A 71259-nucleotide genomic window follows, 5' to 3' on the forward strand; every position below is an offset into this window, starting at 1 on the left:
CTGCTTACGCCTGGGTGAAATGGAAGGATCCACATACTGTATGTCATGACCCCAATCAGGTATTTAATATGGGGAAGAGGGCATGTTTGTGTTTTTTCCTCAGGATGCTGAAAGTGCGTGCTAGCTGTCAGAGTGATTGGTGTGACATGCTGATGCTGGGACAAAGAGTGCTGCTGACCTGTGAGCTTCCTGAGTGACCTGACAATGGTGACAGAGAAGCTGTTTTGGACATTTGTCCCTGACCCACCTTTGCTTGCCTGTATCCCAGTTTGGACAAGCTGCCTTGACTCAAGCTTTTAGACCTTGTGGGACAGAGAACATGGAGACTGAAAACTGACTTAGAAAAATCAATTAAATAGAGAAGTTGTTATAATGACTCTTCTCTATTCTTTAGTGTGACCAGTTAGTCTGACTCAATCATGGACTGGCATAGAATTCAATCCATTATTGGAAATGACAGTTTCTTCTTTTGGAAGGCTGGTTCTGGACATTTTCAGAGACATATTTGGAAGTGAGCTGCAGTTCTCTATGATGTTATGCTAGCAATAGATAAAATTGGGACAGGATATGGATTTCAAACAAGTGTTAGTGCATATGTTAAAATTCCTAATCTTTTATTAATTGGTCATGTCAAAATTACTTTTGTCTCTTCTACAGTATTTAATGTAAGTTGTAACAATTGTACAGTTTCTAATTGTGTTAGTGTGTTGAAAACTGGCATGTCTGTTATGGTGGTCTATCAACCAGCTTTTGTCTTATTACCTGTGGGTATTATTGGACACTGGTATTCTGAAAAAAGCTTGCAGATGCTGGAGGAAGTGAGTCAGGCTTTAAGCAGAAGCAAGAGAGCAGTGGGCTTGATTATTGCTGGTATAGCAGGTTTAACTAAGTTGATAGCTAGTACCACTGCCTCTGCAATTGCCTTGACACAAGAAGTTAAGATAGCTAATTTTATTAATTATTTAGCAAAAAAAATGTTACTGATGTTCAGAGCATTCAAGAAGACTTAGATAGACATTTGGAGCAATGGATTGATGCTCTTTATGATACCATTCAAATTATTGGAGAGCAGATCCAGAGTTTAAAAGTAAGCAGTCATCTCGCGTTCCGAGCTAAATACCAATTGATTTGCGTTACTTCTAAAGTTTACAATGATAGTCACTAACTGGGAAAAAGTTCAAAGACACTTGCAAGGGTATTTTGCATAATTCCAACATATCTCTAGATGTTTTAGTTTTGCATACTGAGATATGAATTTAAAGAATGCTGCCCCACTGAGCTTTGATGCTGCAGATATTGCTGGCAAAATTATCCATAGCTTGAAGTCAGTATTTCCATCCTGGTCAAGCTTTAAGAATGGCATATATAGCTTGATCATGCTAGCCCTTCTTGTCCTGTGGATACTTCTATTCCTGTTCATCATGTTAAAGCTTGTCTTTAACAACATTAATCTGTTGGCATCCAAGGTACATGGCTTGAAACTGAGAGCAAACCCCCAAACAGAGTCACTAATAAAACAGGCTGGCAAGCCAAGGATGGGTAAGATTCTGCACAAAGCCTTACCGACCTAAGACAGAGACATGCACCAAAAGGCCGTGTTTATTAATACATATTAATAAGGCAGTGTTTGTTTATTAGTAAACACTAATAAGGTTGTGTTTGTTCAGTTAATACAAAGAAGCTGTGTGTGATCTTGATGACCAGTAAGGAAGGCCCTCTTGTGAGAACGACCTAAGACAGGCTCAGCCTTGTTTATGAAATAAAAAGGGGAGAGATGTGTAGAGCCTTATTGGGGTGCTGTGCTGCCTGGCAGTAGCCTGACATTGACCAAGGACAAGGACTTCAAGCAGGAATCTGACATTAGGGCATAATAAGGAAGTAGGTTACAGCAGAAGCAAGCTTCAGGCAAGATTCTGGGCTTGGACAAGGAAGTTGGCTCAGGTAGTTTGGTCATCTTTACACACCCTTGGAACACTGAAGTGATGTGGGACTTTGCTTACTGCCTTGACAATTTTGTGTTTACTGTCTTGCTTATTCCTCATTGTACTGCTTTTGACCTTAATTCCTGCGTGTAATTAAATCAGTATAAAAATGGATTGAGAATTATTAAACCTGCCCTTCAGTCTCAGAATTGACTGGGGTCATGCTGCAGTTTTGTCTAATTGTCTCTTTCTTTTCAATCCTTACTTCTGCGCTGGAGAACCTGTTGACTGACTGAGTGGGCTTGGTAAGTAGGGCTGGATTTGTAGAAAGATATTGTGTAAATTTGTTTTTGTCATGGAATATCTTGGTTTCTCCCTCTATGGTAATTGAGGAAATTTGTTGGGTATAGTAGCCTGGGCTGGCATTCGTGTTCTCTTAGGGTCTATATGATATCTGCCCAAGATCTTCTAGCCTTCGTAGTCTCTGGTGAGAAGTCTGGTGTAATTCTGATCTTATTTGTTACTTGACCTTTTTCCCTTACTGCTTTTAATATTCTTTCTTCATTTTGTGCATTTAGAGTTTGACTATTATGTGCTGGGGGGAAGTTCTTTTCTGGTCCAATCTATTTGGAGTTCTGTAGGCTTCTTGTATGTTTATGGGCATCTCTTTCTTCCCTACCTGGGGATTCATCCTATAAACAGTCACCAAACCCCAACACTACTATGGACAAGAAGTGTATACCAAAAGGAACATGACATGGTTGTCTCCGGAGGGGCCCTGCCAGAGCCCTACAAATACAGAGGCAGATGCTAGCAACCAACAATTGGACTGGGCATGGGGTCCACAATGGAGGATCTAAAGGGTGGTCCAGAGGAGCTGAAGGGGTTTACAGCCCCATAGGAAGAACAATGATTTCGGCCACCCAGATGCCCCAGGGTTCCCAGGGACTAAACCACCAACCAAGGGGTACACATGGTTCTAGTCAAAAATGTAGCAGAGGAATGCCTTGTTGGGCATCAGTGGGAGGAGTGGTCCTTGGTTAGGTAAAGGCCCAATAGATGCCCCAGAAAGGGAAATCGAGGGGGGAAAGTGGGAGTGGATCAGGTGGAGGGGCATATATGTGGAGGCAGGGGTTGGAGGAGGTGTTGGGAGGTCTTTGGGGAGGGAAGAATCAGGAAAGATTCTACCATTGGCAATGTAAATGAAGATGATATTCAATAAATAAATAAAAAGAAAAGAAAAGAAAACACAACCAAACAGGTGACAGAATTGAATAAAACCTTCCAGGATCTAAAAATGGAAGTAGAAACAACCAAGAAAGCACAAAGGGAGACAACTCTGGAGATAGAAAACCTAAGCAAGAGATCAGGAGTCATAGACACAAACATCAACAACAGAATACAAGAGATAGAAGAGAGAATTTCAGGTGTAGAAGATGCCATAGAAAACATTTACACAACAGTCAAAGAAAATGCAACATGCAAAAAGCTTCTAACCCAAAACATCCAGGAAATCCAGCACACAATGAGAAGACCAAACATAAGGATTATAGGTATAGAAGAGAGTGAAGATTCTCAGCTTAAAGGAATGGTAAATATCTTCCACAAAATTATAGAAGAAAACTTCCTTAACCTTCAGTCTCTGCTCCACATTTTGTCTCCCTTATTGCTCCTGAGAGTATTTTGTTCCCTTTCTCAGAGGAACCATAGCACCCTCACTTAAGTCCTCCTTCTTGAGCTTCCTGTGCTGGGTGAATTGTAACTTGTTTATTTTGAGATTTTGGGCTAACATCCGCTTATTAGTGAGTACATACCATGTGCATTCTTTTGTGATTGGGTTAACTTGCTCAGGATGACACTTTCTAGTTCCATCCATTTGCCTAAGAATTTCATGAGTTCATTGTTTTCAATAGCTGAATAGTACTCCATTGTGTATATATACCACAGTTTCTGTATCCATTCCTCTGTTGAAGGACATCTGGGTTCTTTCCAGCTTCTGGCTATTATAAATAAGGCAGCTAAGAACATAGTGGAGCATGTGTCCTTATTACATGTAGGAGCATCTTTTGAGTATATGCCCAGGAGTGGTATAGCTGGGTCCTCAGGTAGTACTGCGTGTAATTTTCTGAGGAATTCCCAAACTGATTTCCAGAGTGGTTTTACCAGCTTGCAATCCCACCAACAATGGAGAAGTGTTCATTCCCCCCACATCTTCTCCAGCATCTGCTGTCCCCTGAGTTTTTCATCTTAGCCATTCTGACCGGTGTGAGGTGGAATCTCAGTGTTGTTTTGATTTGCATTTCCCTGATAACTAAGGATGCTGAACATTTTTTTAGGTGCTTTAGAGCCATTCAAGTTTCCTTAGTTGAGAATTCCCTGTTTAGTTCTGTACCCCATTTTTAATAGGGTTATTTGACTCTCTGGAGACCCAGGAGGAGAAGAAGACAGGAAATCATCAAACTCAGGGCTGAAATCAATCAAGTAGAAACCAAGAGAACCATACAAAGAATCAACAAGACCAAAAGCTGGTTCTTTGAAAAAACCAACAAGATAGATAAACCCTTAGCCAGACTAACCAAAGGGCACAGAGAAAGTATCCAAATTAACAAAATTAGAAATGAAAATGGAGATATTACAACAGAAACCGAGGAAATTCAAAAAATCATCAGATCCTACTACAAAAACCTGTATTCAACACAACTGGAGAATCTGGAGGAAATGGACATTTTCTTAGACAGATACCAATTACCAAAATTAAACCAGGATCAAATAGTCCATCTAAACAGACCCATAACCCCTAAAGAAATAGAAGGGGTCATAGATAGGCTTCCGACCAAAAAAAGCACAGGACCAGATGGTTTCAGTGCAGAATTCTATCAGACCCTCAAAGAAGACTTAACACTAATACTCTTCAAACTTTTCCATCAAATGAAACAGAAGGAACACTACCCAACTCCTTCTTCGAAGCCACTATTACGCTGATACCAAAACCACACAAAGATCCAACTAAGAAAGAGAATTTCAGGCCAATTTCCCTTATGAATATCGATGCAAAAATACTAAATAAAATTCTTGCCCACCGAATCCAAGAACACATAAAAACAATCATCCACCATGATCAAGTAGGCTTCATCCCAGGGATGCAGGGTTGGTTCAATATATGGAAATCCACCAATGCAATCCACTACATAAACAATCTCAAAGAAAAAACCCACATGATCATTTCATTAGATGCTGAAAAAGCATTTGACACAATTCAGCATCCTTTCATGCTAAAAGTCTTGGAAAGGACAGGAATTCAAGGCCCATATCTAAACATAGTAAAAGCAATATACAGCAAACCGGTAGCCAGCATCAAACTAAATGGAGAGAAACTTGAAGCAATCCCACTAAAATCAGGGACTAGACAGGGCTGCCCCCTCTCTCCATATCTTTTCAATATAGTTCTTGAAGTTCTAGCTAGAGCAATTAGACAACATAAGGAAATCAAAGGGATACAAATTGGAAAGGAAGAAGTCAAACTATCACTATTTCCAGATGATATGATCGTATACTTAAGTGACCCTAAAAACTCTACTAGAGAACTCCTACAGCTGATAAACAACTTCAGCAAAGTGGCTGGCTACAAAATCAATGCAAGCAAATCAGTAGCCTTTATATATTCAAAGGATAAGCAGACTGAGAAAGAAATTAGGGAAATGACCCCCTTCACAATAGCTACAAACAGCATAAAGTCCCCTGTATTTCTTTAAGAGATTTATTTATGTCCTTTTTGTGTTCCTCTAGCAGCATCATGACCAGTGATTTTAAATCCAAATCTTGTTTTTCTGGTGTGTTGTGGTATCCAGGACTTGCTGGAGAATTGGGTTCAGATGCTGCCATATTGTCTAGATTTCTGTAAGCAATGTTCCCAAGTTTGTCTTTTGCCATCTTGTTATCTCTGGCATTAGTTGGTCTTGTTGTCACTGGCTGGTGTTTGAACCTCCTATGAACCTGTAAGGTTATTTCAGCACCTCTGGATGACTGGGTTTCCCCTGGCACAGATTGCTGATGTGCTTTAAGGCCCTCCTCTTGGGTGCCCTTGGAGCCCTAGTGTGGCCTGCCCTAAGTTGTCTCTGTGAACCTGGCATTAGTTGGTCTTGTTGTCACTGGCTGGTGTTTGAACCTCCTATGAACCTGTAAGGTTATTTCAGCACCTCTGGATGACTGGGTTTCCCCTGGCACAGATTGCTGATGTGCTTTAAGGCCCTCCTCTTGGGTGCCCTTGGAGCCCTAGTGTGGCCTGCCCTAAGTTGTCTCTGTGAACCTGGTGTTGCCCGTTTGCTCCTTCAGGGAGTGATGATGGTGTATGCTGCAGGGACCTTTTCCGAGTGCTGATCCCTCTTCAGGGCAAAAGATCCCCCAACTGGGTTGGTGCACAAATGGCCCGCCTAGCTGCCCAGGCCCTGAATCCAGGTAAAAGCCTGACAGGCTTAGTCTCGAGCGATGTTTGCCTCGGGCTATGTCTGCTAATTGGTTCTGTCAGGTAGCCGTCATGGCAAGGTGCGCCCCTTCAAGTGCTGGGCAGTCTGCAGGGCAAACGACCCTCTGGCCGGGTTGGCACACAGATGGCCCACCGAGCTACCCAGGGCCTAGGTGCAGGCAATAGCCTACCAGGTTTAGACCCAAGCGATGCTAGCCTCGGGCTATGTCTGCTAGCTGACTTTGTCTGTTAGATCTCTCTGGCGTCAGGTAGCCAAGATGGTGGCACGCCCCCTGCAAGTGCTGGGCAGACTGCAGGGCAAATGACCTCCTGGCCGGGTTGGCACACAGATGGCCCACTGAGCTGCCCAGGGCCTGGGTGCAGGTAAAAGCCTGCCAGGCTTAGACCCAAGTGATGTTAGCCTCGGACTATGTCTGCGTACCTGGCTCTGTCAGTTCTCTCTGGTGTCCAGGAGCCAATATGGTAGAGCACCTCTTGTAACTGGCTGGCAGGAGGCAGAGGTCTGATGGGGCTTTAGTGTGGTAAAAAGTGCTGCAACTCCTCTGCACGCAGCCTGGCTGGCTGGCGGTGGCCAGTGGTAGTGTGCGTAGGACCTACTTGGTCCCTGTTGTCTCAGTTCCGCTGGTGGTCGCCCTTTCCACCAGACGCTGCAGCTGCCTCAGCCACCGAGAGTCTCCTGTATTTCTTTAAGGGAACTTTTTATGTCTGTCTTGAAGTCCCTCCATCAGCAATATGAGATGTGATTTTAAATCTAGCTCTTGCTTTTCTAATGTGATGGAGTATCCAGGTTTTGCTGTTGTGTGAGAACTGGGTTCTGATGGTGCCATGTTGCCTTGGTTTCTGTTGGTAATGATCTTGTGCTTGCCTTTGGACATCTCGTTATCTCTGGTGTTAACTGGTCTTGCTGTCTCTAACTTCTCTGTCCTGCAGGCCTGTGTTTCTGTACTCCTGGGATTCCATTTCTCTCAAATGCCCTGCAAACAGCTGGTTCTCCAGGAAGTAGCAGATGATGGGGTCTTCCCTGTGGCAGAAGTGGTGCAGATCTATCACATCCAAGGGAACGGGGCAGTGGCAAGGGAGGCTTGGTTGTGTTTTCTTGGGATTCTTTAAGGGATTTTTGTGTTTCCTCTTTAAGGACTTCAAACTGTTTACCTGTGTTGCCCTGTATTTCTTTAAGGGAGTTATTTATGTTGTTCTTAAAGTTCCCTGCCATCTCATACTAAGTGAGGTAACCCAGTCTCAAAAGATGAATCATGGTATGTACTCACTAATAAGTGGATATTAGCCTGGAAAACTAGAATACCCAAGACATAATCCACACATCAAATGAGGTACAAGAAGAACAGAGGAGTAGCCCCTGGTTCTGGAAAGACTCAGTGTAGCAGTATAGGGAAAATCCAGAATAGGGAAGTGGGAAAGGGTGGAAGGGAAGTGGGAGGAAAGGGGGCTTATGTGACTTTTGGGGAGTGGGGGACCAGAAAAGGGGAAATCATTTGAAATGTAAATAAAAATATATCGAATTAAAAAAAAAACTGAGAAAGGACTTAAAAAAAAGTTCCCTGTCATCAATATGAGATGTGATTTTAAATCAGAGTCTTGATTTTCTGTTATGCTGTGGTATCCAGGGCTCACTGTGCTGGGAGAACTTCGTTCTTATGATGCCAGTTAGCCCTGGTTCCTGTTGCTTATGCTCTTGCCCTTGCCTCCCACCATCTTATTATCTCTGGTTTTAGCTGTTCTTGCTGTCTCTAACTGTGGCTTGTCCCTCTTGCAAGCCTGTATGTTAGCATTTTTGGGAGACCAGTTCTCTCTGGAAGGAATTTGGGTATGGAAAGCTGTGGCACAGGATCATCTCTGGGGTGTAGATGGAAACCTGAAGGATCCAATTTCTAGTTGTTCCTTGATTCCTGTGTCCTGATGGCTCTGAGAAGGTCCCTCTTGGGCCAGGAATTTCAGCAGAATTGGTGTTCTTACCTATGGTCACAGGTGTGTTGGCCCTCCTGGGAGACCAGTTGTTTCCCTGTGGTATTTGTGTATGGAGTGCTGTGGCACAGGATCAGCTCTGGGTACAGACAGAAACTAGAAGGTTTTGGTTTTCTTGAGACTGGATCTCCTTATGTAGCACAGGCTGGCCTATATCTTGATTGTCCTTCCTCTGCCTCTGTGGTCTCAGTGTTCAATATCTTTAGCCATCAGTGAAACTCAGGCTAAAATTATACTATGATTTGATCTTAACTGATAAGACTGCCCATCAGTGTGAATACCATGGTAACATATAGGGTGGATCTGAGGACATGGCGGTTCTTGCACACAGCTGAGGAGAAATGTGCACTAGTGTAGTCACCTGGGAAATCAATCTTGCCTTCTTGGAGCCTTCATCCTATGGTTCAAGTCTCTTAGGCATGGGAGTGTACTCTGCAGGCTATAGAAAGAGGAATCTGGGCGCCAACTCAGCCACAAAAGCCTTGACCTATAATCTACCTTGCCTGTAAGGTATGCTGGGGCAATTGTGGTGCAGAACTTGTGGAAGTGGCCAACCAATGTCTGGTTTAACTTGAGGCCCATGCTATGAGAGGAAGCCCATGCCATACAGTACCTGGATGGCCAGGAACCATAGTCTGGATACCTAGATACCCAAAGTAGAACCAAATACAACTAGCAAAAATTCAATAAAATGATTCCTAATTACATTGTATTACAGCTGTAGGCAGGTGTCTCATCTCATCACCATCAGAGAGGCTTCTTCCAGCAGCAGAGGCAAGTGGGTATGGAGACCCACAGCAGACATGGCAAGAGAGAGTTTCTAAATTGGAGGTCTTAACTAGGTCGCTTTCCTCAGTGTTCAGAGAACTCCACGGAAGAAGAGAAGGAGAGGTTGTAGTAGTCAGAGGAGATGGAGGACACCAGGAGAAGATGGCCAAATGAATCATCTAAGGAGGGATGGTAGCTTGGTGTTTTTGTAGGACTTCTAACACTGGGGGTGGGTGTATCTCTGATTCTTGCCTGCTTTTCCCTCTTATTGTGTTGCCTTATCCAACCTTGATATGAGGGCCTTTGCCTTTTTTTTTTTTCCAGGAAAGTTTGTTTATTTGTAGAGATTGGGATTGATCCCAGAGTCCTCCGACCTGTGAGATGGTACTTTAAAAGTGAGCTACATCTTCAGGTCAGAATAGTTCATACATTAAGGCAAACATAGAAGGACCATCCAGCCATCAGCTTCCAACAGATCTTTGTCACCAGGAATCTAGCACCTTCCATTGTTGTAATATCTAATTCTCCCCCCAGTTTTTTTAATTTTTATTTTATCTTGTTTTGTCTTATCTGGCTGTTGTCTCTTGGAGGCCTCTTCTTTTCTGAAGTGGAAACAAAGGAGGAGTGGATCTCAGGGAGAGAGGGGATGGGGACAGTGTGAAGGAGTGGAGGGGGAAGAATGTGGGTCACGAAGTATCATATGAGAGAAGAATCTAATTTCAGTGGAAGAAAAAGGATCAACCCAGTATCTTCTCTCCAAACCATCCAGTCCTGTAGAAAAGTTTTACAATGAGAATTTCTGAGCTGAGTACCAATGTAACAGGACAATCATTAACACCATCAAGTAATACAAAGTGTTTAAGGATCTCTCTCTCTCTCTCTCTCTCTCTCTCTCTCTCTCTCTCTCTCTCTCTCACACACACACACACACACAACTCAATGAAATTAAGGAGAAAGAACTTAAGAAGAGTGACTGCCCAAGTGATACCCACGCAAACACAGCATGAGGTTGATGGACATGACAAAGACAACCCAAGACTCGGAAAAATGAGATTCAGTAAGGAGATAGAAATGCTGACGGGCACTCAAACTAAAATGAAGATGTAAATTAATACCAAATGGCTCAACTCTGAAACTAAAAGGAAAGCCTCACAAGTTGAATATATCAAGCAGACAACAAAATATCATGACTCAGATATAAAGTAGAGTGAAGTGGAATCCTAAGGATTCTTTGGAAAATCAGTTGTATCAGATGGTGGTTTGCTGGGGCAAATGTGCTGAGTGTTTTCCTGAAGTGAATATAGGTCAGAGGAATTTTTCTAAGGCAGACACATGAAGGAACATTTTGCTGAAGCAGACACAGGTGAAAGGATGTTTAGATAAAGCAAGCATGTGAAAGGACATGCGATGAAGGAGTCTTTGCTAATGACATGCATGTATTGGTCCGCCTTACATCATGTAGTTGAGCTCCTCTTGTTGGAGCTCCATTAAAAGAAACATACCAAAAAATTTCTGGTGATGTGCCATGGTTTCTTTCCACTTTTGCAGACTCCAGCTGATTGACAGAGTGATGTCAGCTGAAACAGACTCAGGAGGAGTTTTTCTAAGTCAAATTCAATGTGCTGAGGCAAGACACACGGCAAGGCAAGACCATGAAGTACTCGTGTTGCTTGGAGGGACTCAGTGGACTGAGAGAGCTGAGCTTAGCTTGCTTGCATAGCTACATGCTTCTTGGTCTTGCATCTTTTCTTATCTTTACTTAGTCCAGAGAGGCTCAGCTGAGGATTGCTCCTGGCATTGCTGTTGGCCCTGGTACCACCTGCTGATTTTTGCCTGTTCAGCTGAGGTGTGACTGCTCCTGGTAGGTTGTGCCACTGTTGCTACTACTCCGACACTGCTGAACTGGACTGCTGGTGTATCTGTGAAGTGCCTGGGAGTTGACTGAATTGCTGCTGCTGACCTGGGAACTGAACAGATGATTTCCTGACAATGCAGATGGGATTTGTGTTGTCATTTCTAAACAAGTTCTCTTCCCCCATATGTTTTATTTTCCACTACCTCTGGTGGTGGTCTAGAAGGGAGGTTAAGTGTTTAACAAGTATTATTAAAAGTAGTCTTGGAAAAAAATTAAAGTTACAGTAGGGCATCTAGACCAAATAAGCAAGGAATATATAGGCTCTGTGGGACATTGTGGGAAAGCCAAACCTTCTAATTATTGGCCCAGATGATGGAGGAGAATCCCAAGTCAATGGCATCAACCAGATCTTCAATACATTCATAAGAAACTTCCTCAAACTAACAAAAGACAGTAGAAGGAGCTTACTGAACACCAAACAGACAACAGAAAAAATCTCAAAGGTATACCACTTTCAAACCACTAATTATACAGCACAAATAAAGTATATGGAAATATCTAAGACAAAAAATGCAAATCACAGAACACACGGGAGAAAAACAACTGACTTCTTTAGAAACTTTGAAAGCCAGAAGAGCCTGGAGCAGGGAACCCAAGTCCTAAAAGCCCACCCTAGAGCAACATACCCAGGAAACCATCCACTAGAATTGAAAGAGAAAGGAGCACTTACAGCCTAAAAAAAGTTATACCTGAAAATTCAAACCTGGTTGCCTGGGCCTCACAGCCCTGAGTGGAGGAAGAGACCCATGCGCAGCTCAGGCCTCATGGCCCAGGGCATTGGGTATCACTACAATGAGCAAATATGTGATGGAGAGGTGGGAAAGAGAGAAAACAAATCAACGGAGTGGTCCATGCACTACAGAGAGAGGCAGAACTGGAGACGTGATGGTGGTGACAGGTGGGAGGGTGGGGGATGAAGTCAATATGATGTCATTGCCCAGTAGGGTAGATGGATGGTGTATCATAAACTAGAGCTTATGCAGATGCAGACTCAGTCCCCAAACCTGTTGCTGGACAGCGGGATCCCCCTGGCTCTGAGCAACATCTCTCTGAGGCCCGAGAAGAGAAAAGCTTCTGGATTGCTCTTCCTCAAAGGTCCACTGTGGTCGATGAAGCCACTGGAGGCCATGTTGGTGCCTGTGGTCCATGCTCTTACCCTGGATCATGATGAAACCTTATGGTGAGGTCTTTGTTCCCTCTGGAGTTGAGTTTTGCATAGGTGGTTAAGAATAGATCTATTAAAAGAAAGAAAGAAAGAAAGAAAGAAAAATAGATCTATTTGCATAGTTCTACATGCAGCCACACAGTTTTACCAGCACCATTTGTTGATGAGATGGTCCTCTTTATCTCTTCTGATTAATTTTAGATTGAAGTCTAATTTGTCAGATATTAGGATAGTGATGCTTCCTTGCCCTGGTCCCATTTGATTGGAGCAATTTTGTCCATAAGGCTGTGCCTGTCTTTAAGTTAAAATGTTTCTTGCAGACAATAGATAGGTTTTGATTCTTCCTCTACTCAATTAATCTGTTTCTTTGGATTGAAGAAGTAAGGCCAGTGATATTTAATGTTGTAATTGAAATGTGTGTGTTAATCATTGTCATCATGACATTGTTTTGGTACTGTTTGTGTTCTCAGGGGTGTTTGTGTTTCAATAATTATGGCTTTCTATTTCTTTCCACAGTCTCTCTCCTGTGCTCCTGCCGAGTCCTTGTCTGGTGAGTTCAGTAATTCAGAGTGGAGATGTGGCATATGTCAAAGAAAGGAATTTGACTACTTGTTGCCTCAAGCAAGTGGCCCTGAATAGCTCATGCCTTCTTTATTTATACAGAATTTCAGAGCATCCAAACACATACAGTTTCAGATTTTCCTTAAACATTATCCAAGAATCAATAAGTACTTACCAAATTACTTTTAAGTTCTACTTATTTGCTTGTGGCCAGTGGTTAACCTTTTCCTATTTATAAGTACTATAGTATTACAATCCAAATGATTATGTTATAGCTAAGCACACCTGAATATTGCAAGCTAAAATGATTCAAGTATTGTATTGCAAGACAAATGTCATTTTAAGGGATAATTTGGAACTGGTTGTAATTTTGGACTGGGAGGAAACTAAACCGAGAGCTTACACTCAGGGATTTCTATCTTTCTTTTCTTTTTTTCTTTTTCTCTTTTTCTTTTTTTGCACTGGGTTTCTCTTGTATAGCCCTGGCTATCCTGGAACTCACTCTGTAGATCAGGCTGGACTCAAACTTAGAAATCTGCCCACCTCTGCCTCCTAAGTGTTGGGGTTAAAGGCGTGTGTCAGCACTGCCTGGATTTCTATCTTTCCTTTTCTATTCTTTGACCTTCTTTTTTAGGCAAAGGGAAGGGTTTGAAAAGAAAAAAGGGGGGATGGAGTAATATTGCGGAAATTAGACAAATAGGTGTGGGTTATTAAATTTACTCTTAAAGCCTTTTATAACCATGATCATACATTGGTGGAAATTTTTACATTTTGCTGCAGAAAAGTTATATTTTCTTACATTGGTACAGAATTTTGGATTTTGATACAGGTTTAATGTTTTCATTGTATAAATCTTTGTATATTGATATAAAATTTAAAATTAATTTTGTTACTCTTAGATAGATATTGTGTCTATGCAACTTATTTAAGAACACAAGACTTATACCCAGTCCTTTTAATAGCTGCTATTACAGACTGTTCAGTGTGATTAAGTAATGCAAGTTAATAGTCATGGTCATATTAGATTCTAATTTAGTTAATTACAATACAGGATTTTCAAAGTTATTCAAATAGTAAATAGCTAAAAATAATCCATATTTGACAATTCAGTTCTGCTATATATAGATAGATAGTCTTCAAAAGCATCAGAGATCCACGGAATATGGCATTTAAAGTTATTTCATTATTAAAAGATCTTTTGACTATGCAACATATCTGATCTTGACAGAAACACCATTCCTTTTCAAGGAAGATTAGCATCAATGCCTCCAGGTAGAGTTGCTTTAATTGTGGCAAGCTACCACTGGGCCCTAATTTTATCTGCAGACAGAATGCTGTTCAAAAAGGACAAACAAAGGCAGAAAAATTGACTGCTAAGCTCTGCCAAGCAGAGTAAGCTAGTCCTTCATAATTCTTGCTTCACTTAAGATCTGTCAGATGTTCTGGGCCAGAAGGCAGAAGACAGATGTTCTAGTGTGAAAAGGAATATTGGAGACTGTCCAGGCAGTCAGCTGTTTCTGACATTTGTATAAGTTCTGGAAGCAGTGTCATTGTGCGTATACAGGTAATATATAATTCCTTCTCAAATCTTTGACAGGGTTGCAGACTAGTTATAGTCTCATAATTGAAGTTATGTTGTTTAGCATTAAAGAAGATGTTTCAGATTTGAAAGGATGATTTTCAGATGGTAATACAATTTGATATCAAACATGATTGAGCTACAGAGTTATAAACTTATTAAGTTGGGATAGATGATAAAGTGCTTTGTCTAAATTGCCAAATACGATGGACTGCATGTTATAAATGTATACTTACCTTATAAGTTACATAATTGTTATATCTGAGAGAAAAGAACCTTTTACTGGACTAAACAGGGGGGAATTGTTGAGGTTTTGTCTTTTATTGTTTATTGCAATGCTAGGTGCTGGCCTTCAAGTTTGGAGTCTGCACATAGCCTGAGGGACTCTGTCCCCAGTTAATTCTGATTGGTAAATAAAGATGCTGGAAGCTAATAGTTGGGGAGAAGAGGCATAGTCAGGGTTTAGGTTTCCTGGGCTTGGGACCACAAGGAAGGTGCAGAGGAGGGTGGAGTCACCATGGAAGGGTTGGAACGTGCAGAGGGCCATGGAATGGAGAAGCAAGGAGAACTCCTATGGGCTAGGGGCCAAGAGAACATGGCCCAGAGTGCTGCTTAATTGGAGCTGAGAGCAGGACAGATGACATATATTAATAACTTGGTTATAGATAGGAGGTAGATTCCAACAACATGGAGGATAAGCAGTTGACCAGCTATTGTGCTTCTTAAGGCATACTAAAATACAAAGGTTGTGTGTGTGTCTTTCATGGGGAAGATAAATGGCCAAAGATGGAAAGAAACCCTGCATCAGGATTTATGAAATATTTTATACAACGTAGATCTAGTCTGACTATGACTTTATGCTCTGCATGCTATACTGTTGCTGATCTTACAGGAGAAAGTTATGACTCACTCTCCTCAAGGGATTTCTACGATTTTGGTCTAATCAGTCTGTTACTCAATTTCTTAACGTTCCCCCTGGTCAAAGAAAAATAATCATGTGCTTATTGGTCCCATAGGAGCAAAATGTTATGGTTTCTCTGATCCTGCCTTTTGTGTATAACAGGTAATTAAAATTGATGTAAAAGCATCCATTGTTGCTCATCAAATGCTCCAGCAAGGATGTGACCGACAGGGGTGGGGTGTGAGGGGGTAGGGTGTGAGGGGATGGGGTGTGTGGGTGGGTGGAGTGGTAGGCAGACATGGTCAAATAATGATTTCTCCTCGTATGCCTTCCCCAGGTCTGGGAGAGAAGGCTCAGGTTTCCCCCAGGGCACTATTTCTCCACCTCCTCAGCATGGAGAGCCTATTGCACAGCCAGTCTGGGTGGATCAGTGGCTGCTTACACAGGAGGAACTCCCAGCTGCTACATGTTTGTTGAGGAGCAACTTTTACTTGACATGGTGAGCCCAGTTCTAGTTCCCTGGAACACTCCTACTTTTGTCAACAAGAAAAGGTCTGGAAAATGGAAATTATTGGAAGCTGTCACGAGGTGATGCAGCCTTTGAAGCCTGGTCTCCCTTCTCCCTTGCTGTGCCTTTTGCTTGACACCTTGTGACATAAAGGATGTGTTTTTTACTATTTTGCTTCAACCTCTGGATTTCCCTCATTCTGCTTTTATCCTTCTGTCTAATTTTCAGGAACCCATGAAGAGACCTAAATGGAAGGTACAGCTACAAGGTATGGCACAGCCCCACCTCATGTCAACACTTATTGCTCCAATTTTTCTCCTCGTTAGAGAATTGTCCCCCTCTCATAATTGTTCATTACATGGGTGATTTGCCTTCACTACCCCCTGTCTCAGATTTATTAACTCAGGGGTTTGGGGGTTGTTCCTGTGGATGCTGCTGCTGTTGTTGTTTTGAGACAGGGTAGTTCTACTTAACCCTAGTTGTCCTGAAATTCAATATGCACTTGGGAGGCAGAAGCAGGTAGATTTCTGAGTTCAAGACCAGCCTGGTCTACAGAGTGAGTTCCAGGACAACCAGGGCTACACAAATGAACCCTGTCTCAAAAAAACAAAACAAAAACCAAAAAACAAAAACAAAAACAAAAACCAAAAAAACCAAAAACCAAAAACCAAAAAAACCAAAACCAAACAAACAAAAAACCAAAAAAAAAAAAAAAAAAAAAAAAAAAAAAAAAAAAACCCAAGAAGTACAGCACCATAGCTATTATTTGCAGGGGGGTGGAAATGGCCACAGTTAGCAGAGAGCTAAGTTAGACAACACTGGTGAAAAGAATGGGCGTGACTTCAGACACTGCTGTCTAAGGACTGATAACTTCAGCTCAGGGGAAAGAGTTGGGTCTGCAAAGACTGATGGGTTGGCTCCTTGGAGTCCCTGCGCTCAGCCCCAGACAGGCTTTGTCGAGTCCACCCCTGGACAAGGACACAGAACTAAAGTGTCACCTGCTCTCTCACCAGCGTCTGTGAGAAGGGCTTGGGCTGGGCTGGCTTTCTACAAGTGGCTCCCCCGCTCCCCTCCACCTCTCTCCCTCCCCTGCCTCTCTATTTTTTTTTTTTTTTTTTTTTTTTTTTTTTTTTTTTTTTTTTGGTTTGCAGTCTATTTTGTCAGATATTTAAATGGCTACCTGCTTGTTTTGTGAGCCCATTTGCTTGGGCTTTTTTTCCATCTTTTACCCTGAGGTGATGTCTTTCCTTGATAGTAAAGGGGACTTTCTGGACACGGAATGAAGATGGACTCTGTTTTCTAGTTCAGCCTGTTAGTCTGTATTCTCTTCTTGGGAAGTTGAGGCATTGATGTTCAGGGTCATTAATGCATGTTGTTTGTGGACTCCTGTTTTTGTTGTTATGGTGTTTGTTTTTCCTCTGTCTTTTAATTTCTGGCCTGAGGTTATTTATTCCTTGTGTTTTCTTGGGTGTGGTTAATCTCTTTAGATTGAAGTTTTCCTTTTAGCACCTTCTGTAGATCTGGATTTGTATATAGATACTATTTAAATTTAGCTTTATTGTGAAATGTTTTCTTATCTCAGTATACTATGACTGATAGTTTGCTGGATATAGTAATCTGGATTGACGACCGTGACCTCCCAGAGTTAGTTGAAAAATCTATCCTGTCCTTTCTGACTTTCAAAGTCCCCATTGAGAAGTCATGTTATTCTAAAGGGTTTGCTTTTATATTTTACTTGATTTTTCCCTGGTGGCTTTTGATAATCGTTATTTGCTCTATATAATTAGTGTCTGGGTTATTTTGTGTCACAGGGAATTTCATTTTCTGTATTGTTTATTTGGTCTTCTGTGTGCTTCTTGTACCTTGATTACTCCTTCTTTAGGTTAGGGGAGTTTTCTTCAATGATTTTTGTTGATATTTTCTGTACTTTTGACCTGGCTTGTTTCTTCTCTTCCCTCTATACTTACGTTTCATAAATTTGATCTTTTCATAGTGTCCCAGATTTCTTGGAAGTTTTGTGCCTAAATTTAATTTTTTTTTAACGTTTTAACATATTCTTTGGCTGAGGTATCCATTTCTTCTACCTTGTCTTCAATACTTGAGCAATCTTCTTCTGTGTCTTATAATCTATCAATGAGGCTTACTTCTGAGGTTTTTGTTTGACAACTTTAATTTTTTATTCCCAGTTTTATTTCAGTTTGGGTTTTCTTTTTAAAAAGATATTTATTTACTTACTTACTTAATATATGTGAACTCACTGTAGCTGGCTTCAGACACACCAGAAGAGGACATCTGATCCCATTACAGATGGTTGTGAGCCAACATGTGGTTGCTGGGAATTGAACTCAGGACCTCTGGAAGAGTAATCAGTGTTCTTGACCACTGAGCGATCTTTCTAACTCTTGGGTTTTCTTTACTGATTCTATTTCTTTATTAAATTCTACTTCTATTTCATGAATGGTTTTCATTATTTCAGTTCACTGTGTTTTTCCAGACCTTATTAAGGAATTTATTCATATCCTCTCTAATGTTCTTGAATATACTCATAACAGCTCTTATGAAATCCTTGTCCTGTGCCTCAGCTATGTATCTTTGGGACTACTGTATTAAGGTTACTGTGTTCTGGTGGAGACGTGTCTTGGTTGTCATTGTTTATGGTTCTTCATTGGTGTCTAGGCACCTGGGGTTGGGATGACTGAGATGATTTTAGGTGTTGACATCTGGCTTTGCCTCAGTCGGTGGATATTCTGACTCTTGTTTTTTTTGTGTCAGTTTGACCAAAGCATGGCATGTCCAATATTTGTTCATACCTTATGCCATGTGTGTCTGAGAGAGTGTGTGGGGATAGACAGTAAAGCTGAGTGCCTTCCTTCCCATGGACAGCCTTGTGAAATTTGTTGAAGTCTTCAATAGAAATAAAAACACGCCGAGAAAAAGTGTACGCCTGCTGTCTGACAGCCTTCGAAAGGGACATCAGACTTAAATGGGATCCCCTTGAGACACGAGCCACAAGTGCTTTGACTAGAACTTGCACTGGTAATGGATAAGCTAGGACTGCTGGTAGCAAATTTGGGTGTGGGGGTTGCCCATCTATCATAACTGCATGAACCAATGTCCTTGTAATCAGTCTACAGAGACATAAAAGTATCCACAGCAAATTGTTTTGGTAAAGAACCAGGATGTTTCTTCCTTGTCTTGATTCACTTGAATCTTTTGCCTGGAAATTTAATTTTGTCTGTTATCAATGTCCTGAGACGTTTCTTTGGGTTTTATTTGTCTGTTTATACATTTTTAATATTTACTGGCAGAGTTTGCTTTAAAATAATTTTATTTTGTATGTATGGGGCTTTTGCCTGTGTGAATGTCTGTGCATCATGTGCACGCAGTGTCTGAGGTGTTCATGGAAGGACATCGGATCCTTGGAACTGGAGTTACAGGTGATTGTGAGTTGCCATGGGTGTGCTAGGAATGAACGTTTTCCTCTGGAAGAGTGCTTTTAACTACTGATTTCGCTCAAATCTCCAACTTTTGCTTTTTTTCTGAACTTTTTCTTGATTTTTTTTGTGAGTTTCACATCATGTGCCCCAACCCCACTCATACCTCCATTCCTTTGTATTTATCCTCAGCCATTGTAACCTCCACCCCCAAGAAAATAAAAAACACATACACTCACACACACATGCATGCAAAACTCTTGTGTGTAAAATAGATACATCTAAAATTTTTTGTTATTTATTTTATGTGTTTGGATGTTTAGCCTACATATGCACATACACATACATGCAGATTCACATACACATATACATAAATATACATGCATTCTGTACATGTAATGCCTATGAAAGCCAAATGAGGCTGCTGGATCCTGTCAAATAAGAGTTGCAGAGAGTTGTGAATTGGCATGTGAGAGCTAGGAAACAAACATCCATTCAATACATGGTTATTTGAGGGAAACAAATATCTGCTTTTATATGTACATGCGTTTGTTCATATGTCTGCATGTATATCTGTGAATTCTTTGTGCATAAATACTGTTGAAGGACAGCTTCAACACCACAGGGTAAACTAAGGAGTCAGTTATTAGTCAGTCAGCAGACTTCTTCTTCTTCTTTTCTTTTCTTTTCTTTTCTTTTCTTTTCTTTTCTTTTCTTTCTTTCTTTCTTTCTTTCTTTCTTTCTTTTTTTTTTTTTTCAAGACAGAGTTTCTCTGTATAGTCCTGCTGTCCTGGAATGCATTCTGTAGACCAGGCTGGCCTTGAACTCAGAAATCTGCCTGCCTCTGCCTCCCAAGTGCTGGGATTAAAGGCGTGCGTCACCACTGCCCGGCAGTCAGCAGACTTCTGAGGGAGTAAAACTTAATTCTCCGGGGCCATTAAAAACAGGGAAAAATCACACACACACACACACACACACACACACACACACACACACACACACACACACGGTTGATGAAGCAAGGCACGCTCCGACAACCTTATGTTTCTCCTTCTGCTGCCCTCTAAGACAAAGTTTTCCATGTAAGAAGAAAACTCTTCTTCTCACACGTACCTCATAGTCACAAGTCCCATATTCTCTAAACACAATCACCACAAAAACATATTCTGCAGAAACAGATTAAATTCATTACACAATAGGAAATTACAACAGGATTGTTGATTATGTATTCTACTTTTTTATTAGATATTTTCTTTATCTACATTTCAAATGTTATCTCCTTTCCTCGTTTTTCCCCTCCAAAAACACCCTAGAGAAAGGACTGAAGGGGCTGAAGTAGCTTGCAGCCCCATAGGAGGAATGACAATATGTAGTCTACGTTTTAAACTCACACCTAACTACCTATTTCCCGTCTTTCATTTTCTCCACAAATTTGTCACACCCCCAAAGCAGTAATTCTTTTGCCAAGGATTAATGAAGTTTAAGCAAAGTAGTTTATAGCAGCAAGTTCTTTCCTATGCCTAGCTCATGACAACGTGCATTTACCAAGAAACAGACTATCACCTATCTTACGTCTTATTTATTTATTTATTTATTTATTTTTAGGGTTAAAGCTATCTTTTTTTTTTTATTTGATGTATTCTTTATTAACATTTCAAATGATTTCCCATTTTCTGGGTCCCCACTCCCCACAAGTCCCATAAGCCCTCTTCCCTCCCCCTGTTCCTTCATCTCTTCCTTCCCACTTCCCTGTTCTGGTATTCCCCTATACTGTTGCATTGAGTCTTTCCAGAACCAGGGGCCACTCCTCTGTTCTTTTTGAACATCATTTAATATGTAGATTATTTCTTGGGTATTCAAAATTTATAGGTTATTATCCACTTATCAGTGAGTGCATACCATGACTGATCTTTTGAGACTGGGTTACCTCAGTATGATTGTTCTCCAGCTCCATCCATTTGTCTACGAATTTCATGAACGTCTTATTTTTAAAGTATTGATCAGCTAGCCTGGCTGGTCATCTGTTCTCTGTTCTTGCATTTACAATACCTGCTCTTTATTCAAGGTCTTTCTTTTCATGATGCACACTGAAACCTGTGGCCATATCCCTAGACCACAAGATCAAGGAACTCAGGCCCAACTTAGAATGGATGTTTTCTTTAATCATTAACTTGTCCCAAGCCTGTTTTCCTTCCTAGTACAATTCCATGCTTACCACGCATGAGAGCTCACTGTACTTCTTTGCTAAGCTATACAGCCCTTGCTATTCTATGAGGAATGGCCACACTCTATTCCTGAGTCTCACTTTAAACTGCCTATCAGCTACGTTAACATCCCCAAATTATTTAAATCAAGCTAATTTCCTAAAATTACTTAAATCAGATTAGGAAATCCTTAAAATCATTGATTCATCTAAATAGCACTATCTCAAGAAACTTCATGCTGATCTTCAGGAAACTTGCCCAACAGAGTGAGCTGCCATCCAGGAAGTAATCACACCAGGTTATAGGCAGTGAGAGTAGTGTACACTCACACCAAGCCAGATTAATGGAAAAGACAAGCGAGGGAAGGCATATCAATAGCAAGAAGCAGTCTTGGGATGAAATCTCTGGGGCCATGCCTCTCCAGGGCACACTGATCACAGATCTATTGGTGTATTGGTGGGCCGTCTCGAGGAAGCTCACTCGCCCACAGCAGCTCTCCCTGCATGTGCCCAACACCCATCTTCCACCTCACCATAGTGGCTGTACAGGTTTGCACTCTTACCCGCAATGGATGACTGTTCCTTTTACCGCACATCCTCACCACCAAGAGCTGTCACTTGTCTATTGATCTTTGCCACTCAGATGGGTGTCAGATGAAATCTCAGAGAAGTTTCATTTTGCAATTCCTGATGACTAAGAATGCTTAACATTTCTTTAAGTGTTTCTCAGCCATTTGTGTTTCTTTTTTTTTTTTTTGAGATCTCCGTTTAGATTTAAATTGAATGCATTTTAAGTTCACCATTTAAAATTCATTTTCTTGATGTATAGCTATTTTTTTTAGTTCTTTGCATATTTTAAATATTAGCCCTCTGTCAAGTATGTTATTGGTAATGGTCTGTTCTTATCCTGTAGGCTGCCATTTTGTATAAATGATAGTGTTCTCTGCCATACAGAAGCTTTTCAGTGTCATGAGGTCTCAGTCATTTTGGGTCTTTGTGCCTATGATACAGTGTCTCATTCAGAAAAATCTTTTCTTGTTCCAGGCTACTTTCCCACTTTCTCTTTTATGAAATTAATGTTATCTGGCCTTATGTTGAGTTCCTCGATCCATTTGGAGTTGAGTTCTGGGCAAGGTATTAAAGTGTGGATCTGTTTGTATTCTTTACATTAACGGTTCTTAGCCTGTGAGTCATGGCCCCTTTGGTGTTCAGTGAACCTCTTTTCATACTGGAAATATCAGACACTTACATAATGATTTATAACAGTAACAAAATTACAGTTATAAAGTAGCAACAAAAATAATTTTATTGTTGTGGAAGGGCCACCACAACATGAGGAACTGTATCAAAGTGTGACAACATTAAGAAGATGGAGAACCAATGTTTTACATGCTGTCATCCAGTTTGTCCAGCACCATTTGTTGAAGACTCTGTCTTTTGTCCCAGGGTGTATTTCCGGCTTCTTTGTAAAAAATCAGGTGTCCAGAGATGTGTGGACTTATGCCTGGGTTTTCAATTCTATTCCATTGATCAACATGTCTGTTTTTATGTGAATACCATGCTGTTTTTATTACCGTAACCTTGTGGCACAATGGGTGTGGTGATACTTCCTCCAGTTCTTTTAGTGTTCAGGACCATTTTACTTGTGTGTGTGTGTGTGTGTGTGTGTGTGTGTGTGTGAGAGAGAGAGAGAGAGAGAGAGAGAGAGAGAGAGAGAGAGAGAGAGAGAGAGAGAGATGTTTCCTTTCAATATGTGTGAACAATTGTGCTAGAACTTTGATGAGGTCTGTATTGAATCTATAGCTTTCCTTTGGAAGGACGGCCATTTTTCATATATTTATCCTACTGCTCCATGAGTATGGGAGAATACACCATGTTCTGATAACTTGTATAATTTGTTTCTTCAGTATCTAAAAGTTGTTTTTAATTACATTTCACTTGCTTGGTTTCTTAGTCACTGTTCTGTTGCTTCAAAGAGATACAATGACCAAGGCAACTTCTATTAAAAAAAAGCATTTAACTGGGGGCTTACTGTATCAGAGGTGAGTCCACCACCACCACCACCACCACCACCACCACCACCACCATCACCACCACCACCACCACCACCACCACCATCACCACCACCACCACCACCACCACCACCACCACCACCACCACCATCATCATCATCATCATCATCATCATCGAAACCATAGTAACAGGCATGACTCTGGAGCAGTAAGTGAGAGCTTTTCATCCTGATCTGTAGGCAGAAGTGACACTGGGCCTGGCATGGGCTTTAAAATGTCCGAGCCCACCCCCAGTGACACAATTCCTCCTACAAGGCCACACCACCTAACCCTTCTAAGCCTTTCAAACAGTTGCCCCTGGCAACCAATCATTCAATCACATGAGCCTATGAGGGGTCATTCTTATTTAAAGCACCACATTTGGTTAGTTATCCCAAAGTATTTTGTGTAATTTTTAAGGCTATCGTGAAAGATAATTTTTCTGATTTCTTTCTCAGTCCATTTGTCATTTGTATATTGGAAGGCTTCTTATTTCTGTGTCTTTTAAAACAATTAATTAATTAATTTAAATACCAAACGCTGTTCCTCTCCTGGTCCTTGCTTCACAAAGTTCCTCCCATGATACCCCTCACTTTTTCCCCTGAGAAAAGGTGGGCTTCCCTGGGTATCCCCTCGCCCTGGTGCATCAAGCCTCTGCAAGATTAGGTACATGCTCTCTACCACTGCAGCCAGACAAGGCAGCCCACTTGGGGAATGGATTTCACAGTCAGGCTACAGCTTTAGGGACAGCTCCCACTCCAGTTGTTGGGGGACCCACATGGAGCTGCATGTTTGCTACATATGTGCCAGGGGCCTCGGTTCAGCCTGTATGTGCTCTTTGGTTGGTGGTTCAGTCTCTGGGAGCTCCCAGAAGTCCAGGTTGGTTGACTCTGTTGGTCTTCCTGTAGAGTTCTTGTTCCCCTTCATAGCCTTTAAACCTCCCCCCAAGTCCTTGACTTCCATACAATATTTGGCTGTGGGCCTCTGCATCTGTTTCAGTCAGGGGTTGGGTGGGGCATGGGAGGACAGACATGTTAGACTCCTGTCTACAAGCATAACAGAGTGTCATTAAAAGGACCAGGGATTGGTGCTTGCCTATGGGATGGGTTTCAAGTAGGGCTGGTTATTGGTTGGCCATTCCTTCAATCTCTGCCTCCATTTTTGTCCCTGCATTTCTTTTAGACAGCACAAATTTTGGGTGGAAGGTTTGATGGGTGGGTTGGTGTTTTTATTCCTCCAATGAGGGTCCTGCCTGGCTACAGGAGGTGGCCTCTTCTTGTTTCACCCACTGTTAGGCATCTTGGCTAAGGTCACCTGAGTTGAATCCTGGGATCCTCCCCCATCCCAGGTATCTGGGACTTCCTAGAAATTCCTCCCCTCCCCCCATGTACAGCAGCTGGTTTCCATTGGTTCTCCTGTTCCTCTTGTCCTCTCTCCTGTCTCCCCGACACCTGTTCCTCACTTCCCCCATTTCCTTGCCCATTGAGTCTCCCACTCAGGTCTCTCCCTCTGCCTCCTATGACTATTTTATTAAAAGCAAGATTCAAGCATCCTTCCTTGGGCCTTATATCTTGTTTAACTTCTTTGGGTCTAAGGGGTGTATCATATGTATCCTGTACTCTATGGCTAATATCCATTTACAAGTGAATACAAGCCATGTATGTCCTTCTGGTCCAGGTTACCTCACTCAGGATCATAAATTGTAGTTCTATCCATTTTCTTTTAAAACTTATGATGTCCCTGTTTTTAATAGCTGAATAGTATTGTACTATAGCAAATGAACCACATTTTCTGTATCCATTTTTCAGTTGAGGGACATCTGGGTTGTTTCCAGTTTCTGCCTATTAGAAATAAAGCTATTATGAACATAGTGGAGAACATGTCCTTGTGGTATCATGGGGCATCTTTTGGGTATGAGCTATATAGCTGTATAGAGCTGCATAAATGGATATTCAGGTAGAAACATAATTTTCTGAGAAATTTCTAGATTGATTTCTGGAGAGGTTGTACCAGTTTTTAATCCCACTACCAATGGTGGAGTGTTCCCCTTTCTCTACATCCTTGCCAGCATGTTCAGTTGTTTGAGTTTTTAATCTTAGCCATACTGGTTGATGTAAGGTGGAATCTCAGGATTTTTTTGATTTCCATTTTACTGATGATTAAGGATGTTGAACATTGTTTTAAGTGCCTCTCAGCCATTTGAGATTTCTCTGTTGAGAATTCTCTGTTTAGCATTGTACCCCATTTATAAATTAGGTTATTTGGGTTGTTGGAGTTTAATTTCATGAGTTCTTTATATATTTTGGATATTAGCCCTATGTTGGATGTAAAGTTAGTGAATATATTTTTCCCAATCTTTAGGCTTCTGTTTTGTCCTATTGATGATGTTCTTTGCCTTACAGAAGCTTTTTAGTTTCATGAGGTTCCGTCTCTCAATTGTTGATCTTAGGGCTTGAACCATTGCTGTTCTGTTTAGGAAATTGTCAATGTGTTCAAGGCTATTTCCATTTTCTCTTGTATTAGATTTAGTGTATCCGGTTTTATGTTGAGGTCCTTGATCTACTTGGACTTGAGTTTTGCCTATCTTGAGTTTTTTGTTTTTCCATATGAAGTTGAGAATTGCTTTTTCAAGGTCTGTGAAAAAATTGTGTTGGAATTTTAATGGGAATTGCATTGAATCTTTAGATTGCCTTTTGTAAGAATCTTTAGATTGCCATGGTTTTTTCACTATGTTAATCCTACCTAGCCATGAGCATGGAAAATCTTTCCATCTTCTGATATATTTTTCAATTTCTTTCTTCAGGGACTTGAAGTTCTTGTTATTCAGATCTTTCACTTGCTTGGTTAGATTTACACCAAGATATATTATATTGTTTGTGGCTGTTGTGAAGGGTGGTGTTTTCCTGATTTCCTTCTCAATCCATTTATCATTTGTATGTAGGAGGGCTACTGATTTGAGTTAATTTTATATCCAGCCTCTTTGGTGAATGACATTATAGTATATATAAGTGACCCTCAAAATTCTACCAGGGAACTTCTACACTATCTTATCATCCATGAATAATGATATCTTGATATCTTTTACCCCAATTTATATTCCCTTGATCTCTTTCTGTTGTTATATCGCTCTGGCTAAGACATCAAGTACTATATTAAATAGATGTGGAGAGAGTGGACAGCCTTGTCCTGTCCCCGATCTTATTGGGATTGCTTTAAGTTTCTCTCAATTTAATTTGATGCTGACTAATAGCTTGCTGTAGGTTGCTTTTATTATGTTTAGGTATGTTCCTTGAATTCCTGATCTCTCCAAGACTTTTAATGTGAAGGAGTGTTAAATTTTGTTGAAGGCTTTTCCAGTATCTAATGAGATGATCATGTGATTTTTTTTCTTTTCAGTTTGTTTACAGAGTGAATTATATTTATGAATTTTCATATACTGAACCATCCCTACATCCCTGGGATGAAACTTACTTGATCATGGTGAATGATGTTTTTGATGTGTTCTTGGATTCCATTTGTGAGAATTTTATTGAATATTTTTGAATTGATGTTCATAAGCAAAATTTGTCTGAAATTCTTTTTCTTTATTGAATCTTTGTGGTTTAGGTTTCAGGGTGACTGTGTTCTTTCTGTTTCTATTTTGTGGAATAGTTTGAAGAGTATTGGTATTAGCTCTTCTTTGAAAATCTGGTAGAATTCTGCATTAAGACCATCTGGCCATCAGCTTTTTTTGGTTGGGGGACTTTTAACAAATGCTTCTATTTCCTAAAGGGTTATAGGACTACTTAGATAGTTTACCTGATCTTGATTTAACTTTAGTACAGGATATCTGTCAAGAAAACCATCCATTTCACTTAGATTTTCTAGTTTTGTGGAACACAGACTTTTGAAGTAAGACCTAATGGCTTTTAAATTTTCCTCAGTTTCTGTTAGTATGTCTCCCTTTTTAATTTCTGATTTTGTTAATTTGGATACTGTCTCTGTGCCTTTTAACTTGTTTGGTTAAGTGTTTATCTATCTTGTTGATTTTCTCAAAGAACCAGCTATTGGTTTTGCTGATTCTTTGTATTGTTCTTTTTGTTTCCAATTGATTGATTTCAGTCCAGAATTTGACTATTTCCTACCATCTACTCCTCTTGCTGTGTTTGCTTCTTGTTGTTCTAGAGCTTTCAGATGTGCTGCTAAGTTACTAGTATGAGATTTCTCTAATTTCTTTTTGAAGGCATCTTAGTGCTAAAAGTTTTCTCTTATTACAGCTTTCATTGTATTCCATAAGTTTGGGTATGCTGTGTCTTCATTTTCATCTAATTCTAGAATGTCTTTAATTTCCTTTTTATATCTTCCCTAAGTGATCATTGAGTAAAGAGTTGTTTAGTTTCTATGAGTATGTGGTCTTCCTGTTGTTTCCATTGTTGCTGACGACCAGCCTTAGTCCATGGTTATCTGATATGATGCAAGGGTTTATTTCAAACTTGTATCAGTTGAGGATCATTTTGTGCCTGATTATCTGGTTGATTTTGGATAAGGTTCTGAGAAGTGCTGAATGAAAGGTTCTCTAAATATCTCTTAGATCCAGTTGGCTCATAACATTTGTTAGTTTCATTGTTTAGCTTCTGTTTAAATAACCTGTCCATTGTTGAAAGTGAGGTGTTGAAGTCCCCCACTATTATTGTGTGCTTTGACCTTTAGTAAAGGTGTTTTTTTTTTAAATGAATGTGGGTACCTTTGCATTGGGGTATAGATGTTCAGAATTGAGACACCATCCTAATGTATTTTTTATTTGATGAGTATAAAGTGTCCTTCCCCATCCCTTTTGATTACTTTTGGCTGAAAGTCTATTTTTAGATATTAGTATGGCAACTCCAGTTTATTTCTTGGGCCTGCTTGTTTGAAAAAATTTTCCCAGCCCTTTACTCTGAGGTAGTATCTTTATTGCTAAAGGTACTATTGCTATTTATTACTCTGAGGTAGTATCTTTATTATATGCAGCAAAATTATGAATTTTGTATTGATTCTGTTAGCTGTGTCTTTTTATTGGTGAATTGAGTCCATTAATGTTGAGAGATATTAATGACAAATGATTGTTAGTTCCTGTTATATTAATGTTGGTGGAGGCACTGTGTGTGTGTGTGTGTGTTTGATTCTCTTCTTTTGGTTTTGTTGTGAGATGATTAATATCTTGGGTGTAGTTACCCTCCTTGTGGTGAAATTTCCCTTGTAGTATCCTTAGGGCTAGACTAGTAGAAAGATATTGTTTAAATTTGGTTTTGTCATGGAATATCTTGGTTTCTCCATCTGTGGTAATTAAAATTTTGCTGGGTATAGTAATCTGGGCTGGCATCCATGGTCTCTTAGGGTCAGCAAGACATCTGTCCAAGTTTTTAGAGTGTCTGTTAAGAACTCAGATGTAATTCTAATAGTTCTGCCTTTGTATGTATTTTTGTGTCTTAATTCTGCATTGTATTACTTTGCTGAAACTATCAGTTTTCTGATAGAAACTTTGGGAGTTTTCTGATGGAGTTCTTAGGGTCATTTATGTATACAATCACATTATCTACAAATAAAGGTACTTTGACTTCTTTCTTTTCTATATATATCCCCTTGATCTCCTGTTCTCTTACTGCTCTAGCTAAGGCTTCATGCCTCGTATTGAATAGGTATAGAATGGGCATCTTTGTCTTGTTTCTGATTTTAGTGGAAATGCTTTGAGTTTTTCTCTGTTTGGGTTGGTGTTGGCTGTGGGTTTTCTTTGTATTGCCTTTATTATGTTCCATATGTCTGTTGTATCCTTAGTCTCTCCAGGACTTTTATCATGAAGGGGTGTTGGATTGTTTTCAAAGGCTGTCTCATGGGATGATCATGTAGTTTTGTTTTTCTGTATATTCATGATGGATTACATTTATTGATTTACATAGGCTGAGCCATCTGTGCATCTCTGGGATGAAGCCTACTTGATCATGTTGGAATGTCTTTTTGATGTGTTCTTGGATTTGGTTTGCAAGTATTTTATGGAGTATTTTTGCATCTATGTTCATGGTTTGTAATCTGATTCTTTTTGTTGGTTTGATTGTTTTGAGAAAGGTCCCAACTATGTTGCTCTGGCTGTCCTGGAACTTATCCATAAGCAGTGTTTGTTGATTCCTATTATTTTGTTGTTATGGTATGGGGTCTCCCCTTTTTATTTTCTAGTCTGGGATTATTTATTCCTTGTATTTTGGAGTGTATGGTTAACCTCTTTAGGCTGAAATTTTCCTTCTGAACCTTCAAAAACCTTATGGATCTGTACATAATTCCTGCTTAATTTTTTTTTTTTATTGTGGATTGTCGTTCTTTCCCTGTTGATTGTGATTGATAGTTTTGCTGGGTATAGTAGACTGACCTGGCATTTGTGGCCTCTTAGAGTTTGTAGAACATTTCTCCAGGTCCTTGGAACTTTCAAAATGTTCATTGAGAAGTCGGGTGTTATTCCAAAGTACCTGCTTTTATATGTTACTTGGTCTTTTTCCCTTGCAGCTTTTTAATATTTTCTTTGTTCTGTACGTTTAGTGTTTTGATTATTATGTCCTGAGAAGAATTTCTTTTCTGATCCAGTCTGTTTGGTGTTCTGTCCATTTTTGTACCTTGAAAGACTTCTCATTCTTTAGGTGAATGAAATTTTCTTTTTTTCATTTTGTTGAAAATAAATTTTGTGACTTTAACCTGGACTTCTTCTCTTCCTGTCGTCCTATTATTCATAAATTTCTTGTTTTCATGGTGTCCCAGATTTTCTGGATTTTTTGTCTGAAATGTTTAGATTTAATAGTTTCTTTTACTAAGATATTTCTTTCTTTCTTTCTTCTATTCTTTTCTTCAATACCTAAGTTTCTCTCTTCCATGTCTGTATTCTCTTGGTGAGGCTTACCTCTAAGGTTTACATTTGATTTTTCCTACATTTTTCATTTCCAGTTTAACCTCAGTTTGAGTTTTCTCTAGTGATTCTGTTCCTACTTTCATATTTTGAACTGTTTTCAACATTTTATTTCACTGTTTGTGTTTCCATAGATTTCATTAAGGGATTTATTTATATTCTCTTTTATGTCCTTGAGCATATTCAGAATAGCTATTTTGAAATCTTTGTCTTGTACTTCAGCTACATTGAATTTCTCAGGGCCTACTCCATAGGCACAAAGGCTTAAGATGATTGTGATTCTAGTTGTTCATAGAGAGGCTTGTCTTTGTTGGGTGGGTATTCCTTTCCTCGTTTTGTCTTTGTCTTTCAGGATCTTAGAAAAGTTTGGTGCCTGTGGGTTGCCTGGTAGGGAGTGTTTCTGAGTCCCTGAAAGATGTGGATATGGGGCTTCTTGGACAGAATTTGTTTCTAGGTTTTGGGGGCTGGCACAAAGAATGGGGATGAACTTGAAGCAGGAGTGGGTGGGGGTGGGAGTGGAGGTGGGGTGGCTGAAACAGTCCACAGGAAGGAGGAAAGCTGGCTCTTTCACAGTGTTACCTGGAGTCTCAAGGGAGTGGAGTCAGAGGCAGGACATTCTCATGCAAACAAACTGCTACAGGGCTAGGGTAAAACTGGGGAATATAAAATGGAAGACAGGAAGCAGAATGAAGATCACCTACCTGATTCCCATGCCACAGTAGACAGCATGATTCCTGGTAGCCTTCAGCTAGTGGTGGCTGACATAAAGGGAGGGGGTGAGGAAGAAAGGCTGGGTCCCCTAAGAGCAGCTCTGGAGTTCCCAGGGAATGAAGACAGAGAAGAGCAGGGCCCTACAAGTGGCGTCTGACAGGGCTGGGGATGAGGCTGTTCTTTCTTATGTGCATGTTCATGATGTATTCATAAGCACACATTCACTTGCGCATGTGTATTTTTTATATGTGCATGTGTATTTTTTTAATATTTTTATTTTCTATATTCTTTGTTTACATTCCAAATGATTTCCCCTTTCCTGGATCCCCCCTCCCCATATGTCCCCTAAACCTTCTTCTCTCCATCCATTCTCCAATCACCTCCCTCCTTTTTTTCTCTGTCCTTATATTCCCCTCCAATGCTAGATCAATCCTTTCCAGGATTACGACTTTCTCCATACTTCTTCATGGGAGTCATTTGTTATGCAATGTGTGCTTTGGGTATTCAGGGCTTCTGGGCTAATTAATATCCACTTATCAGAGAGTGCATTCCATGTGTATTCTTTTGTGACTGGGTTACCTCACTTAGGATGATATTTTCCAGATCAAACCATTTGCCTAAAAATTTTGTGAATTCATTGTTTCTAATTGCTGAGTAGTATTCCATTGTGTAAATATACCACATTTTCTGCATCCATTCCTCCTTTGAGGGGCATCTGGTTCTTTCCAGCTTCTGGCTATTATAAATAAGGCTGCTATGAACATAATGGAGCATGTGTCTTTATTGCATGCCGGGGAGTTCTTTGGGTATATGCCCAGGAGAGGTATAGCGGGGTCCTCCGGAAGTGTCAGGTCCAGTTTTCTGAGTTGAGAAAGAAGTTAGGGAAATGACACCCTTCACAATAACCACCAACAATATAAAGTATCTTGGTGTGACTCTAACCAAACAAGTGAAAGATCTATATGACAATAAGTTCAGGTCTCTGAAGAAGGAAATCGAAGAAGACCTCAGAAAATGGAAAAATCTGCCATGCTTGTGGATCGGCAGGATTAATATAGTTAAAATGGCCATCTTGCCAAAAGCAATCTACAGATTCAATGCAATCCCCATCAAAATCCCAACTCAGTTCTTCACAGAGTTAGAAAAAGCAATTCTCAAATTCATCTGGAATAACAAAAAACCCAGGATGGCTAAAACTATTCTCAACAACAAAAGAAATTCTGGGGGAATCAGTATCCCTGACCTCAAGCAATACTACAGAGCAATAGTGTTAAAAACTGCATGGTATTGGTACAGTGACAGACAAGTGGACCAATGGAATAGAATTGAAGATCCAGAAATGAACCCACACACCTACGGTCACTTGATCTTTGAGCCAAAGACATCCAGTGGAAAAAAGATAGCCTTTTCAACAAATGGTGCTCGTTCAATTGGAGGTCAGCATGCAGAAGAATGCGAATTGATCCATTCTTATCTCCATGTACTAAACTTCACTCCAAGTGGTTCAAGGACCTCCATGTAAAACCGGACACACTGAAACTAATAGAAAAGAAACTGGGGAAGACCCTAGAGGACATGGGCATGGGGGGGGGGGGAAGTTCCTGAACAGATCACCAATAGCTTATGCTCTAAGATCAAAAATTGACAAATGGGACCTCATAAAATTACAAAGTTTCTGTAAGGCAAAGGACACTGTTAAAAGGACAAAATGGCAACCATCAAATTGGGAAAGGATATTCACCAACCCCACATCTGATAGAGGGCTAATATCCAATATATACAAAGAACTCAAGACGTTAGACCCCAGGGAACCAAATAACCCTATTAAAAATGGGGTACAGATCTAAACAAAGAATTTTCACCTGAAGAAATTCGGATGGCTGAGAGGCACCTTAAGAAATGCTCAACATCATTAGTGATTAGGGAAATGCAAATCAAAACAACCCTGAGATTTCACCTTACACCAGTCAGAATGGCTAAGGTCAAAAACTCAGGAGACAGCAGGTGTTGGCGAGGATGTGGAGAAAGAGGAACACTCCTCCACTGCTGGTGGGGCTGTAAGATGGTGCATGTGTATTTTTATGTTTAGCTTCCATGTGCATGTTCATATATGCATATGCATGTTTACATATGAATATATTTTATTCATATGCTCATATGTATGTTCATATGAGCATGTCTATGTTTGTGTTTATATGCATGTGTGTTCATACGTTCATACAGGCATATGCATGTTCTTGTGTGCATCCATATGCATATGTTTTGATTCAAAAGTGTGTGTTGGATCATATGTACATTTCTGTGTTTATATGTGTATATGTCTATATGTGCAGGTGTGTTTGTATGTACCTGTGTATTATTAGGTACATGCCTGCCTGTATGTGTGTGTGTATACATGTATGTTAATATGTGCATATGTATATTTTTATGTGTATATAGATATGGTGGTTTAAATGAGAATGACTCTCATAGGCTGATATATTTGAATACTTGGTTACCAGGGAATGTCACTATCTGAAAGGATTAAGTGTGGCTGTGTTGGAGGAAATGTATCACTGGGGGTGGACTTTGAAGTTTCACAAAGCCCATTCCAAGCCCAGTCTGTTCATGCTGCCTGCAGTTCTGGATGTAGAAATCCCAGCTACCTCTCTAGTCTAGGCCCACTTGCAAGGCACCATTCTACCATGATTAAAATGGACTCTGAAACTGTAAACTAGTCTCAATTAGATGCTTTTTTTTTTTTTAATAAGAGTTGCTGTGGTTATGGTGTCTTGTCACAGCAACAGAACACTGACTAAGACAGTGGGTATATTGGTGTTCATATGCTCATGTATATACATTTAGAGGTGCAGCACCTGTGTATGTTCATATGCTCATTTTATGTGCTTTTGATATGTGAAATGTTTCTGTGTGTACATACGGGTATGTATGTATTCATATGTGTTGAAAGCCGGACCTATCAAAGCTTTCTCAGCAGTCCTGATGAAAGGACCAAAGGAACCTAGCTGTGTCCTTGCTCAGGGGCAGCCGTGTCAAGGTCAGTCTGGAGCTGAAGGTGGAACCTCAGAGAAGTTAAAGTTATTTCTGGGAACTTGGCTCCCCCCCCCCCCCCCCAGAGACTGGAGCCATTAGTTGCAAGTCTGCTGTGTGCTCAGTCTGTAATGCTCTGGAGAAACCCTGTGTTCCCTTGTGTGACATCGCTTGATTAGCCTCCTGCTGACTTGGTCCCATTGTGTGAGAGATTTTACTACTCTGTTCCATTTCATTCCTGGAAATTATTATATAAGTTGCTCTCTCTTGCTCCCTCCCTCCCTCTCTCTCCCTCTCTCTCCTTCTCCGTCTCTCTCTCTCTCTCTCTCTCTCTCTCTCTCTCTCTCTCTCTCATAATGTTGCACAGGTGCTGGGAAGTGAACCTGGTTCTTCTGGAAGAGCAGTATGTGCTCTTAACCACTGACCCATCTTTCTAGACCAAAGTACTATACTTCTTAATAAGATTTTTTGTTTTTGTTTTTGCATAAGACATAGAGGTGCAAGACCTCCCAATTGTAATGTTTTTTCAATTTTTTTCCAACACCTATTTTTAATGATGGTTCTTAAGCCCTTTAACCTCTTTTGTAGTCCATCACCTACCGGATGTATTGGAAAAGAAAGGATACAGGGGAAGTGGACCTGTTTAGAAAGGAATTGGTCTTTGGAACAACTCCAGCCTGCGTTGTCTGGAAATCAGCAGTTCCATTTATAGGTCAGCAGCAGCAGCTCAACCTACTTGCAAACACTTCATGGATATAGCAGTAGTGCAGTTCAGTAGAGTCGGCAGCAGTGGCACTACCTAGCAGTGACTCGGCACAAGTCAGCAGGAGGAACCAGGGCCAACAAGAAAAAGTTCTCCACTCTGCCTCTCTCAGGGAAGCGAAGATCAGGGAAGACTGAGACCAACAAGCGTTGCCCAGCTGGCTCTATAAGTGCGCCAAGCTCAGCCTCCGTCACCGTCAGTCCAGTCCCTTTTATGCTCTCTCCAAACACCATGTGTCCTCCACAGGTCTTGCCTCAGCACGTGTGTGCCTGTCTCAGTTGACATCACTCTGCCAATCTGCCCAAGTCTGCAGAAGCAACGAGAAACCATGGCACACCACCAGAAGTTTTTTGGTGCATTTCTCTCTATGGAGTCCTGACAAATGCAGCTCAACTACACAATGTAAGACGGATCAATACCTGCTTGTCATTAGCAAAGAATCCTTCATCATGTGTCCTTTCACATGCTTGCTTTAGGAGGACATGCTTTCTCCTGTATCTGCTTCAGTGCAACATTCCTTCATAAGTTTACCTTAGTCCTCCACCTGTGTCCACTTCAGGAAAACACTCCTTCACATGTTTCCCCCAGGAAAACTTCAACACAACTGACTCTCCAAAGAATTCTTAAGTTTCCACCTTACCAGATCCCAAACTTTATATTCTTTGTCTTCTATCTCCTTATCTTCTGACTTCCTGGTTCTCTCTCTTCGGCTCCTGTCACTAAAGGGTGGTGATCTTTGGTTCAGGTCACATGTGTGCATGTGTATTTTTTTATTCTCCTTTACATCTGTGTATATTTCTTATGCACATGTATGCATTCATATGTGTATGTGCCTTTACATATACACATGTATATATCTTATTCATCTGTTCATGTGTATATTTAGAGGTGAATGTGCATGTGTGTATTCATATGAGCTTTGTGTGTTCCTATGTACACATGTATGTGTGCATATATGTGAATTTATAATTATGTATCCATATGTACATGTGTGTTAAGGTGTACATGTTTTCATTTACATATACATATGTGTGGTCATATGCATATCTATTTTCATATGTGCATTGTGTCACATGTTAGAGTATATGTGTATTTATATATACAAATAAATATTTGCATTTATATGTATGCATGTTCATATGCACATGCATGCATATGTATATATGTGCTTGCTTTTGTCTGTATACGTGTTTGTTTATATGTGCACATGTGTATTGACATGTGCATGTTTATATATGCATGGGTCTGTGTATGCTCATATATGCATGTTTGCGCTTATATGACTCCATAGTTGCTTTCTCTGGCCTCTCTGACCTCCTAAATTGATCTTCCAAAATGATTACAGTTGTTGTCTTGAGTTCCCTCCCCATGAACCTGCCAACCAGGCAAGAACACAACAGAGGATGCTAGGGGTTGGCATCACACCAGATGGACCGACCCTTCTGAGGGCTGATGCACACAAAGCCTGAAGGACCTTGTGTGATGAGCGCACCAAGGCCACTGTTGGCTGCCAGAGAGTTCATCACCTTATCCTCTGGTAACTTGAGATTAACCACTTGTACCGACTCCTTCTGCAGTTCAGATGCTATGTAAGTATTACCATCTAATTCTTTCTCCTGTGAGTCTGGAGCTTGTGGGTCTCGAAGCAAACAGACATATATAGCAATTTAACTCCTGTCTCAGTCAGAGAATGCAGACAAGTACAATGAAGCCTTTTTTTTTTCTTCCCTGCACTGTTGGCACACAGAGAGGAAAGGTGAACATGTGGAGGTTACTTGTGGATCATGCTGTTAGCTCCTGGTATGGTCATTCTTATCCATTGCACTAGTCACTGTTTCCTATTTTTGCTCTAAATCCAACTAATTTTCAAGTTTTTAAAGAGGCAAGTATCACAATTACCTTTACGCAGAGTCTTGAGCACACAATGTTCAGTGCATGTGGTTTGACCGAGGAGACGGAAGAGCAGTGGAAAATTATTCTGGGAAGAGGGCAAAGTGACAAAGACACACAAGCAAAGGGACAAAAAAATTGTGATTTTTTTTTCACTTGGGATTGGAGGACAGTGTGTCACCCTCTCTATCCAACCTATTTTCATCTCAATGCATTTAATACATTACATTCCTTTGGGTAGAGTCCTAAGAAGCAATCTTTATGACCTCTTATTCTGAGGGACTGAAAATGTAGTTAATCTGGGTGTTGAATACACACACACACACATACACACATACACACACATATACACACACTGATTGTAATCTTATAATATGCACAATTTTCCTCTTACACATTAAGCTTAATATAAAAAATAAATGTAAAAGTCAGGAATGAGGAGATAGCTCAGTAAAGTGCTCACTGGACTGAATTGGCCCCCAGCATCCATGTAAAACGTCAGTGTATATGACAGTGTGTTCCTGAAGTCCAGCACTGGGGAGATGGAGACAAGGAGACTCCTCAGGCTTGCTTCTTAGTCAGTGTAACAGCACCATAGAGTTCCAGTACCAGAGAAAGACCGCATAAAGAAAATAAGGTGGGGAGTGATGAGGAAGACACCTAACATTGACCTCTTGCCTTCACATGCAAGGGCACATACTCTTCCCACCTCTTCACACGCCTGTACACACACACACAGATACACACACACAGACACACACACACAGATACACACACACAAACACACACACAGATACACACACAAACACACACACACACAGAAACACACACAGACACACACATAGACACACACACAGACACACACACAGACACACACACATAGACATACACAGACACAGACACACAGACACACACAGACACACACACAGACACACACAGACACATACATACAGACACACACACAGACACACACACACAGATACACACATAGACACAGACACAGACACACACACACAGACACATACACACAGACACACACACAGACACACACACAGAGACACACACACAGACATACACATACACAGACACACAGACACACACAGACAGACAGACAGACACACAGACACAGACACACACACAAAGACACACACAGATACACACACAGACACACACACAGACACACAGACACACACAGACACACAGACACACATACAGACACAGACACAGACACACACACACAGACACACAGACACACACACACAGACACACAGACACACACACATACACATACACAGACACACACACACACACACACACATCAAAGACCTGTAACTTTAATTTTTCCAAATCCTATTTTTTCTTTAAATTTGTTGAAGTATTTTTTATTTTTAGGATTCATAATTTGCTTTATTTTGTTGAACATCCCACGTGTACTTAATAAGCATCTTTTTTTTGATAATTTAGAAATGTCAGTTAAATCAAGTAGATTTAAAGTTTTGTTCAAGTGTTCTGTATCTTTACTGTGTCTGGTATGTGATGGTTAATCTTGTTTGTTGACTTCAAGCACCTGAGAAGAGGAAACCTTAATTTAGAAATTGATCCGCTTCAAAATACCCATGGCTCATAAACAACTAATGGACTGAGCACAGGGTCCCCAATGGTGGAGCTAGAGACAGGGCCCAAGGGGCTGAAGAGGTTTGCAGCCCCATAGGAAGAAAAATAATATGTATCAACCAGTACCCCCAGAGCTCCCAGGGACCAAACCACCAACCAAAGAGTGAAGGGACCCATGGCTCCAGCTACATAGGTAGCAAAGGATGGCCCTTTCAGACATCAATGAGAGGAGAGGCCATTGGTCCTGTGAAGGCTCATTGTCCCAGTGTAGGGGAATTGCCAGGTCAGCATCGTTGGGGGTGGGTTGGTAAGCAGAGGGAGGGAGGATAGGAATGGGGGTGTTTTTTGGAGAGGTAACAAGGAAAGGGGATCACATTTGAAATGTAAATAAAGCAAATATCTAATTAAAAATGCAGCAGCAGCAACAACAACAACAAAGAAATTGATCCCCTATTCTTCTGTGGACATATGCATGGGGCATTTTTGTGATTCCTAATTGAATGGATGGCCGCCACGGTGGGTGGTCCCATCTCTAGGCAGGCGAGTCTGAGCTCTCTAAGAAAGACACTGAATGAAGGCCTGGGAGCCAGGCAGAAAGCAGCGTTCCTCCACGATCTCTGCCTCAGGTTCTGCCTTGAGTGGCTGCTCTGGCTTTTCTCAGTGACAGGCTGTAATTTGTAAGACAAATGAATTCTTCTTTTAAAATTTTATTTATTGAATATCATCTTCATTTACATTTCCAATGGTAAAACCTTTCCTGATTTCCCCCCTCCACAAAGACCCCCAACCCTTCCTCCCATCTCCTGCCTCCATGTATATGCCTCTCCACCCAACCCACTCCCACCTCCCCCCACTCCATTTCCCTTTGTTGGGGCATCTATTGAGCCTTCACCTGGCCAAGGACCACTCCTTCCATTGATGCCCGACAAGGCATTCCTCTGCCACATTTTTGACTGGAACCATGTGCATCCCTTGGTTGATGGTTTAGTCCCTGGGAGTCCTGGGGTATCTGGGTGGCTGAATCTTTGTTCTTCCCATGGGGCTGTAAACCCCTTCAGCTCCTCCATTAGGGGCCCCACACCCAGACCAATGGTTGGCCGCTAGCATCTGCCTCTGTATTTGTAAGACTCTGGCCAGAAGATACTCCTACATGTAATAAGGACACATGCTCCACTATGTTCATAGCTACCTTATTTATAACAGCCAGAAGCTGAAAAGAACCTTGATATCCTTCAACAGAGGAATGGATACAGAAACTGTGGTATATATACACAATGGTGTATTAGTCAGCTATTAAAAACAATGAATTCATGAAATTCTTAGGCAAATGGATGGAACTAGAAAGTGTCATCCTGAGCGAGACAACCCAATCACAAAAGAACACACATGGTATGCACTCACTGATAAGCAGATGTTAGCCCAAAATAAACAAGTTACAATTCACCCAGTACAGGAAGCTCAAGAAGGAGGACTTAAATGAGTGTGCTTTGGTTCCTCTGAGAAAGGGAACAAAATACTCACAGGAGCAATAAGGGAGACAAAGTGTGGAGCAGAGACTGAAGTAAAGGCCACCCAGAGACTGCCCCACCTGGGGATTCATCCTATAAACAGTCACCAAACCCCGACACTAGTATGGATGACAAGAAATGTATACCAAACGTCAACCAACAGACTGGGAAAGAATCTTCACCAACCCTAAATCCGACAGAGGGTTAATATCTAATATATACAAAGAACTCAAGAAAGTAGAACCCAGAGATCCAAATAACCCCATTAAAAAGTGGGGTATGGAGCTAAACAAAGAATTTTCACATGAAGAACTTCGGAGAGCTGAGAAACACCTTAAGAAATGTTCAACATCATTAATCATTAGGGAAATGCAAATCAAAACAACCCTGAGATTTCACCTCACACCAGTCAGAATAGCTAAGGTCAAAAACTCAGGAGACAGCAGGTGTTGGTGAGCATGTGGAGAAAGAGGAACACTCCTCCACTGCTGGTGGGATTGCAAGATGGTGCAACCACTTTGGAAATCAGTCTGGTGGTTCCTCAGAAAACTGGGCATGTCACTTCCTGAGGACCCTGTTATAGCACTACTGGGCATATATCCAGAGGATTCTTCAGCATGCAATAAGGACACATGCTCCACTATGTTCATAGCAGCCCTATTTGTAGTAGCCAGAAGCTGGAAAGAACCTAGATGTCCTTCAACGGAGGAATGGATACAAAAAATGTGGTATATTTATACAATGGAGTACTATTCAGCCATTAGAAACAATGAATTCATGAAATTCTTAGACAAATGGATGGAGCTGGAGAACATCATACTAAGTGAGGTAACCCAGTCTCAAAAGATCAATCATGGTATGCACTCACTGATAAGTGGATATCAGCCTAGAAACTTTGAATACCCAGGACATAATCCACAAATTAAATGATGTTCAAAAAGAATGGAGGAGTGGGCCCTGGTTCTGGAAAGACTCAGTGCAAGAGTATAGGGAAATTCCAGAACAGGGAAGTGGGAAGGGGTAGATGGAAGAATAGGGGGACGGAAGAGGGCTTATGGGACTTGCAGGGAGTGGGGACCCAGAAAAGGGGAAATCATTTACAATGTAAATAAAAATAAATAAATAAATAAATAAATAAATAAATAAAATAACCTTAAAAAAAAAGATTGGGGGGTTTGCTGAGGGCCAAACAGGAAGGGAGATAATATTTGAAATGTAAACAAATGAAACAAACAATAAAAAATTTTAAAGGAAAAAAAAAAGGAAAACAAATTCTTTACTCCCCCAAATTGTTTTTGGGCAGTGTTTTATCATAGCAACAAAAAGCGAAGCAGGATGTGGTGCTTCAGTTAGCATATGTAGGTCAGGCGTGAAGCAAACTCTGAGATTTTTCACTGTTACCTTCCTTACACCCTAGACTGCAGATTCCTCCACTTGGACCTCTATTGCCTTTGCTTGGAGTCTTGGAGCATAGAGAAGTTATCTCAACATTCGTTACCGCCCAGCTTCACAGGTCTCTCTGCCTATGCGTTCCCTTCGAGGCAACAGGCTGCTTCAGTCTGTGCTAGCATCATGGTAGGTGTGGGAGCCTCTGATTCTGTACCATCGGTTCATCTGCCTTATCTCTGCAGGGCCCTTCTTTTTTTTTATTTATTGAAAAGGGAAATAAAAACACTTTATGATAAAATTAAAGATTTACATGGAAAATATTTTGGGTAAACACGTTACAATTGACAATTTTCATGGAAAATTAAGGAATAAAGTGGTAGACATGTAAAACATTGCTAAATTTAATTGAAATATGGGATAGAAACATTTTATGATATAATTAAAGATTTACATGGAAAATATTTCTGATAAAATTGTAGGAAAATGTAGAAAAGCATGTTAGAATTGAAGATTATGATGGAAAATTTTATATAGATATAATGGTAGGCATAAAGGTATTACTAAGTTGATTAAAAGTGGAATTATAAACATTTTCTGATAAACTTGAAGACTTACATGGAAAATATTTCTGGTAAAATTCAAGAAATAAATAGACAAACACATTAAAATTGATTATTTCATGGAATTACATATTTCCAATTTTACATAAAAATTGTTGATGTAAAAACTCTCTAAATTAATTGAAGGTGGAATTAGAAACACTTGTGATAAAATCAAAGATTTCATTGGAAACATTTCTGATAAAATAGAGGAAGTATATAGAAATACATTAAAATTGAAGATTATCATGAAAAATAATGCAGATAAAAGGTAGACATAAAAGAAATTACTAAATTAATTAAAAGGGGAATTACAAACATTTTCTGATAAAATTGAAGGTTTACATGAGAAATATTTCTATAGTCTATGTCTTTTTATTGGGGAGTTAAGTCCATTGTTGTTAAGAGATATTAGGGAATAGTGATTGTTGCTTCCTGTTATTTTTTGTGTTATTTTTATGTTTGTGTGTGTATCTTCTTTTGGGTTTGTTGGAAGAAGATTACTTTCTTGCTTTTTCTGGGGTCTAGTTTCCCTCCTTGTGTTGGCATTTTCCATCAATTATCTTTGTAGGGCTGGATTTTTGGACAGATATTGTGCAAATTTGGTTTTATCATGGAATATCTTGGTCTCTCCATCTATGATGATTGAGAGTTTTGCTGGGTATAGTAGCCTGGGCTGGCATTTGTGTTCTCTTAGGGTCTGTATGAGGTCTGCCCAGGATCTTCTAGCTTTCATCGTCTCTGGTGAGAAGTCTGTTGTGATTCTGATAGGCCTGCCTTTATAAGTAATTTGCCCTTTTCCCCTTACTGCTTTTAATATTCTTTCTTTCTTTAGTGAATTTGGTGTTTTGATTATTATGTGCCAGGAGGATTTTCTGTTCTGGTACAGTCTGTTCAGAATTCTGAAGGCTTCTTGTATGTTCATGGGCATCTCTTTCTCTAGGTTAGGGAAGTTTTCTTCTACAATTTTGTTGAAGATATTTACTGGGCCTTTAAGAGATGTAACTTCTTGTGCTTGTTTATACCTATACTCCTTAGGTTTGGTCTTCTCATTGTGTTCTGGAGTTCCTGGATGTTTTGGGCTACCAGTTTTATGCATTTTGCATTTTCTTTGACTGTTGACTCAATGTTTTCTATGGTATCTTCAGCACCTGAGGTTCTTTCTTCTATCTCTTGTATTCTGTTGTTGATGCTTGCATCTGACTCCTGAATTCTTTCCAAGGTTTTCTATCTACAGAGATGTCTCACTTTGTGATTTCTTTATTGTTTATACTTTCATTTTTAGATCCTGGATGGTTTTGTTCAGTTCCTTCACTTGTTTGTGTTTTCCTGTAATTCTTTAAGGGATTTTTGTGTTTCTTCTTTAAGGGCTTCTGCCTGTTGACCCATGATCTCCTGTATTTCTTTAAGGGATTTTTGTGTTTCCCCTTTTAGGGCTTTTACCTGTTGACCAATGTTCTCCTGTATTTCTTTAAGGGAGTTATTTAAGTCTTTCATGAAGCCCTCTATCAGCATCATGAGATATGATTTTAAATCCAACACTTGCTTTTCCGGTGTGTTGGGGTGTCTGGGACTTGCTGTGGTGGGAGAACTGGGTTCTGATGTTGCCATGTGGCCTTGGTTTCTGTTGGTAGGGTTCTTGTGCTTGCCTTTTGCCATCTGGTGCTAGTTGGCTAGTTGATATTCTTGTCTATGGCTGGAGTTTGTTCCTCCTGTGGGCCTGTAAGCCTGTGTCCTTACTCCTCTGAGCTCAAAAGTGAAAGCACTGTTGGGAGATATCTCTCTCTCTTCTGGAAGGCTATGCACAGAAGACTGTGGAGTTTCCTGGCTCCCCAGTGCAAATGGCAGCAGGCAGGAAGACTTCTGTCCTAGCTGTTCCACTGATCTTAGGCCCTGTGTACTCCTAGCTGGTCCCCTCCAGAGAAAAGGTGGAAATCTCACCTCTGCGCCCAAAAGTGAAAGCCTGCTGGGAGATCACTCCCTCCTGGTGGGCTATGCACAGAAGGCTGTGGAGTCTCCTGGCTCCCTGGTGCAAATGGCGGCAGCAAGACTTCCATCTCAGCTGCTCCACTGATCTTAGGCCCTGTGTGCTCCTAACTGGGTCCTCTCCAGAGAGCCAAATCCTATTTTTAATGGTAGTTCTTAAATGCTTTAACCTTTCTTGTAACCCACCACCCACCAGAGGTAGTGGAAAAGAAAGGATAAGGGGAAAGTGGGCCTGTTTAGAAAGGTTCTTTGGAGCAACTCCCATTTGTGTTGTCTGGAAATCAGCTGTTTAGTTCACAGGTTAGCAGTCAGCGGCAGCTTGATCTACTTGCAAACACCTCACAGATATACCAGCTGTCCAGTTCTGTAGAGTCAGGTTAGCAACAGTGGTGACACAACCTAGCAGAGACAGCCAGGCCTCAGCCTCTGCTTGATTCAGCAGGAGGGACCAACAGGAACACCAGGCTGTGCCTCTCTCAGGGAAGAGAACATCAGAGAAGACTCCAGACCAACAAGCATTGCACAGCTACCTGAACCAGGAAGCCAAGCTCTGTCCCCATCACTCCATGGAGTCCTATTTATACTCTCTAAATATCTCGTGTCCTCCATGTGCCTTATATCAGCACGGCTCTTCCCTCAGAATGTGCATCCAATCAGTCCAAGTCTTTGGAAGGGCAACAAACTGTAGCCCACCACCAGAAGTTTTTTGGTGAGTTTCTATCTATGGCATCCTGACAAATTCAGCTCAACTATGTAATATAAGTCAGACCAATACATGTGTGTAGTTAGTGAAGAATCAATCCTTCACCACATGTCCTTTCAAGTGTTTGCTTTATCAGAACATTTCTCCTGTATCTGCTTCAGTGAAACATTCCTTCATGAATTGGCCTTAGTTTTTTATACCTGCGTCCACTTTAGTGAAATCTTCCTTCATGTATTTGCCACAGCAAAATACCACCCAACCAACTTTCCTAAGAACCCTCAAGTTTCCCCTTCAAACATCCCTATACACATGCACACACTTATACACCTGTCATACACCTCTACATATACAGACATCACACACTGGTACACACATGCACACATATACACATACAGCACATACCTCTACACACACACACACACACACACACACACACACCACATTATGTAGGGAATAGAGTAGCAGAATAAACTCCATGCTGTTTTAAAGACTGCATTCTAAGTTAATGTGCCCTTAGAAAGGCATGGCCCCCACCCTTGAGGTCAGAAAAAAATCATGAAATATCCCTGGCAGTTGCAAAATAGACATAGCAGCTATAGCTAGATGATAGCAATAGTGTGTGCTAAGAAAACATAGGTCATTCCCAGGTCAAGATGGGGCTTTTTGATGTGTGCTTTCTCCTTGTGGTTTAACCAGTTGCTGTAAACCAATTTTCTTAAAGGCCAACATCCCTTTACCCTCTCATGTAACGCCAAGGCTTGGAAAACTCCGCTCATGGTTTTTCCTTTTATAAAGCCCCTCCCTTTAGACCTTGGGGCTGCTCTCCTCTCCTGTTGCACCAGGAAGGTTTGTGGTCCAAGCTCGAGCTTGGAAAAAGACTCTCATGTGCTTGCACTGGAGCTGTGGTTCCTGGTGGTCTCTCTGGGGTTTTCACAATCTGGGCACAAAAATCACACACCTCTACACACATGCACACATGCATACATGCACACACATACCACAGACCTCTACACACACTACTACACACGCATGCATACACATACCCCTACACACACACACACACACATACACCCCTACACACACACACACCCTAAACATACACAGCCCTATACATACCTATATATGCATACACACACAGCCCTACACACACACACCTACACACATACACATAGACATACCCCTATCCCCCACATACACACAAACCCATACACACATACCTACATACATATGCATGCACACACAGCCCTACACACACACACCTACACACATATGCATACCCCCTCTCTCTAATCATTACTCCCCTCTCAAGATAACCCTACCTACTTATCATAAAATCTGGGCCTCTCATGTTATTCACTTTGAATATGTAAATCTCCCCAGTGCTTCAAAATCCTAGAAGATTTTTGTTAAAGAAGACCCAAACTTAATGTTCACATCATTTAGCCAACAGAGGGAGCCAAAGAGCCAGATTAATAGGAACAAGCTGACCATTATCAGCCTCAAGCATGTAATGGCCATTCTTGGTCTTTTGCTTGACTACATCTGGAACTAAAGCCCAAAATGGAGGGCACACCTGTGAAGGATTTCTTGTCTAATTTGGAGGAGGAAGATCCACTTCTAATCTGAATCTTTGAGTTACAAAGACAGGTCTTGAGCGGGGAAAGCACACCTTTATTCTGGTCCATACGTCCTGCTGGAAGCCTATAGAAGGACATGGCAGAAGGAAGCTGTGCTCTTTGCTTGCTTTTGCCTTACTAGCAAGTCCATTCCTTCGCTGGTAGTAGAACCTACTTCCTCAGGACATATGTATGTATGTATGTATGTATGTATGTATGTATGTATGTATATGTGTATACTATAAGTCCTGTTACTCTAGAGAACCTTGACTCATAGAGACTACAAACCTTAGGTATAAATAGGAAACAATTTCTTGGTTCCAAGTGTGTATCAGATTTAATGTATAGTTTTATCTTTGTTTTCTTTTTCCTTTCTCTTTTTCTTCTTTTTAGAGTTTTTCGAGACAGGGCTTCTCTGTGTAGCCTTGGCTGTCCTGGAACTTATTCTGTAGGCCAGGCTAGCCTCAATCTCACAGAGATCCACTTGCCTCAGTCTCCCAAGTTGTAGGATTACAGGTGTGCACCACCACCACCTAGCCAGTTTTATCTTTCTCAACATCAAGTGTGCTTTAATGTTGAGGGTGCCTACACTAATACATACCAAGTAAGAGAGTAGACACGCCATGTAAGACTAGCTCACCCTTAAAAAACACTGCATCTTGTAAGGAATTTGCCATTGGAGACGTGAGATCAGGCAGTGAATTATGAACGAAGGTTTTGATTTGTAAATACAGTTCACAGCTAGTGGAGATAAAAGCTATAGTTTGCATTGCATCCATGCACAGCACATATTACCCCACCAGCCAGTCCTCCCTGACATGCACACACACACACACACACACACACACACACACACACACACACAGTTTGTTCATTCTCAACTTGCCTTATGACACAATTATTGGCTTCTTCTCCTTCCAAAGCATGGAAGAAAACTTCCCCTCCCCTCCTTACCTCTGCCTTTTCCTTTTGGGACCATGAGGTCTCCCTATCTGGCCCTTAACTCTCAGTTTAAGTTTCTCAGTCATCTAAGAACAGTTTGTAACAGCAGTTATAGAAGGGCTGGGTCTAAGCTTTGTATTCTTAATGAGTTGCATGGGCACAATGCCTAAGATTAAAAATGTTAATCCCAAATTTTGTATCAATATAAAAAATTCATACCAATGAAAACCTTAAATCTGAATCAAAATAAATTCTGTACCAATGTAAGAAATTATAACTTCAACTTTGCATCAATATAAAGATTTCTACCTAAAATAAAAAAAGATTTCTACCAATTAAGATAATGACTATGCAATCAATTCCAACTATTTCCTCCCTGTTCAAAATTATGTCCATTCCCAAATTATCCTTTGAAATGGCAATTTTTCTATAATTTGTGAAATAACCATTACCAGATCTCCCTTTAAAACCCAAGAAATTGAATTGACAACTCTCCATATCTTCTTCTGACTGAACAAGGGTGACAAAAATTCTTTAAAGGGAAGTAGAGGGCTGGAGTAGAAAAATTAGAAAATTTGGTTAGCTGTTAAGAAAGCCAACTTTAACATCTGTTATCCAGTCTCTGTGTGCTTAGAAGGCTCAGGGCTTGACTGAAGTTCTGACTGGATCCATTTGAAAGGTTGAATGATGCAAGATGAATCTGTGACACAGAGAGTCCAAGCAGGTCAGTTCAGCATCTCTGAGGATGAATCTCGCCACAGCTGATACATTCTGTAATATATAAATCTCATAACCAGAATTTTAGTACCATTAAAATATGTGCATGGACCAACAAACTGGGAAAAGATCTTCACCAACCCTACATCAGATAGAGGGCTAATATCCAATATATACAAAGAACTCAAGAAGTTAGACCCCAGAAAGCCAAATAACCCTATTAAAAATGGGGCACAGAGCTAAACAAAGAATTTTCACCCGAAGAGCTTCGGATGGCTGAGAAGCATCTTAAAAAATGCTCAACTTCATTAGTCATTAGGGAAATGCAAATCAAAACAACCCTGAGATTTCACCTTACATCAGTCAGAATGGCTAAGATTAAAAATTCAGGAGACAGCAGGTGTTGGTGAGGATGTGGAGAAAGAGGAACACTCCTCCACTGCTAGTGGGGTTGCAAATTGGTACAACCACTCTGGAAATCAGTCTGGCGGTTCCTCAGAAAACTGGGCACCTCACTTCCAGAAGATCCTGCTATACCACTCCTGGGCATATACCCAAAAGATTCCCCAGCATGTAATAAGGATACATGTTCCACTATGTTCATAGCAGCCCTGTTTATAATAGCCAGAATCTGGAAAGAACCCAGGTATCCCTCAACGGAAGAATGCATGCAAAAAATGTGGTATATATACACAATGGAGTACTATTCAGCCATTAGAAACAATGAATTCATGAAATTCTTAGACAAATTGATGGAGCTGAAGAACATTATACTAAGTGAGGTAACCCAGTCTCAAAAGATGAATCATGGTATGCACTCACTAATAAGTGGATATTAGCCTAGAAAATTGGAATACCCAAGACATAATCCACACATCAAATGAGGTACAAGAAGAACGGAGGAGTGGCACCTGGTTCTGGAAAGACTCAGTGTAGCAGTATAGGGCAAATCCAGAACAGGGAAGTGGGAAGGGGTGGATGGGAGAACAGGGGGAGGGAAGAGGGCTTATGGGACTTTTGGGGAGTGGGGGCCCAGAAATGGGGAAATCATTTGAAATGTAAATAAAATTATATCGAATAAAAAAATTAAAAAAAAGTTTTACAAAGGAAAAAAAAAAAAAGAAGAGAGGCCATTGGTCCTGTGAGGGCTCAGTTCCCCAGAATAGGGTAGTGCAAGTCAGGAAATTGGGGGGATGGGATAGGGAGTTTTTGGAGGAGTAACATGGAAAGGGGATATCATTTGAAATGTAAATAAAGCAAGCATCTAATTTTTTAAAAAAAGAAAAAAAGAAATGTACATGGATTGGGTAGGGTGCACAGATCAGTCAAGGATGAAATTCTGCTCCTTGTTTGATTCTCTTGAATCTATCTAGTTCTTCAAGGGGTCTCCCCCATCTTATCTGATCCATGTCACTCTGGAAGGGGTTCAGAGCCCATTCTCCTTTCCTGTCAACACAAATGCACAGGCTTTCTCCCAAAATAGCATGTCCTTGGTCCAGTAACTGGAAAAACCTTTAGCTTGATCTCTCAATCCCAATATAACTACCAAACTCAAAATCATACCCATTTTGATAATTAAAACAATTCAAAGCAAATAAAGCAATCTAAACAAATACTATTTGTTAAAACAATACTCCTACTGTCCCCTGCTTGGACCTTCAAGAGATTAAGGTCTCAGTTACTTACTTAATATCTCTGTCTAAGATCCTGTTCCCCAATTGGTTCTTGATCTGTCAGTAAAGAAAGCTGGGGATGATTGCTATGTGGAAGGTACAGTCGGGACCTCAGGGTCTCAAAAGGAAAGGGCAGAGGCAAGGAAGGAGAGGAGGAGTTTTTACCATGTTTTGGAGGGTGGCAGCAGCCATGCGAGGTCTTGGGAGGAGCTGGGGTTTTTGTCTCCCACTACTGGTAGGCGGCTGGAGATGTCTGACAGGGGCAAGGTGGGACTAGCCACTTAGGGCGGGAGGGAGGGGCAGAGATGAAAATATTATTGAGTGCATGCTTTCCCAGGTAGGAGATAGCAGTGCCCTGCAACTGTGCTCTAAGGCAAGTCGAAAAGGAACAAACTGTGTGTGTGTGTGTGTGTGTGTGTTATCTGTGGATTCAAGGGAAGCTCGGAGGGGCTGGTAGTGTGGTCACTTCCTGCCGCTAAAGGCAGGTAGAGCAAACAGGAAGTGGGTAGGAGCCTGGAGCATGGCAGATCCCAGAGCAAAGGCGGTAGCATAAAACTACACGCCATAGTCTGCTGCGAGTTGATTTCCCCAAAAGATGCCAGGGCCTCCAGTGGGGGAAAGTATTCCACCTAACAAACAGTGGTGTGGTAACTGGGTCCCCAAATGTAAAAGAATGACCCTACCTCACACTCTAAATACAAAGATAACTCAAATGGTTCGATGGACTATGCCTAGGGGTAAAATGACAAAAATCAGCAGAAGAAAGCACAGAGATAAATATTCTTTATGTGTATTTTAAGCAGACAGATAATGTACTATCTCAGTTGAAACCGACACTCTTCTCTATCATGACTGCCCTTTGAATGTTGGGAGGTGTCTTAGTTAGGGTTCTATTGCTGTGAAAGACACCATGACAATGGCAACTCTTATTAAAAACAACATTGAATTGGGGCTGTCTTGTAGTTTCAGAGGTCTGAGCCATCACTGTGGCAGGCACCATGGTGCCACTCAGGCAGACATCATACCAGCAGAGCTGAGAGGTCTATATCCTAATCTGAGAGTTCTATATTCTAATCTGCAGGGAGCAGAAGAGGACTGTCTTCCACACTTGAGTTTGGGTTTAGGATACCTCAAACCCCGCCCCCACAGTGGCACACTTCCTCTAACAAGGCCACACCCACTTACACAAGGCCACACCCACTTACACAAGGCCACACCCACTCCAACAAGACCACAAATCCTAACAGCACCATTCCCCAAGGGTCAAAGTTTAAACATACGAGTCAATGGGGGCCATTCCTATTCAGACCAGCACAGGAGGGTAGTAATGCCAGCAGACTTGATAAACTCTTTTTAAACTTCCAGGGAGCATACTTTCTAACTCCTTCATGGGCTTTTTAATAGCAACAAACAAATCTTTCTTTAAGTCCTCCTGTATTTCCAGCTCACACGGAGTAGGCAACTCAATAGTTCGAAAATGTAATTGAAAAATTAGAGGGAATTCTATTTCAGTGAATTTGATTTTTGACACTTAACAATTTCCTACAACTGCTCCTGGATGTAGCAACAATTCACTGGAGTGAAAAAATTCTATGTATCAAAACACTCAGTGCAGAAGATGGCATGTAGCAATTCTATTTGAATATCTGCTGAAGATACTTCATTAAGTTTGGCTGATTCCCTGCCCCGCAGAGGAGGATGATTTGAAGTTCTAAAGCAGTTTTGGATTTATTTATGTATGTGGGTGTGGAGTAGTAGACGAGGAAAAACAGTTGTAAAGAATATAGGGCTGAAGATATGCCTCAGTGGATAAAGTGTTTGCTTGCAAGCATTGGGACCTGAGTTAGGAATCCCAGCACCCTAAAAGCTGGTTACGGTAGCTTGCAACTGGGATAGGGTAAAGGCAATTAGGTCCCAGGAGTTCACTTGTCTACCCTCTAGCAAACTGGTGGGTTTAAGACTCCACAAAAACCGAGGGTGCCCCAGCACTCCACACCCCGGAAGGCGACACCCAAATCACTTGAGACAAATGGTCTCGATGCAATAGCATGAGGATTTCTTTATTCCAGAATTCTGGGTTCCATAGCCGTGCACCATGCAGGGTTAGAGGACTATGGACCCCGAGTGCTGAACTGTGACAGCTTTTATAAGTTTACGACAAAGCCCGCGAATCACAAACCAATCATTTTTTAGCATGGAGAGCCCGCGAAATGCGAGCCAATTGATTTGTACCACTCCATAGTTTTTAGGCCAATCAGTTTAAATTATCGGAGCCCGCGCTCAGCGGACCAATTAGTTTTCTATAATGTCTACAGCTGCGTGAACTCCTGCTTAGGGGTAATGGCGTAAGTTTACAGAAGCAAGATAAACTTAGCTCATTTCCAGTTACCCTATGGGGCCAGGATCACCTATTCAAGGCCTTTCTGCTAGGTCTAAACAAAGGGCGGGCTCTGGAATGTGACCTTTTACCTAGTTTCTAACAAAGCGAGATAACATTTTAAACTCCTGATTTCTTGGGGTCATTAGAGTTAGGCTGTATTATTTTCTATCCTTTCAGTGGGCTCTGGGTAAAAGACCCTGCCTCGAAAGTATAAGATGGAGACAGACTGAGAAAGACAACCAGCCTTTGGCCAGCACGTGCAAGCTATGTGCACAAGAGTGCTCCAACATACATAATGCCATGTGTCAATTTCATGTTATGTGTCAGCCACTTTCAACCCATCCCTTACAATAGATTTAGCCTCAGATCACATGTGGATTAAGTGATTTTCCCTTCAGGTCAGTTCCTTAATCAGGTTTCTAACAGGTATCCAAAAGACTCAAACAAACTCAATCTCTTCCCTTCCATTTCATCCCAAAGCCTTCTGGGTAATTTCTATAACCAACCCACAATCCAGCCCACAGAAACTACACTGTGGGATTGAAGCCACAACGCCACTGTCTGCCAGGCTGCGGCAGCAGTGCCAGTCAGCTTTGCATGAAGAAGCCCTGTAACTCTTTAACTTGGGTCTGGTTTCTGGTTGAGAATACAAAGCTCAAGTGGAAAGCGGAGAGGCTGAGAGGGTGGAGGATCAGATAGCTCCTGCTGCGGTTCTCATTAATGATTCAGCAAGGGCGAGCACACAGGGCAGCCGCCAGTCCTCACTGGCATTGCTTATGAACAAGATGGATGGACTGAGCACAGGGGAGGAGGAAGACAGCACATTCACCAGCATTTCTCTCGCAGATGACACAGGTAAGAAACATGTGGATAGATGCTCAGACAGAAAGTTGTGGGACTGCTAAGCGGTTAAAAATATCACCTTTATTACCTTTATAACAGAAGCAAAACATACTTATTGGAAAAGACTTGAAATGGGAAGGGGTGGATGGGGGAATAGGGGGAGGGAAGAGGGCTTATGGGACTTTTGGGGAGTGGGGAGCCAGAAAAGGGGAAATCATTTGAAATGTAAATAAAAAAATACATTGAATAAAAAGGAAGATGTATCATACATTTGAAACTATTGAGAAGGCCAGGCAGTGGTGGTGCACGCCTGTAATCCCAGCACTTGGGAGGCAGAGGCAGGCAGATTTCTGAGTTCGAGGCCAGCCTGGTCTACAGAGTGAGTTCCAGGACAGCCAGGGCTACACAGAGAAACCCTGTCTCAAAAGAAAAAAAAACCAACAAAACAAAACAAAACAAAACAAAAAACCAACGCCCCCAAAATAAACAAAAAGCAAAACAAACAAAAAAAAAACTATTGAGAAATTAAAGATTGAGTACTACTATAAAGAGAAAAGAGAAAAAGCAAAGTAAATTAATACTTTGTGATCTCATGGTAAACCAGTTTTGCTTTTTTTATACTTTTCTATGAATATTTTAAGGTCTTATCCCATTTATCTTGCAAGTAACCTAAAACACAAAGATTATTTTAAAAAGATTGTTGGAAGAGCAGTCAGTGCTCTTAACAACTGAGCTATCTCTCCAGCCCAGGCCTTGCCCTCTGTTGCTGTGACAAGCACCATGGCCAAAGCACCTTGGGGAAGGCAAAGGTTTCTTGTGAGCTACAGGTCACAGTCCATCACTAGAGAAAGTCAGGACAAGGACTCAAGCAGGCACTTGAAGCAGAAACAATGGAGGACGAATCAGTTCTGAAACAGTGTTGAGGGGCCAGCTTCCATCTTGAGCTGGTGGGTGTGGCTGAGCCAGCAGGTTACAGAGAGTGCACCTCTGGGCTTGAGCTCTAAAACGATCACAATCACGAGGTGGGAACTGGTCTTGAGAAAGACAATTGCCATGCAAGAATGCCGACACTGGGCTGGGAGCCTGGCACAGGCAACATGGCTAGGGTTTAAGGTGGGCCTGGGTGAGCAGGGCTGAGTTTAGGGGCAGAGACAGAGACACCATTCAAGTGTAGGGACTTAGACAGCAAAGCTGCCTGCACCCAGACATCCCTTGGAGCATTGGAATAGGACACACCTATGTATCTGAGTCCACTCGTGTACATGGGAAGTACCAGGGGGCCTAGAGCATTTAGGGAAAAGCCCTGTGTGAAGGGAGACAGAAAAGAGACTCCCAGGAAGTGACATCACTTCCTCAGACTATGAGCCAACAGTGCAGACACCTGGTGACCAGACAGCCAACTGCTTAGAGGCAGCCGAGCAGGCTCACTTGTCCTAGACACTAGAGAGAGGAGGATGTTCTCTTGCTGTCTTTGGACTACTCGAGGCTCAGACCTCAAGAAAGACAAGAGTGAAGGCCATGGAGGGGCCTGGAGATACTTAGTACTCTCCTGCCTCCAATGCTTCTGGCCTTTTGGCCAGAGGGAAACAGACTTGACACAGGATAGCCAGGCCCAGGACCACGCAGACAAGGGTGTGCATGAGTGTGCCCCAGAAGACATGAAGAAGCCCTGTGGAGAGTCCTACGTCAGTGCAGACATGGTGGAAAGGATGGTGAACCACCTGGTGCCATCCCTGCAGGGAAGAGACGCCTTCTTTGTCTCTGCCTTCCTGTACACATACAGAAGTTTCACTACCACACTACATGTTCTGGACCTGCTGTTGAGGCGGTATGCCCACTTCCGCCGGAAGTGTGAAGAGGATGAACAGGTAAAGAGAATCTTCTGTTCTTTCCTGAACTCATGGATAGACATATACCCAGAGGAGTTTTGTCAAACCTCAGACCTGTCCGTTCTCAAGAAGCTGGAGGCCTACTTGACTGTGAACATGCCCGACTCAGATCTGAATCGCCGTGTCCAAATGCTTCTTACGGAGTTGCAGTTGAGGGAGACAGAGCGAAAGGATGAAGGAGACTCACGTTTGGAGAACCACGTAGCTGGAGATCCAGAGAGTAACATGCGGTTCCTGTCAGTGAAACAGCAGCCAGAACCAGCAGGTGCACGAGACAGAGAGTCCAAAGTCCACCGGGATGCTCTAATGTTGGAGCCAGATGTGACATCAGCCATCCATCCAGCCCACCTGCTAGCAGCCATGGAACGTGTGACTCACCAAGTCAGCGGACACAGTGGCCTTTCAAACATCTCGCCCTCAGGGTAGTGGGTCAACCTCCGTAGAGAATGACCCTGTCACCCCCTATCACCAATGGGGGTCTATTGGGTCAGACAGCACCAGTCTGATGTCCCAACAGAATCATTCCCTGATTTCAATATAGAAGTCTTCCCTGCCCTGCCGTCAGCCCTTACCTCCCCCTGAGAAGTAGCCTTTATACTCCTGTGGGTTTTTTCCAATGTTTCATTTTTTTAAGTAATGGTTTCAATAAATTGTCAGTATTTGTTTCATTCCCTAAAAAAAGATTGTTGTGTGTTGTATTATGTCAATAAACTATATATTGAAAGATGTAAAAAAAAATATAGCCACCAGAGTCAGTCTTTCAGAGCAGATTTTCTTCTTCCTTTCAAAGGAACTGATATCCATGGTTCCCATGGTTACATTCATTAGATGGGCTTTTAAAAAATAAATAAGAAAATATAAAGTGTTCATTTCCTAGTTCAGGAAACTACCTCAAAGTTGCTGTTAAGTCTATGATATTATTACTACTTTTGTTCATTTCTTCTCTACTTTTTCAAATACTTTTATATTATTTCTGAAAAAAAATGCTCAAATATGCTCCAAGTAGCTTTCAGACCTGTGTCAGAAGTGTTTAGTGTTAAGCAAGGACAAAGTTTGCCAAATTTTACATGGGAGGGGTAACCCAGAACTGTTACTCACCCAACTTCTCAGAGAAAAAGAGACATTGCTGAGGTATGTGTTGCTGGAGCTATCCAGAAGTACAACCCGCTAAGCGTGTGTGTGTGTGTGTGTGTGTGTGTGTGTGTGTGTGTGACGTGATGGTTTTCTAGGTCTCTCTAGTATAATCATGGTAAGAAAGCTGTGGCCTGTAGCTAAGCCACAGGAGTTAGTGTTTAGCTTGGAGGAAAAACTTGAGTACTTAACATCAATCACTCTTTCATGCATCCAAGCTTCTTCCCTTTCACCCTAAATACTCAAGTTCAGACGGTGTCTTTCTGAAGTGCAGCCAGACAGTGAACACAAACCACAGTCTGGCTGCATAGGAAGCCTGCTGTAAACATGCTGGGCTCTTGGGAATTCAGAGTACTTTGTACCTGCCTACCGAGACCAAGGTACAAGGTGTAGGTCTAGGGATGGGGTGGGGCACTGCTTGCTTCAAGGAAAGCAGCAAAGGGAGTGAAGGAAGAGGGGAAGCTCATTTCTTGGCTTCCATAGGGCTGGATGAAGAGATGGTACACGCCAAGTCCTGTACTTTGATCTGAGAGACTCCTGGACAAAGCCAGGCTACACTCTGCACTGTGAAGTGGTCTAAGCCTGAGAGAAGGGAGACTTTCTGAAACACTCCCCCTCTTTCTTCACCCCACTCACTCACACCATGGTTATTATATACAAATAAAATATTATATCAATATGTTAAAAATTTCATCTACTTAGCCTGTTCTTATGATGAGAACACTTCAAACCCACACTCTTAGTAATTTGGAGTATAAATATGCTGTTACTATCAGTGTGATCTATACCAGATATCTTAAATTTATTTATCCAGTTCTTTTATATTATTTTTCATCTTCTATCCAGCGTCTCTCCTGACCTTCCTGGTTCCTGACTTTGGTTAACCGGCATTTCTATTATCTGTTCCTGTAAGCTTGGCATTCTTAGAGTCCCTCTATAAGTAAGGGATATCATTTACCTCTCTGTGTCTGGCATGATAACCCCATGCCCACCCATGTCAACACAGCTGGAGGGATTTCCTTTCCTTTTAAGGCTGAATATGATTTCCCTCATGATAATCCCAAGCCTGCCCATGTTAACACAGCTGGAGGGATTTTCTTTCCTTTTAAGGCTATTTCACCGTTAGTGTACGCCACCTATTGTGGTTTGAATATGTTTGGCCCACAGAGTAGCCCTATTAGGCCTAGTTGGAGTAGGTGTGTTCTTCTTGGAGGATGTGCGTCACTGTGGGTGTGGGCTTTGAGACCCTCCTCCTAGCTGTCTGGAAGATACTCTGCTCCTGATTTTCTTTTGGATGAAGAGGTAGAATTATCAGCTCTTCTGTCATGATAATAATGGATTGAAACTCTGAAAGTATAAGCCAGCCCAGATTAAATGTCCTTTATAAGAGTTGCCTTGGTCATGGTGTCTCTTCACAGCAATGGGAACCCTAACTAAAATAGAAGTTGATACCAGGACTGGGATATTTCTGTGATAGGCCTGATCATGTTTTGTAGGGGGAATGTGGATTTTGGCAGTTTGGATTTGGAAAGCTATGGAATGCTTTAAGTGGAACAATAGGAAAGGTATTGGTGCTGAGGGTGATTTGAACTCTGAAAATTGTTCTAATGATGTTTAGGTGAAGAATGTTGCTGGTTTTTTTTTTTTTTGCCCTTGTCTGAAGAGTCTGCCCAAGGCTAAGGTGAAGAGACTTGGATTAATTGCATTGACAATGAAAGTCTCAGAAACACCCAGCATAGACTTTGTCTTCTGGCTTACTCTCATAAAGATCATTTTGATCAAGCATAGCAAGCTTAAGAAAAATGAAAAATGTATTTTCAAGTGTGAAAGGGGCACCAGGAAGTGAAATGGAGCAGAATCCTGTGTTCAAGGAAATGAACAGATTAGGGAGTAGTGATCTCAGGGCAAGATCCCACCCAGCTAAGTTTATTGTTTGTGTTTGCAGTTGAGCAAGGACTAAGTATAGCATATTTGGTATTATTACCTGGTTATTGTTTTCATTTGGACTTTTTATCTGGAATGAACTACAATCCAGAAAGGCAGGGCACACTTGTGATACAGATCTTGAGGCTGGAGACACAGGCTGTGATGCAGATCTTGAGGAACAGTGGCCATGAAAAGCTTTGGCCCAGGCATGGCAGTGCACACCTTAAACCTAGAAGACAAAGGCAAGCAGATCTCTGAGTTCAAGGCCAGCCTGGGACAGAGCAGGTTCTAGGTGAAGAGAAGCAAGGGTACACACCTTTAATACCAGCCTTCAGGAGACTGAGCCATGCAGATTTCTGAGTTCAAGGTCAGTTTACGAGCAAGTTTCAGGACAGCCAAGCTTAGGCAGTGAGTGAAATTATTGGAAACATTGATGAAGCTGCTGAAGATGTCAGAACAAGGGGCCATGTTCCAGCCTTATCTAGCAGTAGAATCTGGCAGCTTTGGACATGTGGCTCTAGCTTTTGAGTCAAGACTAGAAGGGGTTACAGGAATAATTGGTGTTGGTTAGCCGGAGCTAAGAAATTAGTGGTGATTAAGAAGAGACCAGCATACCCGGGGTGAAATCTTTTAGAAATGTTTTCTGAGAGCACAAAGATGAACGTTCTAGAGATAGCCAAGGTACCTTGTGCTCCAGCCAGACTTGGCAATATGTAAGAATCACCCAGGTGCTACTGGTTTTGAAGGCAAGAAGGGGTTATGGAATGCTGCTTGAGGCTTGGCATTGAGAGAATCCAGGAAAGGCCATTGGTGAAGGTTCAAGCCTCATTTGAAGTTAGTGGCCTGGGACTGGAGGGGCCATGCAAAGTATCTGAGGCTTGGCACCAGGAAGGAAGCCCGTGAGAAGCTATTGGTGAAACCTAGTTGCAACAGAAGACTCCAGTGTATTGGAGATGCCAGTCCTAAGGGATAACCACAATGAACAATAGCAGTGGAGTGGAGTCAATCAGAGCCTAGAGTGCTATAGAGGGAATACCTGGAGAAGTGACGCAAGCCCTTTGGAGGAACCCAGAATATCATGTGTGGATCCCAGACATTGGAACAAGAAGGTCTGAAGTTGAAGTTGCCTTGGAGACCCCAAGATGTTAGAGATGCTAAAGTCATGGGATATCTGCCAAGGAGAGCTGCTAACAGGGAGTGGAATCAGTCAAAGAGAAAGAACTGCATTTCAGTCAACAAAGATGAAAGGAATTGGAGATCTGAAGAGAGCTTTGACATCAGACATGGAGATGCCGAGTTTGGAGTTTGCCCTGCTCATTTTTGGTCTTGCTTTGATCTAGTATTTCTTCACTATGACATTTTGGAATGGTAATGTATATCCTGACTTTGGAGGTATGTGATCTGCATTTTTTTGTGATCTGCATTTTTGATTTTGATTTTATAAGGGATTACAGTTAAGTGATTGGATGAATCTCAGAAGAGACTTTGAACTTTGGATTTTTAATATTTTTGAGACTACTATAGCCTATAGGGACTTTTGAAGTTGGACTAAATGTATTTTACATCTTCATGCTATGTTTAGTTATGTCCCCCATAGACTCATATGTTTGAACAAGCCTATGGGGGCCAGGAATGGAATGTGGTGTTTTGAATATGCTTGGCCCAGGGAGTGGCACTCCTTGTTGGAGTAGATAAGTCCTTGCTGAAGGAAGTGTGTCTCTGTGGGGGTGTGCTTTGAGACCCTCTTCCTAGCCTGGAAGACAGTCTACTCATGGCTTCCTTTGGATGAAGATGTAGAGCTCTCAGTTCCTCCAATGCCATGACTGCCTACATGCTGTCATGCTTCCTGCCATGATGATAATAGACCTATAAACCAGCCTCAATTAAATGTTGTCTTTATACGACTTGCCTTGGTCATGGTGTTTCTTCACTGCAATGGAAACCCTAACTAAGACCTTTGTTAATTTGGTTATCAATAGACCCAGGAGTTAACTTATCTTACATCTCTCAAATCTATTCCCACTTTTGTATACCAGTTCTAGCAAAGGTCTCTGCTGCCCACCCTGTGACCCATGCTGCCCAACCCAATAGCTATACCTAGATCTGACCTTCTCCAACCCTGCCCTGCTTCCTCTGAGGCCCACTTCCCAGTAGCCACAGCACCAACCTTTCAGCTGTTCTTAGTCCAAGTTTTATCTCTTCACTTACTGTGGCAGCCTCTCCTTCCATGTTGACTAGTCTTCCAGACATTTAGTTAATATTCAGAGTTTCTACTTCCTGTGTCTGCCTGTCTCTTCAGTGTCATTTCCTGCCACATTATATGGGCTCTGTGGGGACACTTAATATTTTCTGTACACGATGCCTATTTCATGTCCGTGGTTCTTCTTGTTGCTTGAAATAATAACATTTACCTTTCTTTACCTGGCTAACTCTTACTTTCCCCTAAGATCACACTCAGGCAGCATCTCCTCCAGAAAGCCCTCCTTGATTGCCTCAGACTGGGCTACTTTCTTGCTTCTGCCTTAAGAACCCTGAACCCTCCTTATCAGTATTGCTGGCAGAAGTGTGATGACCCTGTCAACCAGCCAGGATCTAGACCCATCTGTGAGGCCAGTCTTTGGGTGTGCCTGTGAGGGAAGTCTGTACAGCGGGTTAACTGATGTGGGGAAACCTGCTCTACATGTGGGTGGTATCCTTCCACAGCCTGGAGTACTAGACTGAATCAAAAGGGGGAGGTGAGCTGAGCATCTCTGCTTCTTGACCGATGCAACGTGACCAGCAGCCTCATGTTCCCGCTGCTACGACGTCTCCGCCATGCTGGACTGTACCCTCACACTACGATCCCAAACAAACATCCTCTCTTTACTTGCTTCTTGTCAGGGATTTGCTCAGAACAAGGAAAGTAAGCAAGGCCATACGTATGTAAGCGTACGATGTAAGCAATACAAGCATGTTGTACATACATACGATGTGCATGTATACCCCACTCAATAGACTATGAGCATCTATCTAGGACAGGCTCTACATGTCTGTCCCTCAGGCATGAAGCACAGAGTCTGACATACAATGGGCTCTCAATACTTTTTTTTTTTTTTGGCTGCAAAATTCTGACTGGATTTGTGTTGGCTCAACTGAGAACAAGTTAGGTAGACAGCCATTCCTACATTATTTCTACAATTTTATTTGAACTCCTTTTCCTAGACTTATGGATCAGTTTGCTTCTGCTTTCAGGAAATACTGATTGAGTATCTACTCCTATCCGCCAGGCAGTAGATGGGACTTATTTAGCTAAAGAGCTGGCACAGGGTGGGGTGGCAAGAAGGGCCTGAGCTCTGGAGTAGGAGATTCCAGGACTTGACTTGTGGGCACTGCGGAGCCTGAGTTCATCAGATGTAAAGTGGCCCTAAGAAAATGCCCCACAACCCTTCTGAGACCGAGCTAGCAAAGGTGATGTCTTGCTTGATCCAGCCTGCCATCCGGTAAGCGGATTGCAGACCCTCTGCTCGTACTTCAAGGAGCTTCATCAAAGTTTCCTACAAGGCTGGAAGAGGACACTTCAGTTTTCATGGTAACCGCGGTGTGGTGTCACATTGTGCTGTAAGCCTGGACTGGTTGTTGATGTAGTCCTGCTAAAGAGGCTTGGGGGAGGCGGATGTGCATACGCTCTTCACACAGGAGCACAGGTCCATCCTTGAAATAAAACTCCTGTCCTCTCTCCATCAATATGCTCAGCGCTGGTTCCTCAATGTCCTTCTCTTCCCTTCCATTATTTCCAGCCTCCTTCCTGACTCTGCTTTCTGAAACCTGCTCTCTTTAACCATATTCAAAGTTTCTGTTGGTATCAGCCAATTGGTCCAAACTGTCAGGTTGCAATGCGCTTCTCAGGCAAGTGACATAACTGCTGTGTGCTTTTTATTTAGCACTGCAGAAAGTAACTCCAGCCCACCATGATGGCTCAAAACAACCCTGGTTTGAAATTCAGAAAGCCATCTGCTGTTTCTGCTGCTAAGTAGAAGATCAGACATCAGTTAGCATCCCAAGGAAAAGGTAGAAAGGGCCTGAATTCCTTTCCATTTCTTCTGCCATTATAACATGAGCTAAAAAGGGAGACAGATTGTGGTAATCCGGCCTAAACAGACCCTGGCCCATAACAGGAGCCTTGCTCATGAAGGGGCCTTGGTGCCAAAGGGAGCTGGCATCAGTAGCCAACACCTCACTCCCATGTCTACTGTGTGGCTGTAAATGGCTTTGCTAGATTACAATGGGCACCCTGGGAGTCAGTTATGCTAAGGAGCATTCTGTAGTGGACATATGACTGAACAAGCACTTAAGGATGTGGGACACGCCATCCACATGTGTGGTGGGTGGGCTGCTGGTCAGAATTAGTGGGATTCCCTTGTGTTGTGTCTGTTTACATCCCCTATAGAATGTGCCCATGAACAGTAATTTAAAAGGTAATTCAGGGAGTTAGAGATGGCTCAGTGATTGCCACACATGTAGTGGTGAGTTTTTGCCTACTTGACACAAATTAGAGTCACCTGGGAGGAAAGAACCTCAACTGAGGAATTGTCCCCATCAGATTGGTTTGTGGACATGTTTGTGGAGGCATTTTATTTGATTGATGATTGGTGTGGGAGGGTCCAAACCACTGGGGGTGACACTCCCCTTAGGCTGGTGTGCAAGCTGTGCAATCCATGGAGAGCAAGTCAGAAAGTCCTCTGTGGTTTCTGCTTCAGGTTTCTTCCTTGCATTCTGGCCCTGACTTCCCTCTTGAAGGGCTGCGATGTGGGACTATAAGTGGGATAAACCTCTGTCCCCTGAGTCGCTCCTGCTCAGTGTCTTGTCACAGGAACGGGGAGTAATCAATACACCATGCAAGCATGTGTGTCATGACCCCATGCACTTATGGAGAGACTCAGCCGTGGATCCGGAATGGGAGCACAGCCTTTTCTTTTAGCACTCAGGGGGAAGAGGCAGGGCAGAGCTCCATGAATTCAAAGTCAGCCTGGTCTACAGAGCTAGTTCCAGGGTGACATAGTGAGATTCTATTTCTAAGAGAGGAAGAAGAAGGAGAAGGAGAAGGAGGAAGAAGAAGATGTGGAAGAAGAGGAAGAAGGAGGAGGAGAAAGAGGAGGAAGAGGAGGAGGAGGAGGAGGAGGAGAAGAAGATGAGGAGGAAAAGGAAGAGGAGGAGGAGGAAAAGAAAGGAGGAGGAAGGGGAGGAGGAGGAGTAGAAGGAAGAGGAGTAGGAAGAGGAGGAGGAGGAAGAGGAGGAGGAGGAGGAAGAGGAGGAGGAGAAGGAGAAAAAGGAGAAAAAGGAGAAGGAGGAGGAGGAGGAGGAGGAGGAGGAGGAGAAGGAGAAGGAGAAGGAGAAGAAGAAGAAGAAGAAGAAGAAGAAGAAGAAGAAGAAGAAGAAGAAGAAGAAGAAACAGTAAGCAGTATGTGTTGTAACCCCAGAGCTGGAGAAACAGAAACTGCAGGGTCCCCAGGACTTGCCAACCAGCTAGCCTTACCTAGTCAGTGAGCTTTAAGCTGAGTGAGACACTCTGTCTCGAAACAACATGGACAGTGATAGAGGCAACTGATGTCAATCTCTGACCTTTACACTCGTGTGTACACACACACACACACACACACACACCATGTACACATACACCATGTACACACACACACACATACCATGTACACACACACACACCATGTACACACACATACACACACACACAAACACACAAACACACACACACACACACACACACACACACACACACACACACACACACAGATTGTTCAGATATCTTTAAAGGGGCCAGAAAAGACTGGTCTATCATGGAAACATTGTCTTCCTTGGAAACAAATGAGTACGTTCATTGCAGATGGCAGAAAGTCTCAGCAGTCCCTCTGAGTATGGATCATGACATTGGCATCGTGAGACATCTGTCCCTGTAGGATGAAAATAATATGGCAGTGACCTTAGGAACTCCTCCCCCGGTCTTGGAAAAAAAAAAAAAAACAAACTCTTAGAGGCTTAACATAAACCATTTAAGAAGGCCATAGCTGACTGCTGGCAGTGACCCAGCACTGATGAATCACTACACATTGTTAAATGTTCTCTCTGTCAACCATCTTCAGCCAGAGACGTCCTCTTGACTGAAGTGTATGATTTAGTACAATAAGAAAAATCAGTTTAATAAGCAAACTTAAGAAATAGACTGCTCGAGCAACATCTAAATGTTTTCAGTAATTGAGAGCATTGCCTCATTTTCTCATTTCATATTTTAAAAAGATATCACTATTTTGACTTTTCCTTTAAAAGCAAAACTGTCCACAGTCTCCTTACCACAACAAAGTTTTTCCTCTCTACTAGATTAAGAACAAGATACAGAAGTGGACTTAGATTTCTTCTCGTGTTGACTTATTCAGATTCTTTGATAATTGTGGTACAGTTTTTCCCTCAGGGGAGACCTTCAATGGTTGTAGTTTTATTTACTTCAATATACTGGCTAACCATGCTCCAGGTTCCTGGGGGATGGAGAGGGGAGGGAGAAGAGAGGGGGAGGGAGAGGGGGAGGGAGAGAAGGTTACTATTTAGCTTCCACCTTAGCACAACCACAGAAGAGGTCATGCTTCTATTCAGAAGCCTTAATTTGTTACAAAAGAATTGTAAGACATTTTGCAACCATGTTTCTTATCACTTTACAATTCTTTTGAAGTTCTTAGTGGCTTGATCTCCCTGCTGGTGTGAGCCTCCTGGAACAGCACTTGTAGGTGGGTTTCTGTCCTTGCTTTGAGCCCTTTCATAGACTTGATTCTGCTGGAGAATCTGAGAGACTCTTTACTTGGTAAATTCTTGTTGATCTCAGAAAAGTAAATTTCTCAGCCAGTGTGTCTCTACAGAATTGCCCTGGGTGAGCCTATATTTATTTCAGTGTTTCTCCAAGAAAAAATTTTGTACATAATGCTATTTTTAAACCAACATAAATTCTAATCCTTTTATTTGTCCACTTTGTAGTTTGGGGTATTATTCTTTTTTCTTAATGTGAAATCATTTGACAAAGAAAAATAGGTGAACTTATAGCTGGCAGATGCTGTTGTATTTCCATGCCTATATTTTGGAGACCATTTTTTTTTTTTTTTAAATAAACTCCCATAGGAGAGAGGCAGAAAAACCCAGGTAGGCCTTGCAGAAAGATGACCCATCTAGTGTCATTGTGGTTTAACCGAAGGTCCTTGTTTCTCTTGACAATTAGGAAATCTGTTGATTCTTTAGAAATGCAGATAACTCGTTGCTATATTGAAAAGAAACCCTCATCAAAAAGTGACGAAAGTCACAAACGTAAACATCGGAAGTAAGCCCATGTTTTATAGCTAGATAAATGTTGATAGTGAGGCACTAAGAAGTGCGTGCATAGAGCTGGGAGAGGGCTCTTGCCCTCTTTCCATCCCCACTTCCACAGAGTGCTCTGAACCCTGAGGGGAGGGATTTGATGGAGACACCGGTTCTTTTAGCCTACACGCCTACAAGGTTTTAGGGCTGAGTGTCCTGAGGTCTCTCTCTGTCTGAGGTCTCTCACTGTCTGAGGTCTCTCACTGCTCACTGACTCCCACTGTCTGTGGGTCTCTGTATTTGCTCCCGTGCACTGCAGGAGGAAGTTTCTCTGGTGATGGCTGAGCCAGGCACTGATTCAGAGAGTAGAGTGTCAGTAGGAGTCATTTTATTGTTGTGTTTCTTCAGCAGAACAGTAGTATTTGGTTTTACCTTAGGTCGCCTCAGGTTGTTGGCCACCCGAGCACTGTTGGGTGTGAGCGCCATCTCACAGAGCGGGCCTTAACACAAACCATTTATTGGCTGGTCATTTCCTGCAAGCTTTGAGCTACTACTGCATCAGCTTGTCTTGAAACTTCTCTGTGTTGTGCAGGTGGTCTTTAGCAATCGGGCCCAACTGTTAGTTTGAGAGAAACAAATAGCTTTAGCCTGGGCCGTTTCGAGATTCTCTCGGAACTCCTTTGGTCAACAACTCAGTTAGCTGTGACCCAATCTGGGAACTGGAAGATTCCTTTGATGACAAGAGATGTCCAGATGGGGCTCTGTCTTCCCCATTATTGTGATTTTATATAGATCACCTTCATACATGTATATATTTTAGGAAGCTTCTGCTGTATCGAAATTCTTTATGATTCCTCAAATGGCCTTTAGTTTTAGCCGTCTCTTCCTACATTCCCTCCCTCAAGCCTTCTTCTCTTCCCCTCAGGGTTTGGTTCTTCAGTTTCAGCCCCCACCATACCCAAACCCTGTCCACCTAAACTATCTAGTCTATTTCCCCTTTCTAGGAAGATCCATCCATCCATCCTCCCATCCGCTTCCTCTCTATGTAACCTTTGTAGTTATGCACATTGTAGCTTATCAGTGACTTGACATCTAACACTCACATATAAGTGAATATATACTGTATGTATCCTTCTCGGTCTGGGTTACCGCAATCAGGATGGTGAGTTGTAACTTTAATTTTTTTTTTCCTGAGACAGGGTTTCTCTGTGTAGCCCTGGCTGTCCTGGAACTCACTCTGTAGACCAGCCTGGCCTTGACCTCAGAAATCCACCTGCCTCTGCCTCCCAGAGTGCTGGGATTAAAGGTGTGCGCTGCCACCGCCTGGCAACTTTAATTTTTGAATGTCTACTTTTAATGATGGTTCTTAAACACGTTGTCCTCCCTTCTTGTCTACCACCCACCAGAAATGGTAGAAAAGAAAGGATATGGGGGAAGTGGACCTCTTTAGAAATGGTTCTTTGGAGTAAATCCCATCTGTGTTGTCAGGAAATTGACAATTCAGTTCACAGGTCAGTAGCGGCAGCTTGATCCACTCACACTTTACAGATACACCAGCAGCCCAGTTCCATTTGGTAGATTCAGGATAACAAACACGAATCAGGAGCAGTGACACAACCTAACACGACATGCAGAAACAGCCAGGCCTCAGCCTCAGCACAAGTCAGCAGGAAGGACCAAGGTCAACAGGAACGCCTCAAAAACTCAGCTATGCCTCTCTCAGCGAAGCAACGATCATCGAAGACACGAGACCAAAAGGCATCCCACAACTAGCTCTATAGACAAGCCAAGCTCTGCCCCTGTTTGTGTCTGTTGAGTCTATTTATAGTCCCTCCAAACAGCACGTGTCCTCCACGTGTCTTTTCTCAGCACGTGAGTCTGTCTCAGCTGACATCACTCCGCCGATCAGCCTGAGTCTACGAAAATGACAAAAAGTGGTGACACACCACCAGAAGTTTTTTGGTGCATTTCTCTCTGTGGAGTCCTGACAGATACAGCTCAACTACACAACGTAAGGCGGACCAATACTTATGTGTCATTAGCGAAAAATCCTTCACATGTCCCTTCACGTGCTTGCTTTAACAGAACATCCTCTCACCTGGGTCCACTTCAGCGCAATGTTCCTTTATGTGTTTGCCCCAACAAAACACCATCTGACACAACCGACTTTCCAAAGAACCCTAAAGATTCCATTTCAGTGAGGTTTCTTTCCTTTCTTTCTAGTTCCACCCATTTACCTGTCAATTTCATGATTTCAATTTTTTAATGATGGAGTAATAGTCCATCATCTAAACACATCACATATTCTTGATTCATTCATCTGTTGGTGGACATCTAGGTTGTTATAAATAATTTCTGGCTATTAGGAATAGAGCAGCCGTGAACATGGTTGTGTAAGTGTCTCTGTAGAAGGATGTGGAGGCCTTTGGGGATAACTGGATCTTGAGGTAGGTCTATCCCAAGCTCCTGAAGAAGCTCCGCTCAGATTTCCAGAGGGGCTGCACACGTTTACCTCCCACCAGCAACGGACAGTGCTCCCCTTACTCCACATCCTCACCAGCACGAGCTCCCGTTTGTTTTACTGATGTTGCTGATTCTGATTGGTGTGAGTCGAAATCTTCAAAGTATTTTTGATTTGCATTTCCCTGATGACTGAGGATGTTGAGCATTTCTTTAAGAATTTCTCAGCCATTTGCATTTCCTCTATTGAGAATTCTCTGCTTAGTTCTGCACCCTGTTTTTAATTGGGTTATTTGTGAGGATTTTTTTTAAATGCCCAATTTTCGAGTTCTTTACGTATCTTAGATATCAGCCTTTATTGGATGTGTGTTTGGTAAAACCTGCTTCCCGTTCTGTAGGCTGCCACATTGTCTGAATGATGGTGCCCTTTGCTGAAGCTTTCCTGTTTCATGAGATCCCATTCATTAGTTCTTGTTCTTAGTGCCTGATATGCATTTTGTTGGGGTCTGAGAGTCACTCTACAAACCACACAAACACCAATCTCAGTCAGACAGGGGTGTTTTATTGAATGCACATATTAATACTGAGTGTCAGAATTATCTGAGCTATGACAACAAACATCTTTTTCAGTCAGCTTATAAAGGGGAAAACCTGCAAATACCTCAATGAGCTGATACACAGGTGCAGGACGTTCTGCTTGGTGATTGGCTCTGACTCAAGCCATTTTAGACATACCAGTTCATACTGACCTTTAATTTGATGGGTCCTATGTAAAGCTTTGTGGAATTCCTTAAGATTAACAAAGCACAGGACATACATACAGAACATAACGGGGTGTGGTCAGCATGACCCTGCTCTAAGTCAAGTTACTTCTCTGTGTCAATGATTGGCAGGCACGTTACAACAGTAATATGAAATAGCTGTCAGGCAAGGAACAAAATATCTACAGCTATGATGGGGTGGTGGTGTCAGACACAACACATTATTATTATTTTTTAAAGATCAAGACTGACTTACGGGAGCAGGGAACCGATCCTAACACGTGATCCTAACACGTGATCCCAACACGTGATCCTAACACGTTTTGAGAACTACTTAAAGCAATGGTGCTATGTTTTGCCCATCTGGTATTTTGCTTTCCCGTAAAGGTTGTCTTAGAAAAATAAATGCTAGGAAGCGGGGGATTCAGAAAGTAGCTGATGCAATACGGGCTGAAAGTTCTTTCCACGGAGCAGTCATGTCTTGCCAGTTTGTTTTGTTATTATATTTGAAAAGATCAATTTATGGGAGATTTATATGTCCTTTAAAAGGAACCCTCTCTTTAAAAAATGATTTATTGAATGTATATTTTTTCTAGTTAGGTTTTATATGTGGTTTTAATGTATAAACTCGTGTTTTATAATTTTGTGACCGCATTTTGAAGACGTGTGCAGAGATTCTAATCCCACTGCCTTGACTTGTTCAAATCTTTCATCTGCATTCACTTCATCTCTGTAAATCATCCTCCAGATTTATCTCCAGCAAGATACAGCAGGGTGAAGTCTTAGGGGTTCCATTGCTGTGAAGAGACACCATGACCAAGGCAACTCTTATGAAGGACAACATTTAATTGGGGCTGGTTTACAGGTTCTGAGGTTCAGTCCATTATCATCATGGCGGGAAGCATGGCAGCATCTAGGCAGGCGTGGCACTAGAGGAGCTAAGAGTTCTACATTTTGTTCCAAAGGCAAACAGGAGAAGACTGACTTCCAAGCAGACAGACAGGTAGGAGGGTCTCAAAGCCTACCCCCCACAGTGACACACTTCCTCCAACAAGACCACACCTACTCTAAAATAGTGCCACTCCCCGGGGCCAAGCATATTCAAACCACCACAGTGACCAGACCAGCACGATCCAGCCCATGTATGTTCTTTGGTTAGCGGTTCAGAGTCTGAGAGTCCCAAGGGTCCAGGTTAGTTGGCTCTGTTGGTCTTCCTGTGGAGTTCGGCTCCCCTTCCGGGTCTGAAATCCTTCCTCCTATTCTTCCATCCACTGCTTGGCTGTGGGTGCTCCTTTCTCTTTCGAGGACAATACCTCACCCCAATTGGTCTCACTTTTACCATTCTCCTGCCGGCCGATAAGAGCAAAGCATGAAGAGTGCCTCACAATCCACCCCCATAGATGGCTCTCTCCATTGACCTGTAGTCTGCCTCCTAGCCTCTCTCAACAGCTCTCTGTGGCCTTGCCTCCTCATGCTCACCCTCCCACCGGCTCCTCAGAGCTTCCCTTAAGTGGATCGCATGCCTGCTGTGCTTTGAATGTGAAATTGCTCCCCCAGGGTTGTGTGTCAGAACCCTAGGTCTCCAGCTGGTGGCGCTGTTTTGGGGTCTGCGCAATCGTTAAGAAGTGGGTCCTGGCTGGAAGGAGTGGGTGGGATCACTTGGGCTATACTCGGAGGGTTCTTGGTCTAGCCCTACTTCTGGTTCACTTCCTGCTTCCTGGCTAAGGTTATAATGGGCTCAGCCGCTCTTCCTCGCCGTGATGCCCTTAATGTAATGAATTCTATTCCCGTAAGTCGTTTCTTCTCAGGTACATGGTCATAGCAGAAGGAAAAGTACTGAGTATAACTCCTGGCCTCAACAGTTTCTGAGCCTCCGGCCACACACCTAAGGCAGTGGATCTTAACCTTCCTAATGCAGAGACTCTTTAATACAGTTCCTCATGTTGTGGTGACCCCCCCAACCATAAAATTATTTTGTTGCCATTTCATAGCTGTAATTTTGCTACTGTTATGAATCGTAATGTACTGAATGTAAATATCTGGGTTGAGAATTAATGCCCTATAATATTGATGACGTCTAGGGATAACGAAATACCTGACTGATCTGAGCACAAAATTTGGGGTAAGAGTTCTGTAAAGTGCTGGTTTAAATCATGGCAACTGAGTCTGTTAGCTAGTCACATCAGTCCAAGGTTAACGTCTCTTTGCCTGTCAGTTGGTTATGGGATGAGCCTTTCCTTGGGAATCACCGAGTAATGCTACTTACAAGTGGTGAAGCTGAGGTCCTTGGGATCAAATCCTGATTCAGCTAGCTGTGGCAGCTAACAATAGGAAGTTACCCTAGGGGAAGTCCCTTGACCCCTCCATATGTCAGCCCCCTCATCCAGCTGACGACAACATCGCACGACAACATCGCTCTCCACCCGTGTCTTCTGGGTCTCTCTACCGTAAACAAGTGGAAAGTTAGCCCTCGTTGGTATCAGCTATACGTAATGATTTAGATCTTCTGTTGTACTGAGGAGGGTTCTGGTTAGACAGTTCCCTCTGGAGATGACAAAGTCACCCATGTCTGGTTTTGTCTTGGTAATTTGTTTGGTAGCAGCTGATTGGAAAGGGATTGCTACTCACAAAAGCCCTGCTAGAAACAGTGTGACATCTACCCAGACTTTTTAGAATGATGAGCCCATCTTAAGAAGGAGGCAGGATAACATATTGTTTGACTTACGGTATGTGTTCTTTCAGACCAGATCACTGATTTCTTATATTTGTAGCCATTACTGCCCATGACCAGATCAACAGAGTCTGCTAGTATTTGAGAGGCGTATGCATTTTTAGTTTGCATTTTTCATTTGGTATGCTTACAGAATGAGAGATATTTCTTTCATAAATAACCTTTATGTTGTTGATGTTCTGATTATTACTTCCATGTAGCAACAGGTTCCCATAAGATTGGGAACTTACGGTATGTGTTCTTTCAGACCAGATCACTGATTTCTTATATTTGTAGCCATTACTGCCCATG

General features: G+C 41.9%; 1 protein-coding gene across 1 annotated transcript; it reads left to right on the forward strand.

The window, feature by feature from the left end:
- Positions 1-54198: 54198 nt before the first annotated feature.
- LOC127671588 (ral guanine nucleotide dissociation stimulator-like 1) lies at positions 54199-55059 on the forward strand. Its single transcript, XM_052166432.1, has one exon. It carries the CDS (start codon positions 54199-54201, stop codon positions 55057-55059), a length of 861 nt encoding a protein of 286 aa, XP_052022392.1.
- The last annotated feature ends 16200 nt before the right edge of the window (positions 55060-71259 follow it).

Source organism: Apodemus sylvaticus, chromosome 21 (genome assembly GCF_947179515.1).
Source record: "Apodemus sylvaticus chromosome 21, mApoSyl1.1, whole genome shotgun sequence".
Classification (NCBI taxonomy): domain Eukaryota; kingdom Metazoa; phylum Chordata; class Mammalia; order Rodentia; family Muridae; genus Apodemus; species Apodemus sylvaticus.

What these genes read in the sequence shown, in the direction of transcription:
- LOC127671588 (XM_052166432.1), top strand. Translation starts at nt 54,199, where the DNA reads ATGTTCTCTTGCTGTCTTTGGACTACTCGAGGCTCAGACCTCAAGAAA.